General features: G+C 38.1%; 2 protein-coding genes across 3 annotated transcripts in view; one reads left to right on the top strand and one right to left on the bottom strand.

The window, feature by feature from the left end:
- Positions 1-28,295, top strand: part of SUMF1 (sulfatase modifying factor 1) — a 127,043-nt gene extending 98,748 nt beyond the window's left edge. For both annotated transcript variants that reach the window (XM_037800662.1, XM_037800656.1), the window contains 2 exons: positions 14,804-14,863; positions 27,176-28,295. In XM_037800662.1, the coding sequence (XP_037656590.1) occupies positions 14,804-14,863; positions 27,176-27,286 (171 nt within the window). In that variant the 3' untranslated portion in view covers positions 27,287-28,295. The remainder of the gene's footprint in view (positions 1-14,803; positions 14,864-27,175) is intronic.
- A 30,871-nt stretch (positions 28,296-59,166) lies between these two features.
- LOC119507428 (histone-lysine N-methyltransferase SETMAR) lies at positions 59,167-70,683 on the bottom strand. The gene is made up of 2 exons (XM_037800602.1): positions 70,518-70,683; positions 59,167-62,130 (listed from the first exon to the last, which is right to left on the bottom strand). The coding sequence occupies exons 1-2, from the start codon at positions 70,629-70,631 to the stop codon at positions 61,342-61,344; spliced, it is 903 nt and encodes a 300-aa protein (XP_037656530.1). The 5' UTR covers positions 70,632-70,683; the 3' UTR covers positions 59,167-61,341.
- Between the last annotated feature and the right edge of the window lie 1,406 nt (positions 70,684-72,089).

Here is a 72,089-nt window from a genome sequence, read left to right as displayed (position 1 = left end):
AGTAATCCACAAGGAAAGGATGAAACCTTAAAAAACAATTTTATGAAATGGGGCAATGATGGTATGAGGTTGAGAGAGACAAAAACCAACGAAACCTTAAGGGCATCTGCAGAGCTTAACTAAGTATGGATGTCTGTTGTAAGTGGTAGGTGTTACTACTTGTAAATGTGTATTTATTCCTAAGTGAAATAAAGCAGATGCCATATGCTGGGAGAAGTAGTACATTTGGTGAAGCATACCTAACAAAGCTAGTGAAAGCCTTTATTTATTGTTTTTTAAAATGAATTCTTGAGTCACATTTCTCTTTGGGCTTTAGCCAGTTTCTTGCTGTGAACTTGAGAAATATAGAAAGATTTGCATGCTGAAACAGTGGAATGAGTTATTTAGAAAACAGGATAACATACCAGTTGGCTTACAAGGGGCACGTTGCTGAGTGACTGACATGAGTCTGGACTCAGATGTCCTGGGCTTGAATCTTGGCTCTACTGCATAGTTTACCAACTGTGTGACTGTGGGCAAGCTATTTAGCCTTTCTGCTCCTTAGCTCTCCATTTGTAAAATGGGGCTAATGATTAGGTGTCCAAACACTCCTGGTTTATGCCCATGCCTGGTGCAATTGTTAACCATGGCTCCTCTCACTCCCCAAAGTCTCCTTATGTGGACTATAAATTATATGGTTGCCCTACTAATAATAGAACCAAATCAAAAGGTTATTGTGAAGATTAAAAACATTAAAACAATGCTTGATTATAATATGTGCTCAGCCAATATTAGCTGCTGTTATTAGCTGCTTCAACTAGAACTAGTGTTTTTAAATACCCAGTATTGTACATTCCCCCCGAAGCAAGAATTGTTACTGCAGACCTTGGACTGTGAAAGTGACATATTTTATAGAGAAATGGAGAGCCGCCACTGTGTGAGCCAGTTCAGTACAATTTTGAAAATTCTCTTCCTTTCTACCCTAGCGTGGGCGAAACAAGGAGCATGGAGGAAATGACTGTTTTCATTCATTTCACTAACTGGGTAATCACCAGGATGGAACCATGCAGGTTTTTCAGAGAAAATACTGCGGGGGTTGTTAATTTGTGTGTGTTTAAAGGGCTAATCTTTCGAATTTGGTCTCTAGTTTTCTTTCTTTAGCTTTCTTTGGGCGCCACCTTCCTTTTTCTCTCTTCATGCAATGTGTAAAGCTAATTGCATCCCTGTCTTCTTGGTCCTTGTCCTAGGGGATAAATAAAATAATAATATAATTCAAAAAGCTTTATTTCAAGTAATGGTTTCCTCCACCCACTTTTAAAAATTCTTTGTCATGTTTGACATTGAATTAAAAATAAAGTGAATCTTTGGGACTTGGATTTTGTTTTTCACAGGTGCACCTCTGCTAGTGGTTCTGCTAAGACTCGAGGACACCTGGGCAGCCGCCAAGGTGGGATGAGCCTGATGGTGTTGTGGTGTGATGGACAAGTACCTTGTCCCCTGGCTCTGTCACTTGCTAGCTGTGTGATCTCGGGCATGCCATTTATTTCATCTTTCTGAGTTTCAGTAGTCCTCCTTCTTAAAATGGGGGTAATGATGCTTCTTGCTTTCGGTTGTTACTGGAAGGATCAAGTGAGATGGCGGGGATTAGCATGCTTTAAGCAAATGTAAGGTAGGTAATAGAGTCCGCAATCATTTTAAGTTTGGGGATGCTTGAACTCAGAGAGTTCCTTGCTTCAAAAACAGTTGATGTGATTGAAAAGAGACTCTTTGTAGAAACGTGAGCAGAGGCTAAAAGAAAAAGAAAAACTATGCTGCTCCTATTTGTATGTTTCTGAACTGCCTATTGATAGTACCTGGTGATTTAACAGGGGTGCAAATTTCAGTGTGCATCAAGTGCTTCAAAGGGGCAGCAAAACGATTTTTCTTTTATCCTAACCTTTAGGCTGCAGGAACTGTGCCTGTGGGAGCTGGTGTGATCTGACAGTTTGAAGGCTTGAGTAGAAGTCAGGTGGCCAGCTTTTAGCCACCCAGGGCAACTACAGCTTAGCTCTCAAAGGAGCATGCACAGTTCTCAAGATTATAGAGTGGAGAATAAAGACTGTACTTTTATACAGTGTATCATCCTACATTTAAACTGTTTGGATCTTTTAAAGCACCCAATGTTCTCCCTACATAAAGAAGTCTTTTATACCTGGAATTTTGGGTTCTGGAAAGCATAGTTTTTCTTCATTGGCTGCTTTTAGTTTATCCTGGTTTATACTTTTCCATCCAATAACTTAAATTTTTTTTGATAATAAAAAATTTCAAACATGCAGAAGTAGAGAGAATAATATATTAACCCCCCATGTCCTTATCACCCAGCTCTAACAATTATCAACTCATGACTTACCTTGCTTCATCTACATTTCTACCTACTCTTCCCTGCTCCATGGATTATTTGAAGCCAATCCCAGACTTTGTGTTTTATTGTTAAGTGCCATCCTCTTTTTTCTTTCATTCTCAAAAACAGCTTTATTGCATTGTAATTGTTGTACAATAAGTCACACATATTTAAAGTGTACAATTTTTCGAAGTTTTGTTATATGTATATACCTGTGAACCCTCTACAATCTAGATAGCGAACATATGAATCATCCCAGATGTTTCCTTCTGTCCCTTTGGAATCCCTCCATTCTGTTCCTCTCTGCCTCCCATACCCAAGCAACTACTGATCTGCTTTCTGTCAAGATGCATTAGTTTGTATGTTTTAGAGTTTTAGATAAATGTAATCATACAGTATGTACTCTTTTTCTTTTTGTCTGGATTCTTTCACAATGCTTCTGTCTTTTATTTATTCTACAAATGTTATTGTGTTTCTATTAGATCTTATTTTGGAAGCTGGGTTTGTAGTTGACTAGGTAAGGAATGATGGTGGCTTGGGCCAGGTGGTTACCATGGAGACGATGAGACACCATCAATTAGAGATCTGCTTGGAGGTATTGCTGATCAGACCAGCTGGATGTGGGGGTGAAGCAGAGGAAGGAATCAAGAATTGCTCCTCAGATTTTTAGCTTGAGTGGCTATATGGAGTTGTAATGAAATGTAGGAAGACTCCGGGAGGAATAGGTATGATGTTTCATAATTTAATCTTACTGGGTGTTCATTGATTTTTCAAAGCTATTCTTATTATCATTGATTTGTCTTAACAGTATCTAATCTATAGGTGAAAACTGTATTCACAGGATTCCTGGGTCTTCTTAGAAATATTATTTAGTAAAGGCCAACTGCCATTGGCAAATTGAAAATAATGAAGTTCAACTTCCCCTTCAGGTGTTTGTTTTGTAATTTAGACTGAGTAAAGAAAGTAGTGGAAAGGCAGATAACATTTTCAGACTTTTATATGCTTCTCTCTTTTTTTTTTGATCTTTCTTTTTATTGTGAAATATAACATATACGCAGATAAGTGTTTATTTTCAAAGTATGATTTAACAAGTAGTTAAAGAGCAAATTTCAAAGAATGTTACGGGTTTCAGTTCCACAATTTCAGTTATTGCCTTATTGTGAAATAGAACATGTATATAGAGAAAGATGATAACTTTCAAAATACAACTTGATAAGTAGCTATAGAGCAAATTTCAAATACTGGTATGGGTTATAGCTCCACTGTGTTAGTTATTTCCTTCTAGCTATAAGTTATATAAAGAGTCAGTGTTCATAATCCTTTGTTAAATCCTATCTTGTCTGTTGCTACCCCTCCCTTTGTTTGATGACTGTCTCAGTCTTCAGGGCTATCTAGACAGTGACCACCCTAACTTATTCATATTGAAAAGGGGTGTTGACATTATGTTGAAGGGGGCTGCATCTGGTTGATGTTCTTGAGGAGGCTGTTGCCTCTGGGTTTTGGGATTTACCCGGCATAGGAACACTCTGGTGGATTTAAGTTCCTGAAAAATAAACTTAATGAGTGAAACCTTTCTAGAGTCTCACATAAGGACATATGTATTCTTTAGTATTTTGGGGACTACTGTTGGTTAGAGCTTGGCTTACTGTGGCCATTTGGAATATCTTGCTGGGGCTTGCATTAGAGTAAACTCCATGATAGCCTCTTGACTCTATTTGAAATCTCTTAGCTGCTGAAACCTTATTTTGTTACCTTTCTTTTCCTCCTTTTGGTCAAGGAGGCATTCTCAATCCCTCAGTGCTAGGGCCAGGCTCATTCCTGGGAGCTGTGTTCCATGTCACCAGGGAGACTCACTCCCCTGGGAGTCATGTCCCACATAGAGTAGTGAATTTATTTGCAGAGTTGGGCTTAGAGAGAGAAAGGCCACATCTGAGCAACAAAAGAGGTTATCTGGAGGTGACTCTTAGGCATAATTATAGGTAGGCTTAGCCTCCCTTTTATAGCCACAAGTTTCACAAGAGCAAGCCTCAAAATTGAGGACTTGACTTATTAAGTAGGGTGTTCCTAATTTCACATAGCATACATTCTGTCCAAGATCATCAGTGGCTCACATTATCTTCACTTGGTTGTACAATCATGTTCACTCTCGATTTTAAGCAATTATCATAACCCAAAGCTCTTATTAACCCCCACTTATTTATCCCTAGTATTACTGTGGTACTGGTAAGGTATACCTATTAAATATAGTCTATAATATGCAATAGGTAGTTTTTCCCATAAACCACTCTGTTGTTAATTATTTGTACCAATGTCATACCTTAGAAATTGAGAATGCAAACACTGATTTATATTTGTAGTGCTAACCTGTGGGCTACATGCCTTTAAACAACCCCTTTCAATCATGTTTGCCTTCAATGCGGCACTGATACTTATCATTCCATTAACAAACTATCATTGCCCTTGTCCATTTCCATACCTTTAAGTTCACCCTCATTAACATGTTTGTACATATTGGGTAATCATTCCCTCTTCTCTAGCTTCTCTCTATCTCTAGGTGACATTCTCTCGACTATTCTGTGACCCACAGAATTTTTTCGTACTGGTTTACCAATAAAAATGTTCTCGCTCAGCAACGTCTTATGCTGCAGTACCTCCTCTATTTCCTTTGACTCTAGCTATAATTAAAATATTGTATTAACATATAACTTATTAAGATTTAAAATATAAAAGAAATAAATTAGTTCCACAAGGATTATTATTGTGTCAGGTATTTTATTAGAACTTGGATTCCATTTGGGGGTTTGTATATATCACTTGGAGTATTAAGTTTACTGGCACTTTCAGGAAACTTGTGTTAGAAATGAATTAATAATGATGTATAATAATAACAGCAACAATTCAACATTTGTTATTATTTGCTAAATGCTTTACATACATATCTCATCTAATCCCCACATTGATCCAATGAAGTAGGTACTGTGGGCAAAGAGGGGTTACCTAACTAGCCCCAAGTCTCACAAATGTCAGAGGCAAGATTTGAACCCAGGCAGGCAGTCTGACTGCACAGGACATGCTCTTCGTTGCAGAGATAACATTTGAGGTGGATCTTGCAAGATGAGTAGGAGTTTGATGAACAGTGAAGGGTGGGCATATGAGGCCGGGATAATCAGATGTGTCAGTGGTGGAGTGGAGGAAGGAAATTCATTGTCCTGGGACTTGAAGATAGGAGGTGGTGATGGGAAATGCTGTTGGTAAAGTAGGATGGGCATAGAGTCTATAAAACGTCTGTTTTGGCTAGCCAGAGCAGGTTTTTCATAAATAAATGTATGAGGTCTTTTAAAAGTCTCTTTGAAATTTTAAAAAAAGTTCAAGAGACACTTTTCTGTTTTCTTAGATTCAAAGAGTTCAGAGGGGAAGTTTCTGGACTGAATGATATCAAAGGCATCTTCTGATTTCAAACAACCCAGCTTCAGTCATCGAGGAGTAAATCTGCTTCTATATATTTTTTCTGTTAAACTCTGATTCCTTTTAGGGTTAAAAGGAAGTGTCTTAATAATTTTAAACTGAATCCTCTTTCCAAACCTGCCCATACTCTGGTAATAGCAAAAAGGCTGAAAATCACTTAGCATTTGAATACCATTGGATTGTTACTTTACAGACTTGATTTTTAGAAGGTATAAAAAGGAAAGTTTCTAATGTGGTGGTTAATCTTTATCAGAGGCTAACTCTTGTTTCCTACTTTGAAAAACAATATTACACTATTTAGTAGTAAGAATTGATTATAAGGGGGGAGACTGAACATAAAATAAAAGATGCCTTTGAGCTTTAATAAACAGTATTATCTTTGAGTATCACTGAAGCAGAACCAATACATGCCAGACCAGACCATTTTGGTTGTTATTGCCCTGAATGTATCCCTTTTTTTTTTAATAAAATGAATAAGTAATTCATGAATGTGAATTTCAGAGTTACAGAACTTTTACCCCTATCTCCCATCTCCTTCTTTCTATTCTCCTTGGACCACCGTTGTTAATAGTACTTCAGTGATTCCTCTTATAAAGAGAGTCCATGCATACAATAGCACACATGGGTATATGCTTTTTATAACTTTTTGTTATGCAAATGTTAAGATATTTATAAAAGTAGAGAGAATTATAGTCATGTACCCATAACTCATCTTCAATAATCATTAACTGTATTAGTCAGGGTTCAGTTAGAAGTAGAACTACTGCATGTGTGTGTGTGTTTGTGTGTAATAAGGAATTTATTACTGGGACTTGACCTTACACAATGGCTATAAAGCTGATACTGGCGCTTGAGGTCTGCAAGGAAAGCAGTTGAAAAAGAAATACGATGTACAGTTGGGGGAGAACAAGGGTATACTGGAATCCACTAAGACAAATTGGAACCTGTGTCAATCTTTCACTGCCTTCAACTTTGATGATGTGGATGTCATACAAAAACTAGCACCCTTCATCACAGAGCTAAATATACCTTTTCCCAGGAGTCAAGGAAGCTACAGAGTTATCCAAGGGAAGGTAGAAGCAGCAGCTGCAGGCTTGCCTAATGCCCTTGTACTGACTGCCTGAATGAAAAAACACTATGGCTACTGCTTCTCTTCAACTGTCCAGATCTCTCACAAAATGACTTTTGTAGCTCCTCCTACTCAGAAACATAAAGGGAAGGGGATGATGGGAAATGAGGTTCATTCTAGCCAAGTTGTACATTATAAAGCTAGCCAATTAACAGTTAGCCATTCTCATTGAATGTAACACCCTTCAGATTATTTTTTAAATCCTAAATATTATATTTTTTTTTACTAAGAAAACTTCAGTATGTATCTCTAAAAGATAAACTTTTTTTTAAAACAGAAAAACAAACACATTGGCATTATCATATCTAAAAAAATTAACAATAATGCCTTAATATTGTCAAATACCCAATCAGTGTTCAGATTTCCTTAATTGTCTTGTAAATGTTTTCCTTCAATTGGTTTGTTGAGAATTAGGATTCTAATAGATTCAACAGTTGTTATTATCCTGATTATATTTTTTCTGTAATGGCAACGTGAAGAGGTCAAATGATGCCCCAAAACAAAAAAACAAGTACAAAACTGAAAAAAATTTGTAAAAACAAACAAAAACCAACCATTCAGACACTGGAAATCCACTAAAGGCAGAAAAAAAATTGAGAAGTGTTTATTCTTGAGAAATTTCTGCAGCTCCTGGCAAGAATGGGTGGGAGTATGTGGTGTTCTGGCCTTGGGCTGATCCTATATCCTTTTTCTGCTACCCAGCTCTTTCAGTAGAAAAAAAAATGTAGTTTTACCAGTTTAGGACTGATGGTGTAGCAGACTTCATTTTTGGGGCAGAGGGTGCAGCTTTGCCAGCTAAAAGAACAGACTCAGTTCAGAATCTTTGGGGAAATCCTGAAGCATTACCAATCCAAGGTTGCATTCCTGATTTGTAATGGGTTCAGACTTGTCAGAAATTTAACAGGGATATCTTGGAAGTGAGAGAGGCCAAGACAAATTTACCCTGGCTATCTGGTCAACTAAACTTTAGTGGGGGGGACCAAAGAGAGCCCAGCAAAAATTGAAAGCCAAGGGAGATTCGAGACTGACTGCCACCTTGAATGCCGTTCCTCAACCCACACATCTTGGTTGGCAAAGAGTAGCAGCCTTGTGGACTCAAGATATGTGGGCATAACCTCTGCTTAAAGCATTGGCTGACCAGTAAAATATGCATTAGAGGTATGAATGCAAGGGAACTAGGCTAAAAAATTAAAAATTAAACAAACAAACAAAAAACTGAGGAGAGAAATCAGACCCTAAAGAGATGGATTCTGCACTTTATATCCAGGCAGATTACTAAAACATAACAAAACAAAACAAAACAAAAAAACCCTCATAAAATTTAAAGAAAATTCAGTTGCTACATATATTACTGAAATGTCCAGATTTCAACTAAAAAAGTAATAGACCTGCAAAGTAACAGCAAAGTGTGATCCATACTGAGGAAAAAGATGAGTTAAATAGAAACTGACTCTGAGTTGATGCAGATGTTTAATTTAACAAAATTTTCAAAGCAGGTATTATAATTAAAGAACTAAAAGTATATTCAAGGAATTAGTAGAAAATATGTTAATTATGAATCGACAAGTAGAAAATCACAACAGACAAATGAAAATTACTAAAAATGAGCTAAGTAGAATTTCTGGGATTGAAAAGTACAATTGAAATGAAAAGTTCCCTACATGAACTAAGTAGATTAGCAATGGTAGAAGAATCAGTGAACTTGAAGATAGAACAAGAGAAATTATCCAAACCAAAGAAAAGAGAGAAAAAACACCAGACTTTCATGCAGTGATTTTTGCAGCCATTGGTAATCATTGCCTACATCCATCATTTCTTTAGAAGTTAGAAAATAAAATAGTACTATTTTAAGCTGTTATGGGTTGAATTGTGTCCCCTGAAAAGATGCTTATCTCCTAATCCCCAGTCCCATGAGTGTTACCTTTTTTGGAATTAGGGTCATTTCAGATGGAATTAGTTAAGTCAAAATGAGGTCATACTGAAGTAAGATGGGCCCTTAATCCGTTGTCACTAATGTGGACACAGACAGACACAGGGGAGAATGCCATGTGACAAATGAGGCACGGATTAAAGCCCAAGGATTGTTGTCAAACCACCAGAAGCTTGGAAGAGGCAAGGAAGGATTCTCCCCTATAGATTTTGGACTTCTAGCCTCCAGAACTGAGGCAAAACCATCTCCTCATTCTGAATTGTTTTTGTCTGTCTGTTTGTTTGTTTTTAATGTTTCATTAAAAAAAAATGCCTCATTCTTTTTTTTAAACATTTTTTATTGTGAAATATAACATATACAGAAAAGTGATAAATTTCAAAATACAGTTTAACAGGAGCAAATTTCAAAGTATATTTTGGGTTACATTTCCACAATTTCAGGTATTTCCTTCTGGCTGTTCTAATATACTAGGTACTAAAAAGAAATCTCTATATAATGATTCAGTAGTCATAATCATTTGTTGAGTCCTAACTTCTCTGTTACAACTCCTCCGTCTCATTTGATCATTTGGTCTTCAGGGATATTTGGGCAGTGAGCATTCTAACTTCTTCATGTTGAAAAGGGGTGTCGCCATTGTGGGGTAGGGGATGCAACTGGTTGATGTCTTGGGAGAGACTGGTGCCTCTAAACTTCAGGGCTCGTCTGGCATAGGGAAAATCGGGAGGTTTTAAATTTTGCCTCATTCTTTTTAATGACTGTTTAGTATTTAACACAATTGTTTTGAAAAGCATGGTTGAAAGTAGTACTTTTTGACTCTGATGATTGATGCAAATTTGTCCAGCTCTCCTTTCAGTTACTTTCACTGTAAGTGTGCTGGGTAGGGGTATGACAAGGAGAGAAGTGGATGTGTCCTCTTGACTACACAGATGTCATTGTTGATGCTACTGTGAAATGTGTCCTGGCTGCTACACTTTGGTCACTCCTCTTCCTGCAGGCTTACTCGTTGTTCAACAAGCCAGTTTTACTGGTTCCATGGTATCTACTGTTGATTGTTCAAGATTATTTTTATGCCATCCCAGGTACTTTAGATGGTAGGATCTGTCTTTCCAGTGACACTCAAAGCATTGCTTCTTTTTTTTTTTTTAAATGTAATTTTTTTTTATTAGAGAAGTTAGAGGTTTACAGAAATACATGCAGAAAATTCAGAGTTCCCATATACCCCCCCTTTTATTACCTCTTTGCATTACTGTGTTAACTTTGTTGTAATTGGTGAAAGAATATTATTATAATATTATTAGTAATGGTCCATAGTTTACATTAAGGTTTACTGTGTTATACAGGCCTATGTGGTTTTTTTTTTTTTTTAATTTTTATTCTAATAAAATATATGCAACCTAAAATTTCCCCTTTTAACTATATTCAAATGTATAATTCAGTTCAGAGCATTGCTTCTTCATCTCTTCTCCTGAGAACTTTAGCTGTACCTTTGGCCTTTTGAGATTATTGGAGCTGACATTTAGAAACTTGTGGGGTTTTTTCCCTTTCCATGCAATCATCCAAGCCTGGGAGGCCTGTGGGTATTTTTGTGTCTGTGGGAGTGGAGCATTTATAGGTAGCAGTACCTTTGGAGACAACATTCAAATGCGTTCTTGCCTTTTTGTGAGCAGAGTCCCTATGTTCAACGTGTTCTTTTACTTGACTCTTAGCTACAGTGGTAGGAGGGGGGAGTGGGACCACTGTAACTTGCCCAGATATAAAGGCAAAACGATAACGTATTTAAGTGCTTCTGATGGTAGCCAGCTAAGTTGTTTTAACCTGCAGTAATAAACTTGATCATGAGAGACAATATTAAGTTTTATATCTTTATTCTTTTGCAAATACCCTGCAGCAATTTTTCTTTCTTTCTCTGAGCAAGGTTGCAAGCATTTCAAACAGTTGTAGCAAATCCTATGCCATGTTGTCTTCCAGCAACAACAGTTTTGTTTTTAAAGATGATGAACTGAGCTGGTCACCTAGAGGAAGACTTTATTATTAACTGCTAGGCTTGTGTCATCACAGGAGTATGCTAATTAGGGCCCTTGTCACTTTGATGAGTGACATATGTTTTGACTGCAGACTTAATCCATTGAAGTTGATGATGAAAAGGGACTATTTTGTTCTGACTCCCTCCCATTGGCAAATCAGCTTCCTGTTCTTAGATCTAACTTGACAAAAGAATTTAATCTTGCATGGTGGGAGATACTGTGATTGACTTTAATCAGAATTTAAACTGTCATTTGATACACTGTAACACAGCAGGCAGAAGACCACTTGCAGCAGTGAAATGCAAGAATTCCCAAACAAGGCACTTAGCCTAGTACCATGTGGCCATTATAGGGCACAACTACACAGTCATAAATTCTTTTATTTCTGCTTTCATGTTTTCTTGGTGACTGTCTTACTTTTATAGAATTGTAAAGTCATCCAGCAGATTCCAATGCATTGTCTATCAGATTTCAGATATTCCTGGGAAAAAAAGCTGTTCTGCTGGTCATTATTTTCACATGCAGGTTTTCATATTTGTAGCTTGACCGTTTACAATCAGTGAAAGTTTCTTAGTATAACATTAAGCAATAAAAGCAATGGGAACACTGTGGCCCTGCAGTGGAATGAAGAATAGTCAATGACTTGGTCTATGACACTTTCTAAGTACCTGGAAATGCTTAGAAGAAAACCTGAACTTCTGCCCTCAAAGTTGACATTTGCAAGTCAATGTGTTAGCCAGACTTGGAGAAAAACATAATTCCTTTACATTCTGTTGCTTATGTTTGTATCAAGGGACAATAGGTGGTTGGCAAGAAAAGGGAAAACTAAGGAGGACGGCTGTCCAAGCTTCTCTTGTTTTCAGTAAACAAAGAGCAGACAGCTGTGTGATTAGTTCGTTTCACACAACAAAGGTAAAACAAAAACTCCTTGTTCCTCTGAAACTCTCCTGATGTAGTTTGGGCTTTGGGAACTTATTGAGACCTCTCAGCTGTTCTTTGCATGGCCTACTTATGTTGAGACTCTCATCCCCACACCTAAAGCTTTAGGATTTCCATTTCCATTGCTCTTTTATCCAAAGTCCTCCCTAGAAGAAACAGTCTTATTTCTTGGTTGGATGTAGGTAGATCTTAATTCTTATTACAGCGATAGCCTCTGCTCCCTCTTGTCTCCTTTTAGGCACTGCCCAATTTCCTACATATCCTACATACATTTCCCTACACTGGAAGCATGGTGGAGTGGTTAAGAACATAGATTCTAGGTCCAGACTCTGCTAACAGTCTAACCTACCTCAGAATTTATGAAGATTGCATGAGTTAATCTTTGCAAAGTGTTTGGAACCATGCCTGCTTCATGGTAAGCACTATACAAATGTTTTTTTAAGAAGATAAAATAGGGTCTATACCTTTATTGTGTTGACATGACTGCATACATTTGTCAAAACATTGGAACTGTGAATTCAGAAAAGTTTGATTCTACCGTGGGTAAATTATGTCTCAAACCTTGCTTTTGGGGATTGAATCATGCTCCCCAACAAAAGCATGTTCAGGTCTTAAGGCCTGTTCCTGAGGGTTTGAATCCTTTCATAAATAGGACCTTTGAAGATGTTTTAGTTAAGGTGTGCCCAAATAGAATGAGGGTGGCCCTTAATCCAATATGGCTGCTTATAATGCAAATTCCTTATACACAAAGGAATTTGGACACAGAAAGAGAAGCTACTGGGAGCAGTCAGAAGCTGGATGTCAATAGAACCCAGAAGATAAAGGAGAAGATGCCACCGTGTGCATAGCCATGTGACAGAAAAGCCAAGGAACCCCTGAGATTGCTGGGCAGCTATAAGATACTGACCCTGGCAGGAAGCAAGCCTTCTTGACTCTGAAATTGTGAGCCAATAAATCCCTGTTCTTAAGCTTTATGTTGTTCTGGTTTGCTAAAGCTGCTGAAATACAATATACCAGAAATGGGTTGGCTTTTACGGTTGGAATTCGTTAGCTTACAGATGTACAGTTCTAAGGCCTTGAAAATGTCCAAATTAAGGCATCAACAGGAAGATCCCTTCCGTGAAGAAAGGCTGGTGGCATCTAGGATACCATGGAAAGGCACATGGCTGGCATCTGCTCGTCCTTTGCTCTTGGGTTTGCTGCTTTCAGCTTCTGTTTCTGGTGGCTTTCTCTGTGAGGTTCTGTGGGTCCTCTCTCTCAGCCTCTCCAGGGCTTTTCTCTATGAGCTTCTCTTGCTTTCATCTCTCTGCTTCTATGTGTTTTATCCCCTTATAAAGGACTCCAGTAAAAGGATTAAGACCCACCTTGAATGAAGTGGGTCGCATCTCAGTTGAAATAACCTAACTAAAAGGTCTCACCCATAATAGGTCTGCACCCACAGGAATGGATTAAAACAACATGGCTGTTTCTGGGGTACATAACAGCTTCAAACTAACAGATATGGTATTTATCAGCTAGGAAACTAAAACAGTTTTCAGCACTAGAAAGTGGGGTGCTGCTGTTAGAAATACCTAAAAATGTGGAAACAGTTTTGGAATTGGGTAATGAGTAGAATCTGGATGGACAATAAAGTACTTGATAGAAAAAGTATAGATTGCTTTGAAGAGACTGTTGGTGAAAATATGGATACTAAAGGCACTTCTGATGAAGCCTTAGATGGATATGATGAATGTTATTGGAAACTGGAGGAAAGGTGATCCTTGTTATAAGGTGGCAGAGAATTTGGCCAGATTGTGTTCTAATGTTAGATTGAAAGCTATTGCAAGTGATGAATTTGGATATTTAGCTGAGGAGATTTCCCAGCTAAGTGTGGAAGGTACTCCTGGCTTCTCCTTGCAATTTATAGTAAAATGTGAGAGGAAAGGGATAAGCTGAGAATTAAACTCTTGAGCCCAAAAGAACCAGCAATTTATGATTTTGAAAATTCTGAGACTATCCAGGTAATGTGCTCTGAGTTGAGGACTGTAAGTGGCTCTATCACAGACCTCCCTAAGCTTTTGGGAAGTGACTTCCCAGAGAACACGGTTCTAAATGATGGCTTAACTGAGCAACCCTTTGCTAGAGGGAATGTGGCTGAACATGGATCCAGTAAGACATTTCAGTGAAAGTCAGAATTGAAAGTGCAGTTGTCCAGGAAGGATCATAGAACATTCTGTTGTCTGATGGTTTGGACCCATTTGAACTGCATTGCAAAGCCGACAAAGTTTTTGTAAAATTTGTATGATCAGAATTACTACCAGTCTGGACTTAAAGGGATAGAGAAGGACAGAGTGAAGGAAAGATGACTTCAGGGGCAGAACCATGGAAGCAAAGATCTGGACCAAAAAGATCTCCTTGGGCCAAGAGAGTGGGCCCACCCACATGTCTGGAACAGGCCAGTCCTCGCCTGCAACTTGGAGTTATTTGTTTCAGCAGATAGGGAACTAAAACAGTGACCTAAAATTAAAAGATAAAATAAACAGTTCCCTCATTCAGTCTACAAAGGGTTTGTTGGGTGTTGTACAGTGGGATTCTAAGAACATATAATCCAAAGAGGCTTGCCAGTCTAGTTGAGCAAACCAATAATCATGCAGGATCAATTTGCATATCAGCATATGAATGTGATGCAAGAGATGCTGTTAGGCAGCATATGATTCGCCTAGGCAAGACATGCTGGAGGGGTTTAGAGGCAGTGTTTCTTACTGCAGTCAGGAAGATGTCATGAAAGAGGGGAACCTGAGCTGGGTCTTGAAGGATGGATAGATTCGGGCAATTAGGGGTGTGTGTGGGTGCAGCCACAAAACCCAGAGGCAGAAATGTGTGTGGAGAGTTTAGCAGGTTGGACCAAAATGGACTCTCTTCCATCGTGTGAGGGGATGCTTGGGTTCTCTGGACTAACGAGTTCTTTTCGTCCACAGAAAGGTCCCCCTTCTGGGAAAGACCGGGTAAAGAAAGGAGGATCCTATATGTGTCACAAGGTAAGTCATGTCACTGAAAATTTTTTTGGGTCTTGTAGCCACTGTGAACAGTAGCCCCAGATATATCCTATCTACTTCTGCTAATACTTACCCTATCTAAGCCAGAAAAAAGAAGGAAAGTCTGCTCCGTTTTGGGCACAGTCAAGGGAAAAATGTTAGAGATTATGAGTAGGCTGTTATCAACCAAATTCCATCAGTTGAATCTTGTCTCTTTGGGTGATCTTTGTTGTCCCCATGAACTAGTGTGGACTGTATATTTTCCAGCATGTAAGTCTGGAAGCACATCCTTAATTTGAGACTCCCGTAAATTTCTGGGTTCCCTGTTAAGATTAGGGTGAGAGTTGTAAATGGAGTATGGCTTGTGGTATACTAGAATGGAAATACCAAAGTGTTCTAGGTACAAATTGTGCACCTTGTGAGATAAGCATCATTCTCAGAGGGTGTTTTAGATTTGGCTATTCTTGATTAGTCAGAGTGACTCGGTGTTTTGGCTCTTGTGTTTCATGAGTAACCTTTATAAGGAATTCAGAAATTGAATAGCACTCCCACCTTTTTTTCCTGTGAGTCATATATTTTAGTGTCCCCAGCACTTCAGCTTCTGTTTTTCCATATTCATAGATAGCATTTTGAAGATTATTGCAAGAAGCTTCCTGTTTTAATTCAGGAATTAATTAAATTCCAGGCATCAGAGCCTTAGACCAACTCATAATGACGCCAAATTAAGTTACTAATTTGATAATGGAGATTTCCTCTAACTTTGCCTTAAAGCAGTGGCCCTCAAACTTTATTGCATATTGGAATCATCTGAGATCTATAAAAAATTCTGATGCTTGACTTCTCATCTTGCCCCCATTCTAATTTAATTTTTTTTGCAGTGTGACCTGGGCGTCAGAATTTTTAAAGTAGTCCAGGTGATAATAACATACAGCAAAGTTTGGGAGCTATTGCCACGAAGAGAATCTTTTTAGATTCAAACACGTGTGAGTTTGCAGATATGTATCTCTTCTGCATTTCTCAAGTTAGAATTTTTTAATTCACTGATTGAAGTGGAAGTTCATAGAATTGAATGCAATATATACTTTAAATCTACATTTATAACAAAGGGTGAACATGCTTTATTCCAGTTTTGTTTTCAAGTTAGAGTGTTGCCCCAGGTCTTCCCCATACACTTGTATGTTTGTATACACATTGGTCTTTAGTCCCAGCTCTGTCCTCTGTTTCAAGCTACCTACTGCAAGTGAACCTGAATCCTTCTGATAGGGAGCCAGACTTCCATGAAAAACAGGGTGAACTTCTTTTGGCACAATAGACCATTGATGTCTCTGACAAATGGGCAGTTTTCTTAATTGAGAATCCAAGTGCTAAGTCTATAAGTAATTGGGGACCAGAAGGTTTCTCATCAAGAATAGAAAGGAGAAATAACACTTGTGAAAAAAAACCAGTTTAAACAACTAAAGAATACTAAAATATCCTGATTCCATGCGTATGAATCTGTTTACTTTAGCCTTTTGAATTCTTTTACTTATCTGGTTTTAATCTGCATAATTTTCCCAGTAGATCTTAAAAATATATTTTTACATAATTTATATTTTTAATAAATATATTACATGGTAAATTGACTTTATATATTTATCTTGTATTTGCAGCTTTGCTAAACTCATATATTCGTTCTTAAAACCTTTTTATGGATTCTGTTGGATTTGCTACATAGATGATCTTATCTATGAATAAAGACAGTTTTCCTTCTTCCTTTTTAATCTGGATGCACTTTATTGCTTTTTTCTTGCTGTATTGCATTGGTTAGACCCTTTAGTAAAGTTAAATTTTAGTGTTAAGACATTACTTATCTTTAGGGGGCAAGGAATCTTTCAAAATTAGGTGTGATGTAAGCTGTAGTTTTTTTTATAGATGCCCTTTTTCTGCTTGAGAAAGTTACCTTCTCCTCCTCACTTGTTAGATCCCAACCAGGATCATTAAACAGTTTTAACTATAATTATCTCTTTAGTTGCTTTCTCTCTCTCTTTTCTAAATTCTGGGAACATATGTATGACATAAACATAGCCCATAAGCCAACTTGAAAGGTGAAATCACTGCCCTCCCCCCTACGTGGGATCAGACACCCAGGGGAGTGAATCTCCCTGGCAACGTGGAATATGACTCCCAGGGAGGAATGTAGACCTGGCATCGTGGGACGGAGAACATCTTCTTGACCAAAAGGGGGAGGTGAAAGGAAATGAAATAAGCTTCAGTGGCAGAGAGAATCCAAAAGGAGCCGAGAGGTCACTCTGGTGGGCACTCTTACGCACACTTTAGACAACCCTTTTTAGGTTCTAAAGAATTGGGGTAGCTGGTGGTGGATACCTGAAACTATCAAACTACAACCGAGAACCCATGAATCTCGAAGACAGTTGTATAAAAATGTAGCTTATGAGGGGTGACAATGGGATTGGGAAAGCCATAAGGACCACACTCCACTTTGTCTAGTTTATGGATGGATGAGTAGAAAAATAGGGGAAGGAAACAAACAGACAAAGGTACCCAGTGTTCTTTTTTACTTCAATTGCTCTTTTTCACTCTAATTATTATTCTTGTTACTCTTGTGTGTGTGCTAATGAAGGTGTCAGGGATTGATTTGGGTGATGAATGTACAACTATGTAATGGTACTGTGAACAATCGAAAGTACGATTTGTTTTGTATGACTGCGTGGTATATGAATATATCTCAATGAAATGAAAATTAAAAAAAAAAAAAAAAAAAAAAAAAAGACATAATGCTGAGCAAAATAAGCCAGGCACAAAAAGAGAGATATTGTATGTTACCACTAATGTGAATTCTGTGAAAAATGTACAATGTTTTATACTGTAGAATGTAGGGGACCTAGAGATACCAATTAGTGGAGGGGGAATGATAATCTAATAAGAACAGATAAACTATGGAGGGTAATCTCAAGGTTATGGGAATGCTCAGGAATGATTATGGTTTGTAAACTTTCTTGGATATAGTAAGATCATGTTGGAAGCAATAGAGTTATTTTAGGTTTTTTTTTTCTCTTATTCCTTTGTTTTCTTAGGGGTTGTTAATTTTCTTGGGGTATGGTAGGAACATGTTGGAAGCAATGTAGTTATTTTAGATTATTTGTTTTTCTTACTCCCCTGTTTGGACATGGTTTATTAATTTTCTTGGGGTATGGTAGGAACATATTGGAAGCAAAGTAGTTATTTTAGGTTATTTGTTTTCCTTAATCCATTGCTTTGTTTGAAATGTTGTGGGGTTTTTTGGTTGTTGTTTGCCTGTTTGTTTTAATTTTTTGATAAACAAAGTTAAAAAATTGAAAAAAAATCAGTAGAAAAATGGGAGTAAAAACTAAATGACAAATAGGGTGGGATGGGGGGATGGTTTGGGTATTCTCTTTTCACTTTTATTTTTTATTCTTATTCTGATTCTTTCTGATGTAAGGAAAATGTTCAGAAATAGATTGTGGTGATGAACGCATAACTATATGATCATACTGTGAACAGTTGATTGTATACCATGGATGACTGTATGGTTTGTGAATATATTTCAATAAAACTGAATTTAAAAAAAAAAAAAAAAAAAAAAAAGAAAAATAGGGGAAGGAAACAAACAGACAAAGGTACCCAGTGTTCTTTTTTACTTCAGTTGCTCTTTTTCACTCTAATTATTATTCTTGTTATTTTTGTGTGTGTGCTAATGAAGGTGTCAGGGATTGATTTAGGTGATGAATGTACAACTATGTAATGGTACTATAAACAATCGAAAGTACGATTTGTTTTGTATGACTGCGTGGTATGTGAATATATCTCAATAAAATAAAAAAAAACAAAAACAAAAACAAAAACAAACAAACAAAAAAACATAGCCCAATCCAGAGCAATGAGGAAATTCTCACCTCTGGCTATTTTGTAGAAAGATGAGTAATGATGAGAGGAGTTGGTCTAGTGTCAATTGCAAGAGCAATGAATTTGAAACCCTGGGTTCCAGGGTGAGGTTTTCTATAATGGTCATAATGAACTATATCATGTTAAAATTTCCCTTTGTTCCTAAAAGTCTTTCTCATAAAAATTATATTATTGTTCCACTTGGCTTCAGAGTCCCAAAGTTGGTAAATCATTAACTTAAATGGATTATTCCTGACTCAAGGATCATATTCTTAGCACAGATATTGAAATCAATTTCACTCAGTAATTAGCCATTATGCTTGAATAAGTGCTAAAACAAGTCCTTCCCACTACTCCTGTTCTTAATTACTAAAATGACCCATTTTTCAGTCATCCAAGACCTCATATCCATAAAAATCATTTTTGATGCTAAAAGCAGGGTTGGAAAAAAAGAAAAAGAACAATGAGGACATTCATAATCAGGCCATTTACCTCTTTAATTATGTGCTCCCTTAGTTGCCCATTATTAGGATTTAAAATTAACCCCACTTATTAATAAATGTTTGCTGAATGAATGAACCTTTGGAATGGAATGATAGCTTGTATTGACTGTTTGCTTATGTGATGGGCCTAATGTCTCAGTACTAACTCGTGAACTTTTTAGGGTTTAGTTCTTCCTAGTCATTTAGTTTAATAGACAGTTTTAGGGACTACTGTGATCTAATAAAGGACTAACTCCTTTTATTGTCACTGATTTTAAGCTTTTTTGTTATACAAACAAAATATTTTCTTTGCATAGTATTTAGAAAATAAATAACAAACAAAAAAAGAGAATGGTCCAACCACCAATATGATGGTATAAGATTCTCCAGGGTGCCTTTCTCCCACAGAATCTTAGAACAACTAGCGAGAACAGAGAGAGCCATCTTCTGCAAACTCCAGAAAACAGTTAAAGGGTGCCAGTAATGGAGCAAGTGCTGAATCAAAAAAAAAAAAAAAAAAAAAAAATCCACAGCTTTAAAAACAGGAAGAAGCTCGTGGTGCTTTTACTGTCCTCTCTGTCAACCCCTCACCAGTATGGTGTGGAGCCAGCCTGCACTCTCATTGTGGGTTCCTGGCTTGTTCCACAGGGAGCTGAGTAACCCCTATGCATCTACTGGAGTGCTTCTGTGTCAGTGCCCATCTCTTGGTGCCAGACTGAAAGACTGAACGAGGAAATTCATCCCTGTCACACTCTCCCAGTACTTGTACTGCAGGCAAAAGAGCTGGCAGACAGCAATAACAGTGTAAGAAACAATTAAGTCAATATGGCATCAATTAAGTCAATTTACATCATTCAATACAGAACCCTGAAAGGAGGGAAAGTCTGTTTCATAGGGAGTAGACAGGACATTTGAATTCCTGTAAATGGAGGAATTCCTAAGGCCAGGAGCAGGCAGAAGCCCAAAACCAGACACAGGCTCAGAAAAGATGGAGATGACCCTACATTTTGCCTTTGCCTTAGGCTGATTTTCTTGACAGAGGGGCTCAGTTCTGAAAGAGAGCACCAGCCGATGTAGAGCTAATCGGCAAAAATTTTGAAATGTGTTTTTGTCTTGTTTTGTTTGTTTTCGTTAGCATCGGCGCTCAAGGAAATCTCTCTCAAATCACTACGTGGATATAAACTTAAGGAACATACAGCTCAGGGGCTATATCCCAGAGTTAACACTTTTGAATATTAAAATGTACAGTCTGCAACAAGATTTCAGGAGAAACAAAGAAATAAGAAATGATGTTTCATCCAAAGGAACAAAATAACAATCCAGAACTATCAACGAAGATGACTAGACTTTGGACATACCAGGCAAAGATTTTTTAAAAATTGTCTTCAGTATGCTCAAGGAAATAAAGGAATTTGTGGACAAATAACTAAAGGATATCAGGAAAGCAATTAATGAACCATATGAGACTCTCAATCAAGAGATAGAACATCTTAAAAGGAAACAAACAGAAATACTGGAGTTGAAGACTACAAAAACTGAAATGAAGAATTCCCTAGAAGGATTCAACAAGTGATTGGAATTGTCAGATTAAAGAATCAGTGAACTTGAATACAAGACAATTGAAATGATTCAGACTGAGGTGCAGAAAGAAAAAAGAATTTCAAAAAGCAAACAGCCTAAGTGAACTGTGGGACTCCACCAAGCATACCAATATATGCATTATGGGAGTCCCAGAAGGAGAGGAAAGAGAGAAGGAGGCAGAAGCAATGTTAAAAGACACAATGGTAGGAAACTCCCCAAATTTAATGAAAGATATGAATATATACATTCAAGAATCCCAGTGAACTCCAAACTCAAAGAGAACCATGCCCAGATACGTAGTAGTAAACCTTCAAATGCCAAGAACAAGGAGACTTCTAAAAACTGCAAGGGAGTAGCAATGTGTTGTGTACAACAGAGTCCCAATAAGATTAGATTCCAATTTGTCATCAGAAACCATGTCAGTCCTTGCACCAATACCCTGCTGTTAACTGCTGCTGTTTTGTATAAGTTTTTTTTTTCTTCAGTTCAGTTTTATTGAAATATATTCACATACCCTACAGTCATCCACAGTGTGCAATCAATTGTTCACAGTACCATCATATATGTAATAATTTTTAAAATCCTGAAGCATATGTCCTTCAACATCATTCTTTTTTCCAGGTGTTTTTGGCTATTCAGGGCCCCTTAACCTTCCATTTAAATTTGGATTTTCCATTCTGCAAAGAAAGCTGTTGGAATTTTTATTGGGTTTGCACTGAATCTGTAAATAGTTTTTGGTAGAATTGACATCTTAACAATATTTAGTCTTCCAATCCATGATCATGGAATATCCTTCCATTTATTTGGATTTTCTTTAATTTCTTTCAGCAATGTTTTGTAATTTTCTGTGTACAAATCTTTCACATCCTTGGTTAAATTTTTTGTTGTAGATATTTGATTCTTTTAGGTGCTATTGTAAGTGAAATTATTTTCATGGTATTGGCACAAGAACTGACATACACACCAATGGAACTGAATTGAGAGTTTAGAAATAAGTCTTCACATCTGTTGCCAGTTGATTTTTGACAAGTGTGCCAATTCCACTCAACAAATGGTACTGGGAAACTGGATATGTATATGCAGAAGGATGAAGGTGGACCCCTACCTCACCATATACAAAAATGAATTCAGAATGATTCTAAGACCTAAATATAAGAATCAAAACTATAAAACTCTTAAAAGGAAACGTAGGGAAGTATATTCAGGACATTGTATTTGGCATTGTTTCCTTATAGTTTACACCAAAAGCATAAGCAACAAAAGAAAAAAAAATAGATACATGGGACTTCATCAAAATTAAAAACTTTTGTGCATCAAAGGACTTCATCATGCTGTAAAAAGACAGCCTACAGAATGGGAGAAAACTTTTGGAGCCACTTACCTGATAAGTGTTTAATATCCAGAATGTATAAAGAACTCCTACAATTCAACAACAAAAAGACAAACAACCCAACTTAAAACTGGGCAAAAGACTTGAGTATATATTTCTCCAAAGAAGGAATATAAATGGCTGTAAAGCACATGAAAGAATGTTCAATGTCAGCAGCCATTAGGGAACTGCAAATGAAGACCACAATGAGATAACATTTCACACCCACTTGAATGACTACTACTTAAAAAATGGAAAATAAGTATTAGAGAGGATGTGGAGGAATAGGAAAACTCAATCATTATTGGTGAGAATGTAAAATGGTGCAGTTGCTATAGAAAACAGTTTGATGGTTCCCCAGAAAGTTAAGTATAGGATTGATGTATGAACTGGCAATCCTACTTCTAAGCATATATGCAAATGAACTGTAAGCAAGGACTCAAAAAGATAATTGCACGCTTTGATGTTCATAGTGACATTACTCACAATTGCCAAAAGATGGAAGCAACCCAAGTGTCCATCAACAGATGAATGGATAATCAAATTTGATAAACAAATACACACACACACAATGAAATATTCAACCGTAAAAGGAAAGAAGTTCTGATAAATGTGACAATATGGATGAATCTTGAAGACATCGGGTTGAGTGAAATGAGACACAAAAGGACAAGTACTGTATGATCTTACTGATATGAAATAATTAGAATAAGCAAATCATGTCAGAAACTAAAATACAAGTTACCGGGGACTGTGATCTGGGTAGGGAAATAGGGAATTAATGATTAATTAGTGCAAAATTTTCTTTGGGGTGATGGAAAGTTTTGGTAATGTATGGTGTTGCTGGTAGCCCAGGATTGTTAATGTAATCAACACCAGTGAATTATAAATTTGAATATGCTTAAAAGGGGAAATTTTATATTGTTTATAAAAAAATAAACAAAACCATAAGACTGTACAACACAATGAACCATAGTGTAAACTATGGCATATAGTTAACAGTATAATTGTGACAGTATTCTTTCAATTGTAACAAAGATACCATACTAATGTAAAGTAGTAATAATGGGTGGAGGTATGTGGGATCTCTGCATTTTCTGCATGATTTTCTGTAAATCTATAACTTTTCTAATAAAGAAACAACAAATACTAACACTCCATAGAACAGCCCCTCCAAATGAAAAGAAATGTCATTCAACCTGCTTTCTGATGAAAACTTTTGATATTATTCTACTAAACTTTTTTTTTTTGTCCTTTTAATTTTTCTTTCTGAAATAGAATTATTCTGTATATTTCCGTGTCTTAAACTCTGGTCTTGGCAAAAATCTCTTATACGTCATGAATCTCTTTTTTTGCTATTCTGTATCATAGCCTCAGAATCCTCTATACAGTGCTTTCAGGCAGGCACTAACAGTCAATCAGAGTTGTTACATCTCGGGGTTTGTGGCATATTAACATCTTATTTTAAAAATTGTTTATTACATTATTTGAGAGCTGTGTTGCATATAGAAATATGCCATCCAACAAAGACTTCAATTTTTTTCCATATCATTAGAGGTTTCCCTAAATTTTCCATTTATGTAACAAAGCATTCCCACTTATATAGCAAAAGTATATCCACATTTAGATGCTGGCAAAGGTATTATGATCTTCCTGTAGTCCAACACAAGATCTCTAAGACCTGCAACCTGGCTCATGCTTTTGTTTTAGTGAGGAATCTGGTTAACCCAGAGGTCAGATGAGACAGGCAAAGTTAGTTTCCTTGATTAAGAGTATTATGTTCATTAGAAAGTAATCGTTATAGTGTCTAACGTGTGTAGTGCTTTGTTTTTTAAGTAAAGATAAAAATGAAGCCAATTGACATTATTCTATTAATAGCCTCATTTTATCAATGAGGAACTAGATTCACAAGGATGTACATAAGGCTTGTGTACAATAATAATAAGTCTTGGATTTAGCCCTTTCTGGTAAGTTAGCAAAATGTTTGATATTCACAATTTCCATGTGTTTCAAGCCCAAAGTCCTCTTTCTACTGAGAAGACTGTTTTAATGTGACTCTATCCTGTGTATCCTCCTGCATTTCCTGTTTCTGATCATTTGTTTTCTTAGTACCAGTCATTGCTTTTGCCTGGAATTTTCAGTTTCCGAATCTTGGGGCAACTCAGCTTCCCTGTCGCTTCCTTAGAGAGGCTTTCCCAGGCCACCCATCTAAAGTCCCCACCTAGTCAGTATCAGTCACCTCTGCCCGTATTTCTTTCCTCTGAGATGACTATCAGAATTCATCAGCTTATTGTCTGCCCACTCCCTCTTGAATGTGAGCTTCCTGATAACAGGTACTTTTTCCTACTCTTCCTTGTATCCCTGGTGCCTAGTATAATATCTGGCATACTGTAAGCTCTCAAATATTTAGTAAATAAACCATGCTGTGACTTGATCAGGCTATGGTCTTGCTATTCTCTTCAACTGCTTGATGTTTTTCAATCGTGCTTCTATATAATTGTTTTCCCTACTTAAAAATGCCTTCTTTCCTCCTTTCTAAACCTTATAAATCAGCACTTCTCACGGTGTGTCCAGTAGCAGCAGCAGTGCCTAGAATCTTCTTAGAAATGTAAATTATAGGCTTGCTCAATTAGAATCTCTGGGTGTGTGGCCTAGGAATCTGAGATTTTAAGATGCTCACCAGGCGATTCATATGTATGCAGAAGTTCTAGAACCCCTGCTATCCTCATGCATATCCCACCCTGGTCAAGTCCTGCATTCCAAAAGTCTTTCTAAATGCTTCAGCTTTCTACATGGGACAATCCCTTTATCTGAATTGGTAATGACCTCAGAATTGTTTAACCCTAACATATTTTACAGCTGTTTGGTGTGTAATCATGGCTTCCTCAACCAGTCTATGATCTCCAACAGGACAGGATCATGCCTCCCCAGGTGGTCAGGAAGTGCTTGCTGGTTATTGGCCTTGTGTAGTATGTTTACAGAACAAGAATGTCAGTGTCTGGCCACCGGTCTGCCCCTGAACTTGTTCCCTGCTGTGGTGTGGAATTCTCTACAAGTGGTGAACTGTTCTGCGGCCCCGCATTTCCCACGGGAACTTGATTCTGGAAATATCGAAGCACTGTTGCTTCACCGATGAGTGGGCCCCATGTAGAAGAAGGTTCTGCTGCGTCCTTCTCTATAGTCACCTCTAGTCATTGTGGAACATCCATTGCATGTAGATGACAGAAAGAGATGCCATTGATTTTTTAATTATTTCAAGCATATTTTTAATTCATCTTCCCTCTGCCTGTCTGAGAATTAATAATGTGTCATATTCCTCACTGGTTACAGGGAAAATGAGAAAATTAGTTTCTATTGTTTCACTATCTATAGAAGACAAAGCACTGTATCTTTCTTTTATATTGGGAAAGCTCCAGAGAATTTGTGTGTCAACTTTAGAGATAATTTTTATGAAGATTTAAGTGTTCCACTTTTGTGAGAGAGAAGAGAATAAGGATTTAAAACAAAAAAAAAACAACAAAAAAAGCAAAAAAACTCTTGCATGCTGACCTATCCCCCCCCCCCCCAACAAATTATCTCTTCTTCCTGGGTTCCAAAGGTGTTTTGTCTGATTCTTCATGCTTTATGCTTTAAGTTTACTTACTCCACTGGCAGGGACTTTAAGTTTCACCAGTCCGACTCAAAGTTAATGCTTGAGGTACATAGAATAAATAGTTTTATTTCATTCTCTGTTATTTTGGATGAAAGAACAATCCTAAGGACACGAAGTTTCCATGCATGGTTATTTTTGGAATTTGAAAACTTTTGAAGAATCTGAATGAAGTAATGTGTTCTTATTCATTGAATACCTCCCAGGCAACCAAGGGTATGTGTTAGTTTTCTTGTGTGTGTGTGTGTGTGTGTGTGTGTGTGTGTATGACAAGTGTATGGGAGGCGGTGGGTGGTAAAGGAGATGTGGATGTGGTGCCCACCCCCTGGGAGTATAGAATCTAGCTCAGAGAGGCAAGTGCATCATACTTAGAATCCGAGGGCCTGAGTTGGAATCCTACTTCCTTTAACAGCTGTGTGATCTAATAATGTCTTTGGGCTGGGTGTGTACAAGGCATTCACTGTGTATGTTGTGCATGCACATACCTGTACCCTGCTGTTAAAAAACAGAACACAGATGCAACACAAATCACGCACAAAAATATATACAGTTTTATGCATTATTTAAACTCCAAAAGCAACCTATAAGTGTTTCTGTTTTCCCACTACCTTAATGTTGCTAGACTTGCTGTTTAATTTTTGCGAATCTGCTGCATGTGAAATACAATCTTAATGTTATTAATGTTATATTTTAATCTTAATGTTATATTTTCTCAATTGCCATTTATCTTTATTATTTGGTTTGAATGACATATTCTAAATGTAAAAATAACTTTTGAATTTATAACACTAATATATACTTACTGTAGGAACTATATCCCTGTTGCTGAAAGATAACTATGTTAACATTGTGGTGTGTACTGAATCTCCCAGTCTTTTCCTTCTTGGCATGCAAGATCATACTACGTACGATATACAGTTTTGTATCTTGCCTTTTTTATCCTGAAATTTCCTGTCATTAAATGTTATATGAAAATATGATTTTTAATGGCTGCTTAGTATTCTGTCACCTGAATGTGCCATAACTTCTATAACTATTGATTGTTACCTTTGTTTTTACTGATATAAGTAATGCTGACACCAACATCTTTGTGCATATATCTCTGTTGGATTTATAAGGTAAAAGACATTGAATAACATATACTTAACTGTGAATGTGCTGCCCCTTTTCAAAATATGCATGTTAAGTGAATATGTGGGGGTTTTAATGGGGGAGCACTGAGTACAGGCAGGTGTAACTTCTGTAGAGCTGGTACTTTTGTAGAACATGCATTTGACAGTTTAGAGCCTACAGCCCATGTAGAACTTACCTTTCTTTTCCTCTCTGTACAGTCCTACTGCTATAGGTATCGCTGTGCTGCTCGCAGCCAGAACACACCCGACAGCTCCTCTTCGAATCTGGGATTCCGCTGTGCAGCAGACCACTTGCCCACCACAAGCTAAAAGCCAAGAGGAGTCTTCCCAAATCCAAGAAGAAGCGGTGTCTAACGTGCGCTTGCTTCTTTCGCAACTTTGAATGACCTGTCTCTCTCGTGCAAAGGAATCCCCACCCAGAGGTGGGGTACATACCTGCCCATTGGCCAAAGGAAACGTCTTGCAAGACCAAATCTCTGACCTGCGTCAGTGCACGTGCTTTACTGTGTGGTGCATCTTTAGAGATCATCGCCATGTTTTATTTTTGAGAATCTTTTAAAGAGGTATGGTTGTAGAGGGAACCCTGAAGTAGGCTCCAAGAAGGAGCCTGTGTTTGACCTGGTTCTGCCACAGGGGTTAGATCTCAGGTCTAACACTTGACCTCCCGGGCCTCAGTGTCCTCATCTACCAAACGAGGTGTTAGACAACATGAGCTTCTCTCCAACTCAAAAATTCTATGAGGGATTACAGATTCTGTTGTGATTTCATAGTGAGAATTTATGACAGATTATTTTTTAGCTATTTTTTTCCATGTGTGAATTTGGGATGGTATTAATCATGTAAAATAAGAAGTTCTTTTATGTATTATTTTCAAAAAAGAGGAGTGATGATGAGTCTTTTATATTCATACTGCACTTTGTTTTTCCAAGGAAATCAGTGTCTTTTACCTTGTTGTGAGGAATCCCACGTGGAGCCAGTGATGGTATGCTAACGTTTAGCAATCTGAACACATAGGAATGTCTGTTTAGGGTTTAGGGTAACTCTATTGTGCTTTATCTTTTAACATTAAGTGCCTTTGGTTCAGAGGGGCAGTTATAAGCCCTCCCCTCTCCCCAATGCCTTTGGAGAATGTGAAATGTGTGCTAAATGGAGGGAACCTGTTTAATTCTAGATGTAGAAGAGGACAAGGACCTTGAATTAACTGTCTTCAGGGTATACAGTATTTTGTAATAGAGAAGTAGGAAGTCTTCTTGGATGTGGAATATCAGATGCTTTGAAACATGCACTATGTTGAATAAACTGGTATCTGCTCAATGAAGCTGTACTCTTATTGGTTCTTTTTCTGCTTCCCTCCATTGTGTTTTCTTTTAAAGAAACGGCTCCAAGATACATGTATGTTTTGTTTGCTAGAAAACTATCATGCCTGTTAGCTAGTTGGTAACTTGGATATATGAGCAGCTTATGAGAATTTTTATTCAAAAATGCTAGACTACTCTGTCAGGAACCCTATTATGACTTTGCTTCTGGCTACCACAGTAGATGAAGTAAAGTCAAGGAGGTTGCCCCACTTGTCTCTCCTGTAAAAACCCACAGCCGCTTTTCCTGTCAGCAAAGCCTCCCTGCGGGTGTCTTGTTTTCAATCTCAGGGCCCTCTTATCAGGATCTCATCTTGGTTCCCCATTCCTTAGGCCCCTTGAAACATTTCTAGCATGTCACTTGAAAGAAACGGTTGGTCTTTATGTTGGTTGTTCAAAAAGTAATATTCATTAAGTGTTTAACCAACGTTTAATTGCTACTTTTGTGCATAGCCCCCCTAATATTAAAACATTCATCTTGAAGAACAGTCATGTTGCTGGGGGGTTTAGTTGCATTGTTAATCTGTCATTTTGTGGATATGAAATGATTCTCTACAAACTTCCACCAATTGATGATTAATCTCGGGCTAGAAAATAACCGCATTTCTTTAATTAAAAAAGCTAATATAGGACATAAGGTATTTTATTTTTAGTCACCACTACTCTAGTACAGTTTTTGTTTTTACTTCTTACCTCCCACCTGCATTTATTTTTTTTTTCATAGATACATTTATAGTATTTATATTTTGAATTCCTCTCTTGTTAATTAATGCCATGGTACAAGCATTTTTGTGAGTGTTTTGGCATAGTTTTATAATTACATTTTTAGCTACAGCATAATATTGGAAAGCATTTAATTGAAATCCTAACAAGACCTTCCTTTAAGGACCATATTTCTAGATAACCAACTAAAGTGTAGACCTAAGTACAACTATAGGCACTGTGTTGCATATTCAGATATGAGCAGACTAACAAAATGGCAGTGTAATAATTTTGTCTATAATGACATACATGTATTCCTGAAAAAACTCCCTCTCTGCAAAATTTCATGCAGAAAATAGGGGGCAGATGGGAAGAAATAGCGGTAAGGGCAGACCACTCAGAACTTAAGGAACTTTTTAACCAAAGCAGTAACCAAAATAATAACTATCCTAATGAAACAAGCAGCTCAGTTAAATCTCCATTGCACCCAGCATCACAGTCAGTCCTTTGCAGCCTTAAACCCTGGGTCTCCTTCTAAGTTCTGGAAGGTGTTCGCTTCTAATGGAGACCAGTTTCACCAAAGAATCTGATCGAGGGTGTAGACTTTATCAGCCATTTTTTTTAAGGGAGATGTGTCTGCAGCATTTTTATCTGCACTCTCAGCTTTCTTAGCTTAACATAGTGAAAAGTGCAGCAGTTCTTGAAACTACTAAATCAGTACTTGCACCAAGGAAAGGCACTTTTGTAGGATTTTTTTTTTCCTGAAAGTTTTCATATATTACTCAGGTTTTCTCTTAAATTGTGGGAAAGTTAACCCCTGATTGTTTCAAAACATGACTGAGAAAAAATCATGTATGAACCAACATGACTTCCACATTCTACTCTCCTCCCTCTCCTGTTTGGTAAACATTGATGAGCTAATTCTGCATTAAAGAAATACTCACTGCATTTGATTGATGTACCAGTAATCAGCATTAAAAATCTGTTTTTTTTTTTTTTTCCGGAGCTTTGATATTGGGTTTGTGTCCTAAGTCTTACTTCTTGCCCCACTGAAGCACAGAGAGAATTTGAGGTTTGTTCTCAAATCTGTTTTGCTCCCAAATTCTGGGACAATCTCATGTTATTTTTAGGGATATTCATGATGGGATGAATGGTAAGCAAGTTGATTAGTCATATCTTCTTTCTTAAAGTCCTGTAAACATGATTAGGAGTTGGCAGGGGGTGGGAGTGATAATGGTGGTGAGAAAGAGGGACTTGGCAAGGATCAAATTACATAGATGCCTCAGGCTTTGCATGGTTTAGCCTAAAAGTTAAAATGGAATACGGACCTGCATTAATGTAGACTTTTTTCCCCATTCCCTCTTCCCCCACCTTTTTCCCTACCAATCATAACATGTCCCTCTAGGAAAAAAGAATTGGAAGGTGGCTTTTAGTTTATAAAGTGTTGATTTGGTGGGTGGTGGCTCTAAAACAGAGCATTGGTAAATCCTGTTTTCCAGAAACTGCCTTTCCTGAGAATTCTTTGTTGAATTAGGGAATGGGCCTTTTATTTACAAGAATCTCAGAATTCTAGTCTTGCTAATCACCTTTTCAAAATAGATGATGTTTTTATCCTCAAATTTCAAGCTGTAGTTAGAAAATTTTGCATGTGGTAAAATCCATAGCTGAGTCAGCCAAAGGCATATTTTGAAAAGAGCATGTAAACGTTGTGCTTTCTATTCTGAAACTTCACGAAGTTCATACAAGAGATAATTGCAAGATTTATTTTTTCTTTTTAAAATGATGTTTTGCATGTGTTTCTTCCTCCCTTCTTCCTTCCTATATATACTGACCTTATCTTTGATTATAATTCTGATAAGGGAGTTAGCCTGCAGGTTAGATATTAGGGGCAAAGGAGATACAGAGCCTGGATCACGGGTGAATGGGGGCCAGGAGAGAAGTGTGAGCTAGTGAAGCTGGCTGGTGTGAGTAATGCCCTTCCTAAAGGGGCTGCCTCTGCCCCACTGTTGCTGGGGGTTGCCATGCAAGAAATATGAGCCCAGACTTATTCATTCATCCAGTTTTCAAAAGAAGCAGGATATCTGCATTTTCATGTGAAGTCTTCAGAGTTTTTAATGTTGGCAACTGTTTTAGTTTGCTAATGCTGCAGAATGCAAAACACCAGAGATGGATTGGCTTTTATAAAAAGGGGGTTTATTTGGCTACACAGTTACAGTCTTAAGGCCGTAAAGTGTCCAAGGTAACACATCAGTAATTGGGTACCTTCACTGGAGGATGGCCAATGGCGTCCGGAAAACCTCTGTTAGCTGGGAAGGCACGTGGCTGGCGTCTGCTCCAAAGTTCTGGTTTCAAAATGGCTTTCTCCCAGGACGGTCCTCTCTAGCAAGCTTGCTCCTCTTCAAAACGTCACTCACAGCTGCACTCCATTCAGTCTCTTTGAGTCAGCTCATTTATATGGCTCCCCTGATCAAGGCCCACCCTGAATGGGCAGGGCCATGCCTCCATGGGAGTATCCCACCAAAGTCACCACCCACAGCTGGGTGGGGCACATTCCAAGCAAATCTAACCAGCACCAAAACGTCTGTCCCACAAGACCACAAAGATAATGGCATTTGGGGGACACAATACATTCAAACTGGCACAGCAACCCATTCAGATTAAAATACAAAACACTGCGACTACCTAATACTTTGCTTCTGTAGCCAAATTCTGCCTGTGGTGTGTCAGTTTGCAGCCTAGATGATGAGTTTGTTCATTTCCTGGGCACAAATTCTCATGCTCTGAAGAATGACTTAGCAAGTAAGTACATCTTGGACCCACCATAAAGCCACTTTATGGGAGAAAGGGCACTGGCCTGCCCGAGAACATGTTTCCTAGAAATGCGTTATGAGAAACCTCGCCTCCATTCCTACCCTTTCCCACCTGAAATCATTTAAGAGTCATAGGTAATCTCAGCAGACCCATTGGCAGTCCCATTTTCATTAATTTTAGCACTCAGTACTAATTTGTAGATTAGTAGCAGAGAATAGCAGAAATGTCAATTTCTTGAGGGTTGGTTTCATTTTATTTATTAAAACTTAATTCTCTGTATTATACACTACTCCAGAGTCGGACTTGCTTTTATAGGTTTGCCATAATCAGTTGTGCTATTAGTGAAAGCTGGACTTTGTTCTTTCAAATGCTAAAAACACCATGAAAATGGTTAACCTCATGAGCTGGAGATGGAGCCTTGGCTCCAGCCTTCCTCTGGTCATTGGGTTTAGACTATTAGACCAGGAATTTAATTAATTTTTTGGTTACGCAAAATCATTATAGACAATATTCAGGTAGGCTAGAAAATAAGAAATGTTCCTTTCTGATCCTTGCCCTATTTAGGATTGGAAAGTTTGGAGGATTAGCACCAAAGAGTGGAATTTTTCAGCTTCAGATCAGATTCTGATCTGCCCCCAAATGGTAGTTGACCCCAAAGTCATCATTAGGAGAAGGCTGGTTGGGCCTCTGGAATTAGTCACAGTTGTCAAGCAAGAAGGGGATTCTATTTCGGAATAATTGGAGATTGGATGGGATTGCTCTCCTGCCCCTGGGTCTGGGCTGTTTGACAAACTCCTTGTTTTCTTTGCTGAGGGAGGCAAGGGGAAATGGAAGACTGATCAGAGCAATTCATTTGCAACATGTCAGTTTGGCACCTTAACAGGATATTTTAGAAGCCCTGAATCAGTCGCTTAGGGGAAAAGTGAAACCAGAGAACCCACTATCAGGGGAAAGAGATAAGACTTTGTCAGGTGGCACTGATAAAAGCTTCACCTACATTTAAAGTGGAGCCTGTAAGGTAGGGGCCTTGTTTGTTGCTTTTTCAAAGTCCAAGCTTTTTCTCTGCTCCAGAGACCTGCCAAGTACGATTTAATTTATTTACTTTTAAATGACATGGAGAGGCTGTCCCTTTCATCTCTTCAGTAGCTGTCTTTAAAAGACAGTTTAGTACCAGATGAAAGAGGGAAAGAGGGTTGAAGTGAGATATATCCTTGCACGACCACATACATACTCAGCTATGTGACCTTTAGGCAGGTACTATCCTCTAAGCTTCATTTTCATCATCAGTAAAATGGGGCTAATAATTTTATTACCTACCACTTCAGGTTGTGGAGAGATAGGAGATAATGCAAAAATAAAGTGTTTAGCACAATGCTTGGTACTTGGGTAAGTGCTTCCTTGGTATTTGTTCGTGTTAGGAATGTGATTATCGGGAGAAGGAAGGTACTACCAGGTGCTCCTGGTCACCCACGGAGTTACAGCGGTAGAACAGAGAGCATAATTAACTGAGAATAAGAAAGAACAAAGGGCCTGCACATAAGAGCCCAAGTTTGACCCCGGTCTCAAACATTAAAAAAAAAAAAAAATGCACATGAGATCGCTGGCATGACTGATCCCCAAGCCTCTGTTATACTTGAAGTTAGAAATATTCTGATATTGTATGTTCTGTCTGTCCCATAAAGTTCTCATTAAAGGGGGGAATTAGATGTGATTATTACCAAAAATATTGTGTTGTGTAATTCAGAAGTTTTTATTCTTGAACCCACAGAATCTCTGGCAGGTTTAATACCAATGAAAACGTCTTCCATGGAAATAACAATAATTAAAAAGAAAGAAAAAGAAAAGGCAGGGCAGTCTGCAAAAATTTTATGTGCTAATTTGCATTTCTGTTTTAGAGAATGGTTGTTTCGGTATTTCTGCCTAGTCAGTTAAACTCTTCCTTCCCTAATCCCAGGATCTATACTCTAACTTCACAAATTACTGAGTTTTAAAAGTCAAGATGATGTTCAAAGAAGAGTTTAGGTTTTGGCAAACAGGACTCATAGGGACAGGAATAGTGGATTTTATCTGGTGCGACAGTCCTCAAAGTGTGGTCGGGAGACCCCTGGAGGACCCCCAGCATCCTTTCATGGGATCTGTGAGTCAAAATGATTTTTATAATAATATTAAGATGTCACTTGCTTTCTTTGTTCTCATTATCTCATGAATGTGCAGTGGAATTTTCCAAAGACTGTGTGATATGTGGCCTGATGGCTCATAGACTATGAGCTTGTATATTTTTATGCTTCAAAAATTTCCCAGTCTTAATAACCAATATGCAAAATATCTCTAGATATAACCCACATTACAAGGGCTCTTTGGGGTCCTCAGTAATTCCTAACAGGAAAAAGGGGTCCTGACACCAAAAAGTTTGAGAGCTGCTGATCTAGGAGAAAAAATGAGGTCTGAGAGTGACTTAATCTGTCTTGGAAGATAGGATCAGTCCTTTTCCATCCCCACTGAAGACAGTCAGGAGAAATTGGGCTTAAATGTCCACAAAAGAAAGTTAAATTAACCATTAAGAAGCACTTCCTTCCTGTTCATTTTGAGAGACCTACTAAATGCAGAGGCAAATTTCCTTCTCTGGCTCTGAAATGACCTACCAATAATTTCACTGAAGCCCTTTGCTCTGGACGGGTCAGGAGGGGAGCCCTGGAGAACAGTGCAAACAGATGGCCCTGCTGTGGGCTGTCAGATTTCTCACCGAGACAGTGATAATGGATGCACAACCTCTGAAAGATCTTTCTGTGCATGGACTGCCCTAAACAATCACTGATCTAGAAGGACTCCCTCAATGAGTACCAGGAACACGGTGGTGCAAGATCCCCCACTGTTGCAGGCTCTGCTCAAGGGGACATTGTGGGGCCCTACATCTCATCAGTGCCAACCCCCAAGATGTGGCTGCTTCATAAAACCAGTGAGAAAGGTCAGTATGTTAATTTAATGGGACAGTTCACTTTTCCTCCTGGACTTGGTCTTCATTGCGTTGTAAACTGCAATTGCCCTCTTCTCTTGCCTGGTTTGTCTTACAGCCAACAACTTTAGGCACCTTTTAGGTGCCAGCCACTGTGCTAGATGGTTTCTGTACAAGACCTCATTGAGCCCGCAGTGCAGTCTTGGGGGGAATGGGTATTTTGGGTTAGTATTCCCAGTGTGCAGTTGGGAAACTGGGCCTCAGCGTCTTTGCGAGGTGTCCCAGGTGACATGGCTGAATGAGGCAGAATCAGGACCCACGCCATTTTGGTAACTTCTAGCTCACTGTTGCCTCCCCTGTACTGTTAGATCTGCAGTTATATTGTGAGTTGGAGGTGGGGAAGAGGTTATTGGAGAGGGGAGATTACAGAGCAAGAGAAAACCTCTAGGAGGAAAAGGCAAAGAGCTAGAAGGTGGAATGATTGGTGGTTAAGGACATGGACTCTGGAGCCAGACTGTCTAAGTTTAAATGCCTGTTGTACTACATACTAGATTTGTGACTTTGGGCAAGTTACTAAGCCTTTTTGTTCTTCAGATTTTTGAAAATTCTAGAAAGGGTAGAATTGAGGCAGGTGTGTAAACCTTTCACCTGCTTTAAGTTTATTCCAAACTTTGAAGGTTATGCTTGGTCATGTTGCAGTAATTATTCTTCCTGTGGTAATGAGATATCCAAGGTTAAGACTGCACATTTTCAAAAAATGTGTCTTTATCACATCCTTTTCTTTCCCAGAATGTGCCGCTTCTTTTTACAAAATGACTATGTTCCCATAAAAAAAGAAAAAGTTTTTTTTAGGGGTGGCATGGGAGAAGGCCAGATATATGAGAAACATTCATCCGCTGGAAATAATGACGATCAAAAGGTGCAGTATCAGCTCATTTGTGCCAGTCTCGAATACATGAAAAGAATACAGTTGATAAAGAGGATGGAGATTGGTGTGTGCAGCATGAAAGGAAAAGTTTGCTGCATCATGCTCGTTAAATAGCAGTCTGAAAATGTATATGGGAGGACTTCCTTGATAAGATTAAATTCCCTGGTCTTTGTGAGAGTAGGCTCAAGTTCGCTGACTCGCTACTCCCAGCTCTCTTGCTGGGCTAAAAACTGGGCGTTGTTTCTTAAGACACAGATTTGCAGGGCAGCTTCCAACTTACCATTTGCTTCTGTTCCAGAACATCTGTAAATATTCTGTTCACTTGGGAGGGGGGTGGGGGAGACCACTAATACGGAATCACATTCACATTTGTAATTTTGTTTTTCTTAGCGGAACCTTTGCTTCAGGAATGTTAGGCAAGCCAGAGGTCTGAATCACGGTTGATTATTGCTTGTGAGCTTTAGCTTTGAACAGTCCCTTTTGGAGCTAGCACTTTTACCTCCATCTCTGGGAATGTGGAGTGAGAAATTTAAAGTGGTTTTATGTGTAATGTTCCCCCTCTAGTGGCCAGATCATTCACGGCTTTTGCTGTTTTGGTACAAAGGATCTCTAAAAGAGCTGAAGCGCCTTTTATTTAGGGGGAAAGTGGATTTGAGTGGATTGAGGAGGAGGGAACAGCAAGCATTTAAAAAAATTTCCAAATGATGGAACAGGGAGGGGGTCTCAGCCTACCATGGGTAGAACAATTGTTTTACAGTGTTTGCTCCATTCTGTAGCTTTTTAAAGGGGGGTGGGGTGGAAAATGAGACCTGCTGAGAGGAGAATGGGAAATGATCCTTGTCTTTTCACTATGATTTTTTTCAGAACATTCCCTTCTACCACTACCCTTTTTAATTATTATCTTATTAACAGCTTTCCATCAAGTTTCTTTAGGAAGATCTTTATTGTTATTTTACTTATAAAAGCAATAAAATACTTAGGGTAAAACGACAAACTTTAAGAAATATGCAATGTCTATTAAAAAGCCCCTCATTCTGCGTGATCTGGTCCCCTCTCAAAGCTTTGCCAGCAGGTATCTGCTATTAACAGTTTGTGTATCTTTCCAGACATTTTTCTATACATTCACAAACATATACAAGATATGTACACTGAATATTATATAGATACAGTTGAATTTATAAGTATATACATATTGCATACAGAAATCATAAAAAATATATACAATTAATGAATGGTTCTTATAAAACAAAACATAGCCATACTATAGATACTGTACTGCAACTTGCTTTGTTTGTTTAAATAGTAGCTTGTACATCTCATGAAGTCACTATATAGGACTACCTTTTTTTTAAAAGTGTTATATTACTTTATTTAATGAGTCATTTATTTGAGCATTCTCATTTTGGTGAGTAGTTGGGTTATTTCCAGTTTCCACTGTTGAAAAATGTTCCAATAAACCTATTTGTACCTATTTATGTCTTTGCCAATGTGTGCAGATATTTCCCCCAGAAGCGTAACTGCTGTACTAAAACATGATTATTTAAAATTGTGATGGATAATGACAATTAGTCCTCCAGAAGGCTACTGGGCCAATTTACAATCCCACTTACAGTGAATTTATAGCTTTTCAATTATTCTTACCCTAAAACCAATCTGACAACCAAGGTAGCTGAGCACAGGGGAATTTCTTCTGTAGGGCTCAGGAACAGTTGTCAGGGGACCTAATGAAATCAAACTGAGGTCTTCATTCCCTCCTCTCTGGCTGAAACACAACCCTGGGGTATAATCGGTCCAATCTAGCAAATGACTCCAGCCCGCAAATGTGATTCACTGTTAATGAAATCAGTCTTCTGGAGTAAATTGTTTCCACTCCCCACTCTGCCTACAATCCACAGTGACCTCTTAACTGCCCGTAATTGCCAGGTTAATTTTCTCCCCGAGGTTTGCTGATCTGGAGCCCCTTGCTGAGTTAATAATTCTGACCTTTCCTATATTTGGCTTGGTTGGGGATGCTTCTGACCTCACATGCCTCTGAAAGTTAAAAAATAATTAGCTAAAGGCCAGGAAACATGCATCTAGTCTCATCACCCTCTCACCCCTTTTCTCCCTATTCCATTGGATGGTCCTCAGAGCTGGTGTCTGGGTCAGCCTGGCTTGTTGTCTTGGAAGTACTTGGGAGAGAATGCTAAAAATTCACTTTCCTGAGCCCTCCCCATAGAAGAAGGATTTAATAGGTCTAAGGTGAGGCTCAGGATTATATACTTTTTAAAGTTTCCATTTTCACCTCCTGAACTGTGGGACTTCCTACTCCTTGAGAGCTTTACTTACATCATCTGTGAAATGAGGGACTTCAGTTATATGGAGATCTCCTATAGGAGAAATTAGGAGAGGAAGAGTGTCGGCAAAATCATGCCTGGAGAATTCAGGGTAAGATCGTGGCTCCTGGGAGTCACCGGCACATCCGTCTTCTTGGTGGCCCTGTGCCTCCAGCCATCAGCAGGCTGCTGCCTCTGCATTGGGCTCTATTTCTTGATTCACTTCTGGAACGACATGAAACCATGGGGAGGAAGGCAAGCCTTGAGAAATGTGTGACCCTCCCTTGGAACAGACCTGTTGGAGACCCCTCATTCCACAATCTCTGAGGATCCTTACACTCCAGGATTCTGTGCCTGGGGTCCACGGGTGAAGTAAACCCAAAGGTGAAGCCAGCCACATAAAACTAAGGCGTGACTTTTCTTTTATAGTACCTTTTTAAAAACCAGGAAGCTTTCCCGAGGTATTGAAACACCTAAACGACAGCTAGTATGTAGCAAGTATTTAATTATTGTCAGCTAAATGACTAGAGATGTTGACATTTGTTGGAATTGAGGAATAAAGTCCGCCTGCTAGCAACTTCTTGATGCTTTGTGGCCTTTTGGTTGCATTTTATATGTGCTTTCTTTATTGGAAACTATGAGTTTTACAACGTGAACTTGGAGATATGGACCTTTTATGTGCCACACTCTCTGCATGACTCTAATAATCGAGTTGGCTTGGTAATAAGGGATAAATGATTACTTATTGCCTTGTATATCCTCAGAGTGGTACTATTCATAAATGAATAAGCTGAAACTGGAATTGGAGTATTTCATCTAATTTCTTAATTTAAAAAATATGCAAATAGTGTTTGTTATCGTCATTATTTTGTGGTAGGGTCCAGAGAAGGGAGGGAGGGCTCTTAACTAGCCATAAAAATATAAATATATTGGCAAAGTAATAGAGTTTTTGAATGGAAATAAGAAATTAAAATAAAAAAAATGGAAACTAAATACATTTGATCTCTGTCCAGTAGTTAATGCCTAATGAATGCTTGATGCATCTGAAACCATTTCAGATGATAAGTGCCAAAAAGTCTCCCTTGTTTTTATCTTTATAAGGCTCCTAAGATTCTGACATTTTAAAAACCTATTTTTATTTGATATAATACTATTGTACTCTGAAAACAAAACACCCTTTTTCCATTTGGCAGATTAAAAAAAAAAGAAAAGCTATATATTTATCCATATCAAGACTAGAAAAGACCCCTACATCTTAAAAAGCTAAAGCCTAGGGTTCTAATTCCTTTTAAAACACCAAATGCTCTTAATCTCCCAGGGGTGTCATTATTCTAAGCACCTCTACTTCATGGTACATATGATTGAATTGAATCATGATGTCTGTACCGTTTGATCATATTCTCTTTTATGTCAGTCCTCTTATATTTCTCCCTTTTATGCTGTCATCAGAATGGCCAGAGCTTGTGTCTGAGGCAAGATGTTGATGTACTTTTTGGCAGCCTGTGTGGTATACTTTCTCACTTTTTTTTTTTTTTTTTAATTTCAGCCAGTTCAGAATATGGTGTTCTTGTATGAGACTTTAAATCCAATTTTTGAGGGTCAAACATTCAAAGAAGCATTCCGGAAGGCAAAATCCACAGCACATACATCTCCTTACAGTGGCATAGCTTGTGGAGAAGTCAGTGTTTCTGTAGGAAGAAAGAGGGAAAAATGAACAAAGTTAGAGTTTTTTTTTTTTTTTAAAAAAGCATTTGCAACTTGATACTTTTGAGAAACCAAGAAGTTGTGAGGGCCTTGTGTCTTACAAACTCTTTCTCTTCCAGTGTTTTCTTCTAAGAAAATTTGCCTCAATACATCCAGTTGCATAAGTCATTCTTGACTTCTCCCTTTCTCTCATCCCCTTCATCTGGTCTATCTCCAAGTCCTAGCACTACTGCTTCCTAAATACCCCTTGAATCTCTTTATTTTTCTCCATCTTCATTAGTCCAAGCTGCTAATTATTAACTCTTCCCACTTGGACTGCTGTAGACAATCTCCTAACTGGTCTACCTTGAAATATAAATAATGACATTTTCCTATTCTGCTCAAAATCCATCAGTGGCTTTCAGTTCACTTCCACAAAGGACAAAAACCATAACATGACCTGTAAAGCCTTGCATTCTTGAAAGGATGTGACTAAGAAAAAGATGATACATACAAAGAACAAAGCACAAGGGAGCAAGTGCAATTTGAATGGTCAGAGATTAAGTGGAATTACAATGTGTAGTGCCGTGATTCTCAAAGTGTGGTCCCAGGACTAACAGTTTCAGCATGACTTGGAAGCTTGTTAGAAATGTACATTCTTGGGCTCACTCTAGATCTACTAAATCAGAAGCTCTGGGGGTGGGGCCACGTAATCTCTTTTAACAAAGCCTCTGAGTGACTCTTATGGGAATTAGCATTTGAAAACTTGAGTATAGTGGATGTGCTACACTGCTCAGATCCCCCAGCAGGGTTGAAGAATGTATTCCTCTAGTTGTAGGGAGTGCTGTCAGCCCTGTCACTCAAGACCATGCCCCCTTTCCAGGGGCAGCATGCATCCAGTGACTGCTTGATGTGGGAATATAAAGGCCTCTTCCCTTGCTCCAATATGCGACAACCCTGCAGGACCACCTCAGCTTTAGAACTCCTTGTATGGTTGGCTGAGGTCTTAGTCAAGGTTTCTTGGCAATCTAACGTCTTCTTGGCTCAGTCTACTTCCTTACCACAGGCACTGATCCCAACAATGCCTCCAAATAATCTTCCTGCATGTCAGTCTTCATCTGCTTCCTGGGGACCTCAATCTGCAACACAGTGCTTCACAGAAGAAATGGAATTTGAGTTGAAACTATAAAGAAGGATGGGAACAGAGGTCAATACACAATTAAGGAAGGGGTGGGAGCACTGGAGATAGGAATAGTCCCAAGGGTGGAAAGCAAAATGACCCAAGCCTCACCCAGGGCCTGTTTAGGAAACAGTGAGCTATCCAGATGGGCTAGATCATAGAATGAAATGGGAGTAGTGGGATCTTGCTGAAAATGTTGATTATGCAAGACATTAAGTTTTCCCAGGGAAAGAAATTGGATTTGATCCTAAAGATAATGTCTGCTTCATTACACTTAACATTTATTCATTTACTCACTCAACAATACTTATTAATTGTTAGAGAGACAAGGGTGAGCAAAACCAGATCTGGTCCCAGTCCTCAAGGAGTTCACAGTCTAATGGGGTAGCTAGATATAAGTCAATTGTACACATACCAAATCTGTACACATATTTTAAATTACAGGGGTTTGAGGACCCAATGAAATGTATTGAAAGCACATGGACCCTAGGTTAAAAACTTCTTACCCAAATTGTTTTCTGGTTTTTCACTTATTCAATTATGAATGCTTTGAGAATGAAGGTTACTTTGGGTCCTGATTTCTTAAGAAACTAGCACAGATGCTTAATAAACATTTGTTGAATAAATCAGGAGCTCAAGGACTTACTTTGCAGCACCTAGGACATAATAGTTATTTGACAAATGCTTGTTAAATGAATGACTGAATAATAGAATAGTTCAGATGACAAGCTGGTTGCAATCAGAACTACTTCTCAAGTGCTGGTCCTTGCAAAGAAAAATAAGGACGAGTTGTGAAGATGTTTATAAAGCTATACTGACTTCATTTGAAGAACTGTTGAGAGATTTTCAGGGATTGTGTGCTCCCTTCCCAAAAATTTCAAAAAGAGATTCTAAGTCCTCCTTTTTTCTCCAAAGAAAGATTCTGCAAAGAAGGCAAGGGGAAGAACAATTTAAAGTAAAATGACACCCAAACAATATGTTCTAATACCCTCTGAAACCAAAGTTAAGCAACCCGTATCTTGAAGCTTCTTCTAGAAAGAAGCACCACTGTCAAGACTGGGGTGAGAGAAAGCTTGGCTTTTCAAAGTAGACCTCAGAGAACAAATAGGAAAAGAATGGGAGATGAGGTGGAGAGGGGACTTTTGGTCATATTAAGAAGTTTGGGCTTCACTGTATGAGCCATGAGATGTCATTGAAGAGTTTTAAGCTAGAGAATGAGTTGTGAGGAATGGAAGGGAGGATGGTGAGACTGGAGACAGAGACTGTTACAGGGAGGAATGATGGAAACATTTAATAAAGTGATAAAAGGGGTGAATAAAAATGGATGGATTTGAGAGATGGGAAGATTGAGTCCATATAGCTACATTCTACCATTTTATCCCAGGTCTTAGAGACCTTAGCTCAGACAGAGAAAGTAGAATGGACCGCTCTTTGGTCTTGAGTTGGTAATCTCTCCTCCACCCCATCTTCCTCTTCCAAATCATTAATGAGCACAATAAAAAAGAGTAAACTAAAAAAATTGATAGGACTAGCTGATTGGCTAGACATGGGGAAGAGGGAGAAGAGTCTTGGGTGACTCCCAGCTTTGGACAGTGTGATGGTTTGGAACTGTATGTACCCCAGAAAATCACATTCTTAAAGCTAATCCATTCCTGTGGGTGTAAACATACTGTAAGTAGGACCTTTTGATGCGGTTACTTCAGTTAAGACCAGAGTGGGTCTTAATCCTCTTAGTGGAGTCCCTTATAAATGGGGATGAATAGAGAGAGAGAAAAAGCCAAGGAAGTAAGCAGCTGAAAGCAATGAAACGCAGAAGAGAAGGGAGAGGCCAGCAGATGCTGCTTTGTGCCTTGCCAAGCGGTAGGGGAGTCAAGAATCGCTGGCAGCTGATCTTCAGGAAGAAAGTATTGCCTTGATGATGCCTTGATTCAGACATTCTCACAGACTCAAACTGTAAGCTAATAAATTCCCTTTGTTAAAAGCCAGTCCATTTCATGGTATCTGCTTTGAGCAACCTAGAAAACTGAAACAGGCAACTAGGCGAATAATGCTATTAACTGAATAAGAGTAGACACAAGAATAGCAAGGATTTTAATCATCCCAAAGGTGTCCCAAATAGAGTCATAAAGTAAAAGGGAAACCTAAGGATGCCCTTCATATTCTTCTTGTTTGGTTTTATTTTTTTTTTTTTTTTTTTTTTTTTTTTTTTTTTTTTTTTTTTTTTTTAAATCATCATTTTATTGAGATATATTCACATACCACGCAGTCATACAAAACAAATTGTACTTTCGATTGTTTACAGTACCATTACATAGTTGTACATTCATCACCTAAATCAATCCCTGACACCTTCATTAGCACACACACAAAAATAACAAGAATAATAATTAGAGTGAAAAAGAGCAATTGAAGTAAAAAAGAACACTAGGTACCTTTGTCTGTTTGTTTGCTTCCCCTACTTTTCTACACATCCATCCATAAACTAGACAAAGTGGAGTTTGGTCCTTATGGCATTCCCAATCCCACTGTCACCCCTCATAAGCTACATTTTTATACAACTGTCTTCGAGATTCATGGGTTCTGGGTTGTAGTTTGATAGTTTCAGGTATCCACCACCAGCTACCCCAATTCTTTAGAACCTAAAAAGGGTTGTCTAAAGTGTGCATAAGAGTGCCCACCAGAGTGACCTCTCGGCTCCTTTTGGAATCTCTCTGCCACTGAAGCTTATTTCATTTCCTTTCACATCCCCCTTTTGGTCAAGAAGATGTTCTCCGTCCCACGGTGCCAGGTCTACATTCCTCCCCGGGAGTCATATTCCACGTTGCCAGGGAGATTCACTTCCCTGGGTGTCTGATCCCACGTAGGGGGGAGGGCAGTGATTTCACCTTTCAAGTTGGCTTAGCCAGAGAGAGAGGGCCACATCTGAGCAACAAAGAGGCATTCAGGAGGAGACTCTTAGGCACAAATACAGGGAGGCCTAGCCTCTCCTTTGCAGCAACCGTCTTCCCAAGGGTAAAACTTATGGTAGAGGGCTCAACCCATCAAACCACCAGTCCCCTATGTCTGTGGTCATGTTAGCAACCATGGAGGTGGGGTAGGCGAATACCCCTGCATTCTCCACAGGCTCCTCAAGGGGGCACTTAATCTTTTTTTTTTTTTTCCTTGTTTGTATTTTTTCTTTTTTTTTTTTTTTTTTTTAACTTTCCCTTCTTTTTTCAAATCACCTGTATGAAAAAAAAAGTTAAAAAGAAAACAAACATACAATAACAAAGCATTTCAAAGAGACCATAGCAAGGGAGAAAGAAAAAGACAACTAACCTAAGATAACTGCTTAACTTCCAACATGTTCCTACTTTACCCCAAGAAAGTTACATAATATAGCAACATTTCAGTGAACTTGTTCCTACTACAACCATCAGAAATTAACAGACCATAGTCATTTCTGGGCATCCCCAGAACGTTAAATAGCTTATCTGTTCTTCCTGGATTATTGTTCCCCCTTCCTTAATTGCTCTCTACTGCTAGTTCCCCTACATTCTACATTATAAACCATTTGTTTTACATTTTTCAAAGTTCACATTAGTGGTAGCATATAATATTTCTCTTTTTGTGCCTGGCTTATTTCGCTCAGCATTATGTCTTCAAGGTTCATCCATGTTGTCATATGTTTCACCAGATCGTTCCTTCTTACTGCCGCGTAGTATTCCATCGTGTGTATATACCACATTTTATTTATCCACTCATCTGTTGAAGGACATTTGGGTTGTTTCCATCTCTTGGCAATTGTGAATAATGCTGCTATGAACATTGGCGTGCAGATATCTGTTCGTGTCACTGCTTTCCGATCTTCCGGGTATATACCGAGAAGTGCAATCGCTGGATCGAATGGTAGCTCTATATCTAGTTTTCTAAGGAACTGCCAGACTGACTTCCAGAGTGGCTGAACCATTATACAGTCCCACCAACAATGAATAAGAGTTCCAATTTCTCCACATCCCCTCCAGCATTTGTAGTTTCCTGTTTGTTTAATGGCAGCCATTCTAACCGGTGTTAGATGGTATCTCATTGTGGTCTTAATTTGCATCTCTCTAATAGCTAGTGAAGCTGAACATTTTTTCATGTGTTTCTTGGTCATTTGTATTTCCTCTTCAGAGAACTGTCTTTTCATATCTTTTGCCCATTTTATAATTGGGCTGTCTGTACTATTGTCATTGAGTTGTAGGATTTCTTTGTATATGCAAGATATCAGTCTTTTGTCAGATACATGGTTTCCAAAAATTTTTTCCCATTGAGTTGGCTGCCTCTTTACCTTTTTGAGAAATTCCTTTGAGGTGCAGAAACTTCTAAGCTTGAGGAGTTCCCATTTATCTATTTTCTCTTTTGTTGCTTGTGCTTTGGGTGTAAAGTCTAGGAAGTGGCCTCCTAATACAAGGTCTTGAAGATGTTTTCCTACATTATCTTCTAGGAGTTTTATGGTACTTTCTTTTATATTGAGATCTTTGGTCCATTTTGAGTTAATTTTTGTGTAGGGGGTGAGGTAGGGGTCCTCTTTCATTCTTTTGGATATGGATATCCAACTCTCCCAGCCCCATTTGTTGAAAAGACCATTATGGCTCAGTTCGGTGACTTTGGGGGCCTTATCAAAGATCAGTCGGCCATAGATCTGAGGGTCTATCTCTGAATTCTCAATTCGATTCCATTGATCTATATGTCTATCTTTGTGCCAGTACCATGCTGTCTTGGCAACTGTGGCTTTATAATAAGCTTCAAAGTCAGGGAGTGTAAGTCCTCCCACTTCGTTTTTCTTTTTTAGAGTGTCTTTAGCAATTCGAGGCATCTTCCCTTTCCAAATAAATTTGATAACTAGCTTTTCCAAGTCTGCAAAGTAGGTTGTTGGAATTTTGATTGGGATTGCATTGAATCTGTAGATGAGTTTGGGTAGAATTGACATCTTAATGACATTTAGCCTTCCTATCCATGAACACGGAATATTTTTCCATCTTTTAAGGTCCCCTTCTATTTCTTTTAGTAGAGTTATGTAGTTTTCTTTGTATAGGTCTTTTACATCTTTGGTTAAGTTGATTCCTAGGTACTTGATTTTTTTAGTTGCTATTGAAAATGGTATCTTTTTCTTGAGTGTCTCTTCAGTTTGTTCATTTCTAGCATATAGAAACATTACTGACTTATGTGCATTAATCTTGTATCCCGCTACTTTGCTAAATTTGTTTATTAGCTCTAGTAGGTGTATCGTTGATTTCTCAGGGTTTTCTAGATATAAGATCATATCATCTGCAAACAATGACAGTTTTACTTCTTCTTTTCCAATTTGGATGCCTTTTATTTCTTTGTCTTGCCGGATTGCCCTGGCTAGCACTTCCAGCACAATGTTGAATAACAGTGGTGACAGCGGGCATCCTTGTCTTGTTCCTGATCTTAGAGGGAAGGCTTTCAGTCTCTCACCATTGAGTACTATGCTGGCTGTGGGTTTTTCATATATGCTCTTTATCATGTTGAGGAAGTTTCCTTCAATTCCTACCTTTTGAAGTGTTTTTATCAAAAAGGGATGTTGGATTTTGTCAAATGCTTTTTCAGCATCTATTGAGATGATCAATTGATTTTTCCCTTTCGAGTTTTTAATGTGTTGTAATACATTGATTGTTTTTCTGATGTTGAACCAGCCTTGCATGCCTGGAATGAACCCCACTTGGTCATGGTGTATGATTTTTTTAATGTGTCTTTGGATTCGATTTGCAAGTATTTTGTTGAGGATTTTTGCATCTATATTCATTAGGGAGATTGGCCGGTAGTTTTCCTTTTTTGTAGCATCTTTGCCTGGTTTTGGTATTAGATTGATGTTAGCTTCATAAAATGAGTTAGGTAGTGTTCCATTTTTTTCAATGTTTTGAAAGAGTTTGAGTAAGACTGGTGTCAGTTCTTTCTGGAAGGTTTGGTAGAATTCCCCTGTGAAGCCATCTGGCCCTGGGCATTTATTTGTGGGAAGATTTTTGATGACTGATTGGATCTCTTTGCTTGTGATGGGTTGGTTGAGGTCTTCTATTTCTTCTCTGGTCAGTCTAGGTTGTTCATATGTTTCCAGGAAATTGTCCATTTCTTCTACATTATCCAGTTTGTTGCCATACAGTTGTTCATAATATCCTCTTATAGTTTTTTTAATTTCTTCAGGATCTGCAGTTATGTCACCTTTTTCATTCATTATTTTGTTTATATGGGTCTTCTCTCTTTTTGATTTTGTCAGTCTAGCTAGGGGTTTGTCAATCTTGTTGATCTTCTCAAAGAACCAACTTTTGGTGATATTTATCCTTTCTATTGTTTTTTTGTTCTCTATGTCATTTATTTCTGCTTTAATCCTTGTTATTTCTTTTCTTCTACTTGGTTTAGGATTGGTTTGCTGTTCATTTTCTAGCTTCTTCAGTTGATCCATTAGTTCTTTGATTTTGGCTCTTTCTTCCTTTTTAATATATGCGTTTAGTGCTATAAATTTCCCCCTTAGCACTGCTTTTGCTGCATCCCATAGGTTTTGGTATGTTGTGTTCTCATTTTCATTCGTCTCTATATATTTAGCAATTTCTCTTGCTATTTCTTCTTTAACCCACTGATTGTTTAGGAGTGTGTTGTTTAACCTCCAGGTATTTGTGAATTTTCTAAGTCTCTGATGGTTATTGACTTCTAATTGTATTCCATTGTGGTCAGAGAATGTGCTTTGAATAATTTCAATCTTTTTAAATTTATTGAGGCTTGTTTTATGTCCCAGCATATGATCTATTCTGGAGAAAGTTCCGTGAGCACTAGAAAAGTATGTGTATCCTGGTGATTTGGGATGTAATGTCCTGTAGATGTCTGTTAAATCTAATTCATTTATCAGATTGTTTAGGTTTTCAATTTCCTTATTGGTCTTCTGTCTGGTTGATCTATCTATAGGAGAGAGTGATGTGTTGAAGTCTCCCACAATTATTGTGGAAACATCAATTGCTTCCTTTAGTTTTGCCAATGTTTCTCTCATGTATTTTGTGGCACCTTGATTGGGTGCATAGACATTTACGATTGTTATTTCTTCTTGCTGAATTGCCCCTTTTATTAGTATGTAGTGGCCTTCTTTGTCTCTCAAAACATCCCTGCATTTGAAGTCTATTTTATCTGAGATTAATATTGCTACACCTGCTTTCTTTTGGCTGTAGCTTGCATGAAATATTTTTTTCCATCCTTTCACTTTCAATTTCTTTGTGTCCCTGTGTCTAAGATGAGTCTCTTGTATGCAACATATTGATGGTTCATTTTTTTTGATCCATTCTGCGAATCTATATCTTTTAATTGGGGAGTTTAATCCATTTACATTCAACGTTAAAACCGTGAAGGCATTTCTTGAATCGGCCATCTTATCCTTTGGATTATGTTTGCCATATTTTTCCCTCTCTCTATTAATATCCTTTATTGTACCCATACCGAATCTCTTTAGTACTGAACCTTTCTCCAAGTCTCTCTGTCCTGTCTTTGTTTCTCTGTCTGTAGGGCTCCCTTTAGTATCTCCAGTAGGGCAGGTCTCTTGTTAGCAAATTCTCTCAGCATTTCTTTGTCTGTGAAAAATTTAAGCTCTCCCTCAAATTTGAAGGAGAGCTTTGCTGGATAAAGTATTCTTGGCTGGAAATTCCTCTCTCTCAGAATTTTAAATATATCGTGCCATTGCCTTCTCGCCTCCATGGTGGCTGCTGAGTAGTCAGTACTTAGTCTTATGCTGTTTCCTTTGTATGTGGTGAATTGCTTTTCTCTTGCTGCTTTCAGAACTTGCTCCTTCTCTTCTATGTTTGACAGTGTGATCAGTATATGTCTCGGAGTGGGTTTTTTTGGATTTATTCTATTTGGAGTTCGCTGAGCATTTATGATTTGTGTATTTATGTTGTTTAGAAGATTTGGGAAGTTTTCCCCAACAATTTCTTTGAATACTCTTCCTAGACCTTTACCCTTTTCTTCCCCTTCTGGGACACCAATGAGTCTTATATTCGGACGCTTCATATTATCTATCATATCCCTGAGGTCCATTTCGAGTTTTTCAATTTTTTTCCCCATTCTTTCTTTTATGCTTTCATTTTCCATTCTGTCATCTTCCAGGTCACTGATTCGTTGTTCAACTTCCTCTAGTCTTGTACTATGAGTGTCCAGAATCTTTTTAATTTGGTCAACAGTTTCTTTAATTTCCATAAGATCATCCATTTTTTTATTTAGTCTTGCAATGTCTTCTTTATGCTCTTCTAGGGTCTTCTTGATTTCCTTCATATCCCGTACTAGGGTCTCATTGTTCATCTTTAGTTCTTTGAGTAGCTGCTCTAGGTGTGTCTCTTCTGGTCTTTTGATTTGGGTGCTTGGGCTTGGGTTATCCATATCGTCTGGTTTTTTCATATGCTTTATAATTTTCTGTTGTTTTTGGCCTCGTGGCATTTGCTGTCCTTGATAGGGTTCTTTTAGGGTTTGTAGACCAGTTGAAGTCCTTATCTCTAATTTATCAGATCTACAGCTTCGTGGAGTACACTTTCTCTAACTAACCAGCAGGTGGCGTCCACGAGCCACCTGTTCTCCACAAGCCAGATCTCCCCTGCTTAGCCTTTTTGGTGAGTGGGGGAGTGAGTCTTGTGGGGCCCAATTGGTGTCCCAAGCTTGCGTGTGTAGTTGGTGTTGCCTGCCCTGTATGTGGGGCGTGTTTCTGGGCAGTCGGGGAGGGGGGGTGGCCCTAACAATCAAATCTCCCTGATGATCCTAGAGTTTTAAAGCTACTGCAATAGTCTAATCCTTCAGTTCAGTCCTGCCACAGTTTGTCTCTGCCACTGACCCACAAGTCTTTGGTATTGGCGTATGGCTCCTGAGACTTGCAAGTGGGCCCCTCTTCCAGGCTGTGCACCCCGGGTCCTCTGTTGAGGGATGACTGTGCTATGTCACAGGTGAGTGCCGTCCCCCCAGGGCAGTTCTGGGCTGCTGGGCTGTGTTGGGAGGCTCCCAGTCTGCTCAAATGATGGCTGAATGGGGCTCTGTTAATTCACACTGCTCCCCCTTCCCAGCTCTGGGACATTCAGCTGAGGTTGCAGGGAAGGCTAATGTCCACGCCCAGTTTTGTGGTGTGTGCCTGTTATTTGAAGCACTTCCGTCACACTGGGTTGTCTGGGGCAGGTCTGGGCTATGGGGCTGGTGATGGGCAGGAGTGTTTCCTGTCCACCAGGATGGTGGCTGTGAGCGGACACCCCCCTTTTCTTGGGAAGTTGTGTTGTTTAGTGAATTTTCTCAGCCACTGGATTATTGCCTTTTGTCTCAGAGCTCTCTTATTTCTGCTCTTGACTTGACATGCCGAAATTTCAATTCTTTGAAGCTTTCTGTATTGAGCTTCTTAGAGTAATTGTTTTAGAAAAAGCAAAAAGGATTTTAAAAAAAAAAAAAAAAAAAACGGCCCTCCTCAGAGATCTAATGGGTTATTGAAATGCTAATAGACAAAGCAACCAGGGCCATTAAGGAAAGGTGCCCTGGGCAGAGAGATCAGCCTTGCTTCGGGATTTGCATATGCGCCTCAAGGCCTGATCTCCGCCCTTCCCCTTTCTGTGTTCACCAGAACTCCAAAAATCCTCTGCTTTTACTTTGGAGCTTCTCGTGTTGTTTTCCTTCTATGCCCGTCTCCTCTCTGCTGGGCTGGCTGCTCTCAGAGTCTCTGGTATCTGGCCTCAGTCTATCTATGGTTGGAGTTTGAATCAGTAGAATGAGTTTCCGATGAGAGCAGCCACTGCAATTCTCCCTTCTCCTTCCTGGAGCTGACAGCCCCTCCTCCCCCGGGACTGAGCCTGGCAGGGAGGGGCGCGGGTCCCCTGGCCGCAAAAACTTACAGATTTCGCTGATCTCAGCAGTTCCACGTTTTCATGAGTGTTGTATGAAGTATGCCCAAAGACAGATTGCTCTGTGGTGTCCAGTCCACGCAGTTCCTGGCTTTTTACCTACTTTCCTGGAGGAGTAACTAAAACATACAGCTCACCAGTCTGCCATCTTGCCCCGCCTCCCACCTGGTTTTATTTTAAGTGATTAAAGTTTGGTTATATATAAGTGATTAAAAATACAGATATATCATCTTATTTAAATAATTAACAGACCTCCTTGGGGAGCTTATTTGAATATTTCCACCGCCAATATTTTACCACCAAGAAAGACCTACCATTAAACTGAATCTAAACCTTTTGGTTAATCAAAGACCATATATAGGATAATATGCTGTATGTTCTGTAAAATGTAAACCTAAAAATATGCTGTAATGATAACTAAATTTATATAGTACTCTACAGCCTATATAAATAAATTAGTTCCACATCCATTATTTTATTAGAGTCCCATAACTGTCTTGTCAGGGAATCTAAGTCCTTACCTTCTTTGTAAGCATCAAGGCAAGGACAGCTTGTAGGAGAGCCACATGCCATATATGGAAATATTAAAAGTTACAAATCACATTATCTTCCTACTAGGACAAAAAATATCTTCCTAACACAAGAATAGAGAACTTGTATAAATCTATGGTTGTTACATGACTGAAAGTTGGCAAACTATCAAATATGACTAAATTTAATTATCCTTGCTCATACCTGTATATCTGGGTAATGAAATGAAAACTTAACTAATTCATAAATTATTATATATTTATTCTAAAACTTTATTTTTCTCACCTTCATTTCAGAAAAATCATAAATTGTGTTGTTATAAACAAGATTTCTACATAGTTGGTATTCATTCAACTGGAGCCATCTTACTTGAGTCACTGTAGGTTTTTTTTTTTTTTTTATTAAATTCAGTTTTATTGAAATACATTCACACACCATACAATCATCCATGATATACAATCCACTGTCCACAGTATGATAACATAGTTATGCGTTCATCACCACAATCTCTCTCTGAACATTTTCCTTACATCAGAAAGAACCAGAACAAGAATAAAAAATAAAAGTGAAAGAAGAACACCCAAATCATCCCCCCATCCCACCCCATTTGTCCTTTAGTTTTTATCCCCATTCCTCCACTCATCCACACACTAGATAAAGGGGGTGTGATCCACAAGGTCTTCACAATCACACTGTCACCCCTTGTAATCTACATTATTATGTAATTGTCTTCAGGAGTCCAGACTGCTGGGTTGGAGTTTGGTAGTTTCAGGTATTTACTTCTAGCTGTTCCAATACATTAAAGCCTAAGAGGTGTTATCTATATAGTGCATAAGAATGTCCACCAGAGTGACCTCTCGACTCCATTTGGAATCTCTCAGCCACTGAAACCATTTTGTCTCATTTTGCATCCCCCTTTTGGTCAAGAAGATACTCTCAGTCCCACGATGCCGGGTCCACATTCATCCCCAGGAGTCATATTCTGCATTGCCAGGGAGATTTACACCCCTGGGAGTCGGGTCCCACGTAGGGGGGAGGGCAGCGAGTTCACCTGTCGAGATGGCTCAGTTAGAGAGAGAGAGGGCCACATCTGAGCAACAAAGAGGTACTCAGGGGGAGACTCTTAGGCACCATTACATACAAGTTTAGACTCTCCTTTGTGGTAATGAGCTTCATAAGGGCAAGTCCCATGCTCGAGGGCTCAGCACATCAAACCGCCGGTCCCAATGTTTGTGACAACATCAACACCAGTCCAGGTGAGGATGTCCAACACATCCGCACCTTCCCCCAGATCTTCGGGGCTGGGGAGGGGGAGGCTGTAAATGTATTTTTTATTATCTGCCCAAATTACTCTAGGATGTGTCACTATTTCACTCCAGCCTATACTAACCTACCGTATCTCACTTCCTATTCAAAGTTCCATGCAATTGTGGTGTTTGAACAAATCGACTGTAGAGTTGTACCGTTTAGAAAATTTAGATCCTGTACCAAATAGATATCTATTCCCTTGGTCTCATATGGAAGTTGAAGTTTTAAAACACAATCAGTTTCAACCTTTACCCTTTGGCCTGGCTTGCCCTGGTCTTAACCAGACCTGCTTCATTCATATCACTAATTGAAGTCTGGGCTCTTTTCAGCTTTTTTTTTTTTTTTTTTTTTGACAGTGGCTGTATACACTAATACTGACATTCATATCTGCCGAGCTCTAGTTCTGAGTTTCAGGTGTCTCAGAGATATGCATTGTTCCAGAGACCAATCAGGTTATACGCTAGGGGATCAGCATCTCAAAGTTTAGAGACAGGCCTTACAATTCAGGGATAGAGTTAACTGCTGTAAGAGCTTACAATCTAGGGACTATTACAATTATTGTGTCCACATTAGGCTATGTTCTAAGATTCAATTCTGAGTTTACACATTGTAGTTAGTCCATATTGGTGAGGCATCATCCCTCTCACCATGTTTTCTCCAACACTTACTCCTATATATATATTTTCCTACAATTTTATAGAGTTATATTCACATACCATACATTTATCCACAGTGTACGATCAGTTGTTCATGGTATCATCATAAAGTTGTACATTTATCACCACAATCAGCACTTGAACATACCGATTACTACAAGAAAAATTGTTTTTTTTTTTTTAGCAATAAGAAAAAATGATAAAAAGAAAAATAACATGTCATACAATACAATATACTACTAAGGACAGCAAATAACACCACTACCAAGAATCCCATATTACTCCCCTATATCCCCCTCTCATATACATTTAGCATTGGCATATTGCCTTTGTTACATTTAATGGAGGTATATTACAATGTTACTGTTGACCATAGACTCCAGTTTGCTTTGATTATGTTTTGTCCTGAAAACCATCCCTTTTTCAAATTTCTTCATGGTTGACATTCATTTGCTTTCCCACATGCAAAAACATTTTTATATTTGTATATTTAGTAACTCACTGTAGGTTTTTGATAATTTTTTAAATTGCAATTTGAAAAAGCTTCACTCTGCCAAGATACAGTTGGAAATAAACCATGAAATTTGCATAGCATGTTCAAACATTGTTATGGGGTCACATCTGATAAATTATTGTCATTGCAGATAACAAATATATTTTAATGTAATCACTATACTATTACCACTTATGTTGTCATTTTTACCATCTCTTAAATCCAAACCATAATATAAAGAACGAGTACCAAACTTCTACACCAACATATATAAAAATTTAAAATATCTCAACAATAAAAAGAAACCTAATCAAAAAATGAGCAAAGGTCTTTAGCAGATATTTCTCCAAATAAGATATACAAATGGCCAATAAGCTCATGAAAAGATGCTCAACATCATTAGGCATTAGGGAAATGCAAATTAAAACCACAATGAGATATCAGTTCATACCCACTATGATGGCTAAAATTTTAAAAATAATAAGTTTGGGGGAGGATGTGGAGAAATTGGAACCCTCATGCATTGCTGGCAAGAATGTAAAACAGTGCAGCCACTTTGGAAAAGTTTGGTGTTTTCTTAAAAAAGGTAAACATAGAATTACCCAGCAATTCCACTTCTAGATATATATGCTCAAAGAACTGAAAATGAGGACTCAGATACCTGTACAGCAACGTTCATAGCAACATTATTTTTGCAATAGCCAAAAGGTGGAAGCAACTCAAGTGTCCATCAACTGATGAATGGATTAAAAAATGTCATATATATATATTGGAATATATTATTGAGCCATAAAAAGAAGTAAGTTCTGATACATGCTACATGAACCTTGAAAACATTCCACAGTCTATGTTCCTTCCTATGATCCCCAGACCTAGATGATTTAAAAAAAAAATTGTCTACATAAGAATTCATGCTTTGTGATGTAAACTTTATGGGTTTTGACAAATATATGTTGTGTATCCTCCATTACAGTATCATATAGAAGAGTTTCACTGTCTTAAAAATTCCCTGTGCTCCAACTATTTAACCTTGTCCTCCAACCTTTGACAAACACTAATCTTTTCACTGTCTCTATAGTTTTGTCTTTTTCAAGAACGCCGTATAGTTGGAATCACATGTATGTAGCTTTTCACACTGGCTTCTTCCACTAAACAGTATGCATTTAAGTTTCATGTCTTCTTCTGGCTTGATAAGCTCATCTCTTTATATTGCCAAATAATATCCATTGTACAGATATACTACAGTTTGTTTATCCATTCATCTATTGAAGGACATATTGGTTGCTTCCAGTTTTTGGTGATTATGAATAAAGCTGTTATGAACATTTACATGTAGGTTTTTCTGTGGACGTAAGTTTCTGAATCAGTTGGGCAAATACCTAGGAGCACAACTGCTGGATTGTAAGGTAAGCCTATGTTTAGCTTTTTCCGAAAACCACCAAATGGTCTTTCAAAGTGGCTGTACCATTTTGTATTCCCACCAGCAAACAGTGAAAGTTCTTGTTGGTCTAAATCCTTTTCAGCATTTGATATTGTTAATTTTCTGGAATTGAGCCATTCTAGTGGGTGTGAAATAGTAACTTGTTTTAAATTGCAATTCCCTATGATGAATGAAGTTGACCATTTTTTCATATGCTTATTTGCCATCTGTAAATCTTTGGTTTGCTGTCCCTTCAGATCTTTTATCATTTTTGAAATGGATTATCTGTTTTCTTATGGTGAGTTTTAAGAGTTCTTTGTATATTTTAGATACAAGTGCTTTATCAGGTATGTGGTTTTCAAATATTTTCTCCCAGTCTGTGGATTGTCTTTTCACTATCTTGAGGGTGTCCTTTGAAGTGCAAAAACTTTTAATTTTGATAAAGTCCAATTTACCTATGTTTTTACTTTGTTGCTTGTGATTTTGTAGTCATATTAAAAAAACTGTTACCTAATCCAAGGCCATGAACATTTACTCCTATGTTATTTTTCAAGAGTTTTACAGTTTTAGTTCTTACATTTAGGTTGATGATCCATTTTCAGTTAATTTTTGTTTCTGGCATGAGGTAGGGGTCCAACTTTATTATTTTGCTGTAGATAATCCAGTTGTCCCAGGACCATCTGTTGAAAAAAAGAATTCTTTCCCCATGGAATTATGCTGGCACCTTAGTTGAAAACCCACTGACCATAAATGTAAGGTTTTCTTTCTGGATTCTCAATTTTATTCCATTGATCTGTATATCTATCTTTATACCAGTACCACACAGATTACTTTTTCAAGATTGTTTTAGCTATTTGGTGCCCCTTAAATTTCCCTGTGAATATTAGGACCAGCTTGTCAATTTCTATAAAAAAGGCAGTTGGGGTTTGATAGGGATTGAACTGAATCTATAGATCAATTTTGGGGAACTGCCATCTTAACAAGGTTAAACTTTGCAATCCATGAGCATGGGATGTCTTCCCATTTATTTCATCGTAGTGACACTTCTTTTGTTATGTTTATTCCTAAATATTTTATTATTTTTGATGCTATTGTAAAAGAAATTTTCTTTATTCCATATTTGGGTTGTTCATTGCTACTGTATAGTAATACAGCTGAATTTTGTATATTGATCTTGTATTCTAAAACCTTGCTGAACTTGTTTATTTGTTGTAATAGATTTTTAAAAATGAACTCCCTAGCATTTTCTATATACTGTATCATTTCATCTTCAAATAGAGATAGTTTTGCTTCTTCCTTTCCAGTCTGGATACCTTTCATTTCTTGTTATCTAATTGTGCTGGCCAGAACCTCCAGTAAAATGTTGAAAAGGAGTGGTGAGAGTGGACATCCTTGCTTTTTTCCAGATTTTAGGGGGAAAGCTTCTAGTCTTTCACTATAAAGTATGATGTTAGGTGTGGGTTTTCCATAGATACCCTTTCATAGGTTGAGGAGGTTCCCTTCCATTCCTAGTTTGTTGTGTATTTTTGTAATGAAAGGGTGTTGGATTTTTGTCAGATGCTTTTTCTGTGTCTACGACATGATCATGTGATTTTTGTGCTTTATCCTACTAACATGGTGTATGACATTTATTGATTTCATATTTTAAACCAACCTTCCTTCCTGGGATAAATCACACTTAATCATAGGGTAAAATCTTGTGTGTGTATGTATGTATGTGTGTCTAATCCTAGGGACTCTAAAATACAAGGCTCAGGTCAGGAACCCCTCTTGCTCAGATCTAACCCTCAGATTGCCTCTTTGTGAGGCTCCTTTCCCCCTTAAGACTATCAGTAAAAGACACGATGTGCTCATTATACCTGAATAGAAATTAGGAGGGAAAACTTCAGGCCACATTCTCCCAATAGTTTTGGAGACTGATAACACAGTTATGATTTATTGAAAACTTACTATGTACTCAGGCATTGTTCTAAATCCTTTACATCTGTTAACTCATTTGATCTTTGCAACAATGCTATTTCTAGAAAAAGAAACTGAGACTCAGAGAGGTTTAGTAACTTATTCAATATTAACCACTGGAGAGTAGCAAAGCCATAATCCGGGATATGTTATGCAAAGAAAACTTTCTGAACACTCAGGGGAATGAAAACAATTTGGGGAGGTTTTTCTTTTCTTTTTTCTTTTCAAATGAGAACTTTCAGTATGTTATGTAAATATCCTCTCTTCTAAGTAAAATGGTCTCTTATTGATCTCCTGAACCATTCCTGCCTTATGCTTCAGAGCAACCTAGTACTGAGGCTTAATATTGAGAACAAGAGGTAGAGAGAAATAATTTCTGGATTATTCATTTCAAGTATAGCCAAATTTCCCATTTAGTTGAGAACCAAATCCATCAGTCACTAATATTATTTAAAATTCTAAAAATTCTTCATTTTTCTTTAGATTTGAAAAGCTTTGCTCTCTAAATGTGATCTTTATTACTTTTGGGCCAAATCTTTTCCCAAGGCACACATTTCCATATTCTTAATGAATAATGGAAATTTACTTCAAAGCCAACTTTTGTGAATGTTGCAATTCCATGAAGATACATGCCATCTTTTTGAAAAAAAAAAAATTTTTTTTAAGATATGTTGTAGGTTTACAGAAAAATAATGCAGAAAATACCAAGTTCACAGAGTTCCCCAAATATCACCCCTCTCCTCCACAGTTTTGTCTATTATTACCATTTTCCATTAGTGCGGTCCTTTGTTACAATTAATGAAATAATATTATAATTGTACTATAAAACTATAATCCATAGTTTATATTAGGGTTCACTGTGCTGTACAGTCCTATGGATTTTTTTAAAAAAATTTTATTCTAGTAACGTGTATACAACCTAAAACTTCCCCTTTTAACTACATTCAAATACATAATTCAGTGGCGTTAGTTACGTTCAAAATATTGAGCTACCATCACCACCATCCGTTACCAAAACATTTCCATCACCACAAACAGAAATTCTGTACCATACCAATTAAGCATTAAGTTCCCATTCCCTACATGTATTCTAGTTTCTGAATCTATGAACTTCCTTATTCTAATTATTTAATGTCAGTGAGATCATATATGTGTCCTTTTGTGTCTGAGTTCACTAAACATGATATCTTCAAGTTTCATTCATGTTGTTGCATGTATTTCAGAGTTTCATTCCTTTTGAAGGCTGAATAATAGTCCATTGTATGTATATACCACATCTTGTTTATGCATTCATCTGCTGATAGACAACTGTGAATAATGCAGCTACAAACATCAATGTGCAAATGTCCCTGCTTTCAATTCTTTGGGGTTTATACCTAGAAGTGGGATTGTCAGATCACTTGGTCATTCTGAGGAATGACCAAACTGTCTTCCACACTAGTTGCACTATTTTACAATTCAGCGAACAATGAATGAGTGTTCCAATTTTTCTACAGCCTCTCCAACACTTATTTTCCATTTTTAAAACAGTAGCCATTCTAGTTGGTGTGAAATGATATCTTATTGAAGCTTTTGATTTGTATTTCTTAATGGCTAATGACATTGAGCATCTATTCATGGGATTTTGGGCCATTTGTATATCTTCTTTGGAGAAATGTCTATTCAAGTCTTTTACCTATTTTCTAATTGGGTTATTTGTCTTTTTGTTGTTGAGTTATAGGAGTTATTTATGTATTTTAGATATTAAACCATTATCAGAGATGGGGTTTCCAAGTATCTTCTCCCATTCCATAGGCTGTTGTTTACTTTCTCAATAAAGTCCTTTAATGCACAAAGTTTTAAATTTTGATCAAGTCCCACTTATCTATTTTTTCTTTTGTTGCTCATGCTTTTGGTATAAAGTCTAAGAAACCACTGTCTTACAGAATGTCCTGAAGATGCTTCCATTACGTTTTAAGAGTTCTGGTTTTATAATTAGGACTTTGATCCATTTTGAATACATTTTTGTACATAGTGTAAGGTAGAGGTTCATTCTCATTCTTCTGCCTATGGATATCCAGTTTTCCTGGCACCATTTTTGAAGATATTCTTTCCCCATTGAGTGGACTTGGCACTCCAGTCAAAAATCAATTGGCCATAGACGTGAAGGTTTATTTCTGAACTCTCAATTTGATTCCATTGGTTGATCTATCTGTCCTTGGGCCCATACCATGCTGTTTTGATTACTGTAGCTTTGTAATAAGTTCAGACATTACACATTTGTAGTTTGGGGCATTTTGTGAGCACTCAAGTATCTTCTGTTCACATGAACCATTCCTGATAATATTATGTGAACATGTAAACCCTAACATACTTATTTTTTAAAACACCTTTATTGAGATATAATGTACATATTTACATTTTACTCATATAGAGTATATAACTAACATAGTTATGGTATCATACATGAATAGAGTGTTAGGTATAATATGGGTCTTTATGATGTAACTTTTATAGTGTAGGGCTGTAATTCTTTGAAATCCTGGTGATAGATTTTAGTGTACATGGTAGTTTGGAGCTATGTACAGCAGAAAACACATTCTTAAGCTTAATCCATTCCTGTGAGTATATAAATCCATTATAAGCAGGACCTTTTGATGAGGTTATTTCAGTTAAGGTGTGGCCCACATCAATCAAGATGAGTCTTAATCCTATTATTGGAATCCTCTGTAAGTAGAATGAAATTCAGACATACAGAAAGCCATAGCAAACAAGAAGTCAAAAGTCATCAGAACCCAGAAGAGTAAGAAGCCAAGAGAGGCCACCATTTGAATTACCAAAGACACTGCCATGCACATTGCCATGTGATACAAAAGCCAAGGACCAAGGCACCAGCAGCTGACCCCAGAACACCAGTTTCAGGAAGAAAGCATCACCTTACTGATGCCTCAGTTTTGGATTTCTTCTAGCCTCAAACCATGAGCCAATAAATTCCCATTGTTTAGGCCAATCCATTGCGTGGTATTTGCTTCAGCAACAAGGAAACTAAAACAGTATACTAGAGAAATTTTATTAGACAACACTATAGCTGCCAAAATAATTAACTTTAAACATGCCCAAAAACCTTTACAGTAACTTTGTTTTTGTAATATTCTTGCCTTAAGGAAGCAAACTGAAGATGTTTATGTCTCAAGAAGTTGAAATGTGAATTATAAAACTCTTATCTTCTGGAGTCTTGGCAGGGTTTTTTCACACTATTAATACATGAACATGTGAGGCTGTTTGAAGTTTTGGAGCATAACTGCACTAGCTTTGTAGTGTAGCCAAGGATATAGTGAAAGTTTTACAATGTGTTTCCTTTATGACTTTTGGTTATATACATGGAAATAATTTCATAGTTATATTTTTCACTATTGGTGATAATTAATCACGCCTTTTTTCATTTGCTCCAAGTTTGGAAACAAAGGAGATATAAGGTACAGGACAGATAGAAGTAAAAATATAAACTTTATTACTAATAAACGTGATTAGAAGAGAAGGCTTAGTTATATATACAAGGGTTTGCCTTGGATCATTATGATTTGATTCAGTGTGAGTGGTTTAAACAAGGGAGAGATTATTTCATACCTCAAAGCCCAGGGGTGACAGTTCCTGACTGGTAAGATTATTCCGCAGTACTGGGCACCCAGTCTCCTTTCTGTCGTGATTTACTATGCATGGCTTCGTTTCCCAGGATCATCTTGGGGTCTAGGATGTCTGCTCCAGCTCTAGCCATCATGTATACATTCCAGTCAAAAGGAAGAAAGAGGGGGAGAAGGGCAGGATGTCTCTATTTAGGCACACACCATTTTTGCTTAATGCCATTAGCTAGAGCACAGTCACCTAGCCATATCTAAGTAGGAAAGTGAGTATCCTGGGCAGTCATTTATTCATTTAAAAACCAAGAATTCTATTATAAAAGTAAAGAAAGGATATTGATGGACAACTTGTAATATCTGCCATATTGGTGAGTGAAGTTTATGCAGCAGCTGGCAGAGGCAGAACTAGACAAACACTGGCCTCCCCTATATGGAGAGGCAAGCTGTTTACACAGAGCAGAGACTACAGGATAAGTTACTGGTAAGAAGGAGAACCCAGAAGGGGCTGAGCCACACACATTCGGTTCTTTCTCATTCTTACCTACTGAGAAAGGGCAGACATGTTTCTCCTAACTAATGTTTAGCTTGTCTAAGGGACGGTACAGTGAACTGTCATAAGGCAGAAAAGCAGTACATGATTTGGCACCGCAGTAGCAAGGTTTTCTTAGTTTCTCTTTATCTAGTCTTTCTCTGTCTTCACTGTCCGTTAGATTAAGAAATCTTCCTGAATAGTCATAAGAGAGTTCTTCTTTTGGCAAAATGTCTCTGGCTGCAAAAAGTGCCAACTTAGGTACCATGGAGTCAATTCGGACGGGAATCATCAACAGGTTTGGTTCACAAGAATGGTTAAGGAATCTTCCAATATTTCCTCTATAAGTAGGATCAACAAATGTTTCCATTACCTGTCCATTATATACATGTTCCCTGATGGCTATAATATAATTTGAATCATGTATTGTTTGTAATTGAATTCTTCTCTGCACTTCAGAGAATCCTAAAACCTCACCAGCATATTCACAGACAAACTTTCCTCTTGGTATAAATTCCAAGGTACGAAGTCCCCAGCCTTTTTTATCCGTCTTGAATACCTGGAGTTGGAGCTGCAGACCCCTCTGGACCACTCTATTTTTGCACTGGTCACTGCACTGGCACATGATGTTGCATTCAAAAACTGGCTGGGTATATTTGACTTCCAATCCTATATCTCTGAGACATGAATTATCATCATAGTTCTTTTCATGCCGGAGACAGGTGCAAGTACCAGGCAGGCAGGGAGTTTTGAGACAAATGCATCCAGGAAAGGTTATTTGAGTGGGATCCATGTCTGCTCCAGGTCCGATGACATGATCAGGAGTATACTACAAAGAAGAGAAACACTGGACATCAGCATGGTATCGCTTGTATTTCAGATCTATTTCAAGCAGCTTTTGGCTGCGATAATTCCCTAATTCCAACATGTATAAAAACAAAACAAAACTGTAAAAGCAAAATATTTTAAAATAATGTCTGAAACAATATCTCCCCAATTTAAAAACTAAGATTAATTTTTAGATGTAAAATTCTGTGGTCTTATTTTGGGTATAGGTACAACAATAGGAAAATACGTTTTTGTTTCTTTTTTTTTTTTTTTTTTTTGCTTATCAGAAATTGAAAGCTTTATAACCCATTATGTTTTCCTCTTAGCTTTGGATATCAGAAAAAACATGGTTAAATATGGTGTTTGATTGCAATTAAGTGTTTTATCCTTAGATTTTGATCTTTTACCTTTACCTGATAACACATATGAATATTGCATATTTTAATAGGTTACCACAGATCCTTTTGGGGATAAGAAAGGCATACATATTAAGTAAACCATTGAAAGATGGGAGAGTTTTCCATTGTTTTTTTAAGGAATCTTTTTTTTTTTATCTGAACATGAGCTAAACTGATAAACATTCCCCGATGTTTTAAAAAGACACTATTTTTTAATAGTTCCACTGGAGTCTTCACAATGTTAAAAGCATTTGGCCAAAACATTGCAGATAAATTCCAAGAATTGTATTTGTTAATGGATATTTAGATTTATTGTTGTTTCTTATGCAAAAAATATGTCCTTATTAAAGGGATAATATGCAAAGATTTCTCAGCCTTTTAAATGTATCCATATTTTCCAATATAACATTTACAAAATGTTACGGGAAAAGAAGAATGAACTAAGTCTAAAATGGTTAATCTCTATGTGATGCCTCATCTCTCATTATTTCTTCACTGGCATAATGAAGTGTATTTTCAAACCCTTAAGATTAACATCTTTCTCAGAGCCCACCATATTTTTTCATCATGGAATAATACTTGCTCATGTGGAACCTAATTCATTTATTTATACCTGCCTTGTTCCAAAAAGGATTTAATGTAGCTTACGAAGAGGCAAGATAAATGAACAATAGGTAAGAAAAGTGAGGCAAAGGAAAAGAGAGCAAGGCAGTGAGCTCAGACACTACCAAGTGCGTAGTGGAAGTAGACTGGGTGTTTGGTTCAGCCTGAGAACAGCATTTCCAAGGGAGAAATATGATTAGATGTCTGTTTTGCACTATCCTTAAAGAACAACCTCACTGTTCAGGAGAAGCATTGACTCTTTCCAGTATGGAGACTGGAGAGAAATTTTACCAGTATGTCCTTCTGAACCATTCTTTTCCAGCATGCAGTTCCATGGGCTGTTTTTTATTCTACCATCAGTAAAGGCTGTCGGCATGCTGCTATGGCACAATTTGGTAAGGGCAGGCCTGCAAGAGACTGGTTGCATGGCCTTTAATTCAGGCATAGATTTTAGAGTATCTAGAGGAATGTACGAATAGCGTATCTTTCGGTCGATCCTCCATTAATATCATTTCTCCTGGCCAAGCTTTAGAAACGTTTTGAGCGGCATGAATAGTCACTGCGGAGGCCTCTGGGGAGCTACGCAGTTAAGTGCAAAGCCCTGTACTTCAAAAAATGCTGAGCTGGGGGGAAGGATTGACAAATGAGAAGCCTGATGAGTGGGAGTACCTGTGGGGGAAGCCAACATTCTGCTTGAAAAGTGATTTGGGGGTGGAGAGTGGAAATAGCTTCCATTGTGTTTTTTCTTACAGCTTTAGCTTAGCAGAGATGTCCTAAACGGATAAAGGATGGCTTAAAAAGAGATACCCTATCAGTCAAATTCATAGACTGCTGTCATATACAGAATCTACTTCCAACTTTTAAATGATTCAAAGTTGAAAAGTAAACGGTTACAGAAACATTTTAAGAGAGTCTTGTAGAATGAAGATTTTACTATCCATTTGTTAAACTTTTCATGAAGACTTCTTTTAAACTGATTTGTTCTTAAAAGCTCACATATTTTTAAAGTACTATATAAATCACTAAACCCTTCAGTGGGTTGTTTTTTTTTTTACAGTGATTTTTTTTTCACATAGATAACTCCTTTGAAAACCAAGTCTGACTTATTGTAGTGTTCTAACCAGGAGAGCATATTATTCCATGTTGAACTGATTTGTATATAGATAGGTATGGAAAAACACTTCTATCTGCTTATTTTTACTTATAGATTTAAAATAAGATTTTAGAGATGCTAGTGACATATTTTTTAATGCTGCAACTTTAACTTGATACCATCTAAGCTCTTTTAGGGACTTAGATTTCAAATGTTAGTTGCAGACACCTTCCAAAGGATACTAGAGACTTCTGGATAAATTTCCTATTTAAAGAAAATATTATTTTCCCTTCTGGTGCAATCACTGACCCTGATACCAATAATCACTGCAATCAATTTAACTCTGTGTGTGTCCATTTTCTCTTCCATAAAAGGTCAGTAAAATACTATTCCAGAAAGATGTTGTACCTGGCTAAGAAAAATGACTTTATTAACAAATAACCTTTTGGAAACCTTAGTCTAATTTAACATATTATTATGTAATTATCCATCTTTTCAATAACCTATTATAAAGTTATTTTTTCTCTTCAGAAACAATTTGATGCCATTGACTGGACGTTCTACTCAAGTATTTATATGTCATGCAAACTGTTAAACTTTGAGTATCTCAAAGATTATGGAAAGTGTGTCACGAATTGGGAGTCAGTTGACCTGAAGTTAAATGCTCCCAATTTGTAACACTCTTTCCATAGTCTGTACCCTTCTTCCTGTTACAAAGCCTGAGACCAGGCTGATCCAAACAGGTGTTATCCTGAGGGTTGTTTGTGCCTGCCCAAAGCCAAGGAAAGATGAAGCTTGGGAGATCCTGACCATGTGGACATATGTTTGCACCTACTCAGCATCCATTCCTCTTTCTTCTGATAACAGCACCCTGATTCTTTCCAGGAGAACCCTCCTCACTCTCAATCTCAGTGATTTAGATGGGGGTCCAGGTTGGTAGGGACCCCGACCTGGCTAATCAGAACAGCACACACTCCTGTCAACAGTACTTGGTTCCTGGAAGGCACATGGACCTAAGCCAGACCAGAAGTCAAGTTCTGGGCCTTCTGCTGAAAACAACTGTGGAAGAGGAATTTTCTTGTCACTGGGGTTATTAAACTGGTAGTGTGTAAATGTGGCATTCCCAGGTGTACCACATAGATAAGACCTATTGAGTGTGTAGCTAACCACCAGAAAGGGGAGGCAGGAATGTGAAGGGGTTGGGATGGGTGGTGGAAATAAATACTGACACTGTTTGAGTCCTCTAAAGATGCCTATAGTTACCATTCCTGAACTCTTCCATTATTCAGTACAATTTCTTCCCTTTTTGCTTGAGCCAGTTTGTGTTGTTTATCCTTCCTGAAACCCAAGTTCTGAGTTCTGACTGATATATGCAGGGTGGAAGCTGAGAAAGAATGGATCCAGTAAAAGATGTATGGCCAACGAGCAGTAAAATCTTCAACTGGGAGGTGAGACTAGGGGAAAGTGTGAAGGAGGCAAGACAGGAAAGGTATGCTACTGTGCCCTGGAACACTGGAACAGCAGTGGGCTGCTTCTTATGCAGAACAAGGAATGTCTTAAATGAGAAACGTACAGTGCTAAGCTTTGAGTTAGCAAGTGTAAAATAGGGATAATACCTATTTTGGGTGCTTATCATGAGATTTAAATAAAATAAAACCATATTCAGTGCCAGGTACTTTGCATTTTTTAAAATATTAGCTTCCTTCAATTCTTCTAGATATTATTTTTAGATGTTATATTTTTAAAAAATCATATTTATGACAAATCACTTAATCTCCTAAACATTTCCTTGTCTGTCTATCTCATTGGTTGCTGTGAAGGAAAAAATAATGAGGGAATGCATGTAAAAAGCTTACTCCAGCAACTAGCATATAAGTGTTTAATACAAGTATGCAGGAAGTATAGTAGGGTGATGAAGAAGACAGGTTCTAGAGTTAGGCTTCCCTGTTTGAAATATCAAACCAAAATTGTGTCTGGGAAAACAACTGCTATCCTCCTTTACTTATTCAACTTGAGGTAGGAAACGCCAATAGGTGACCTTCTTCATTCATCAACAAATATTGCCTTACCTCCCCTTATTATATTCAGGTGATGGGATTTAAAAACAACCTGCCAAGGAGGACATGAAGAAAGGGATTTTTAATCATTTCTTGTATTATCATTAACATTAGTTTTACTTTTTTCTAGCATATATCAAAGCACAGAGTTGATCATGCAAGAGTTGGGAATAAATGCAAAATGATCAATACAAAATGTACTAGAAACCAAGTTCTTGAAGCAATGGGTGGTTTGACAAAAAACTTGAGAAAATTTTTTTATAAACCATGGTTCCCCAAGAAACCAAAATGGAAACAGGAGATAGCATCTTGTTATGGATGGAACCACGCTCCCCACAGAGACATTTCAAGTCCTAACCCCTGGTTCCTTGGGTATGAACTAGTTTGTAAACAGGATCTTCAAAATTCCTAATAAGATGAAGCCAAAACGAATCAGGGTGTGCCTTCATCCAATATGACTGGAGTCCTTATAAGCAAAGGAAATTAGGAGACAGGAGAGAGATGGCCATGTGAAGGAGGCAGAGACTGAATTATGGATTGCTGTCAAGCCACCATCAGAATACTACAAACTTCAGAGAAAACACGATCTTACCTTGATTTCGGAGTTCCAGTCTCTAAAACTGTGAGACAAAAAATTCTTGTTGTTTAAGCCAACCTGTCTGTGGTACTTTGTTAGAGCAGCTCTTGCAAACTAAGTCACATATTAAAGAGGAAATATACTTGCTTGACTACTCTCATCCACAACAATTTCTCCCTTCTCTGAACTAGACCTGCACTTATTGTTAATAGCATGACCTATAGACCTAAATGGCGTAGCCTGTAAGGCTCTCTAGATGTGATAAATGTGTTAGTCTTGTCTTTCAAACAAATATATAAATCTCAAAGAAAAGTAAGGTCATGTGGTTTGGGGTATGGTGGTGTGGTGGGTTCCTAACCATAGTATTAGACATAGAGCAGGTGCTACGAAGTATTTTTTTGATTGTTTAATTGCAGTTCTTGATAAACTTTGATTACAAGTTTGACTTTTCTGAGTTGCATTCTGTACCAAACCCCAGAAACTGAAGTATAACACTGGAGATATTCTTGACTTAAAACCTGAGCCTTGATTCTGAAGTGCTGTGAAAATCTTCATTCCTTTTTTGGTTGTTTTGAAACACAGCTACAAGAATCTTTGTACTTGGCCTCTAGCCCCATGAGTTTGTTTTTGCTCCAAGCAGCTATTAGGAGACTGTGTGCCAGATAATTCTCCTCAAGGCCCAGTTGAGATCTTAAAAAATGATGTTTGAAGCTGGTTTCAGACACCTGAAAGGTGGTTACAGCCAATTCTTTGCTCAAGAGAATCAGTTAATTTATTTTCTACTTGGCTTTCAATACTGATGGCATTACAATATGTTTATTTCCAATCTGGACAACTGAATGTTCTTTTTGCCTTTTATAAAGTACCCTAAAGTAAATAGGCACAAAGTTATTTTTGCCTTAATTCTTATCTGAGCATATGCCTGCTGTCTTAGTTTACCAAGTTTGCTATAAGAAATACCATAGACTGGTTGGTTTAAACAACAGGAATTTGTTGTCTCACAGAGTTGGAGAGTGTAAGTCCAAAATCAAGGTGTCAATAGGCCATGCTTTCTCCAGATTCTGTAGTGTTCTGGTGGTGACTTGCCATCAATCCCTAACTCAATCTCTGCCTCATCACCTGGCCATCTGTCTCCTTCTGTGTCCAAATTTCCTTTGTTTATCAGGACTCCAGTCATTGGATTAAGGCCAACCCTGATTTTCAGTTTGTTCTCACTTTAATGAATGACATCTTCAAAAACCCTAATTTAAAAATGGGTTCACATCCACAGGACTGGGACAGGACTTAAACATGTCTTTCTGGGAGACATGATCCAATCCATAACACATGTGAAGCAGGATTTGGGGCAAGCAAGCTGTTTTGACCTTTTATAAGACTGGTTTTGTTTCATGAATACATGGATGACAACTAGGTGAAGGCACTTTCAGGCTTGTCATTCAAATATTTCAAGCTTGTTTAATTTTCTTGGTAAAACTATAAGTTCCTTGAGGAAGGGATGTTGTTTCCTTTTTGTAGCTTAAACTTTACACAGGGCTGTGCATATAGATTGTGCTTAAACACTGCAGGATTAAGTTTTAGTTTTCTGATATGTACTTATCCCATCAATGGAAGGCATGAGGACCAATCACAAAATGCCTCTGCTCCCCTTTCCACAGAAATTCAGTGCTTTTTATTTCCTCCTGCAAGCTCAAGGGCAGGGATTGTGTATCTTCGTTATTTTATCTTCTGGGCCTAGCCTAACATGGTGCTCAGCACAAGATAGGCACTCAACCATTTGCTGGATAAATATATATTAGTGTTTTTGATCTGGCATTCAGCACTGATTTGTTTTAATTAACCTTTCAGGGACCAGTGTTTAATATGGTGCCAGTCAACCATATTTTTAACCATAAACTACTAAAGGCAGTTGGAGAAATAATAACCACTTCTGACATTAATATCCTGCTCTACCCTTTGAAAACTGCTATGGACTCCTTTATCTCATTTGATCCTTACAACAACTCTAGGAATAAGGGAGGACAGATAGTGTTGAATACTGATTATGGATGGGAAAAGGAATATGAATTTTTAAATTCTCATTTCCACTTTGCAGAGAAAGAAACTCAGACTCAGAGAGAAGTAGCTAAGATGGTGTTCTAGTTTGCTAATGCTGCTGGAATGCAAAACACCAGGAATGGATTGGCTTTTATAAAAGGGGGTTTATTTGGTTACACAGTTAAAGTCTCAAGGCCATAAAGTGTCCAAATCGGGTACCTTCACTGGAGGATGGCCAATGGTGTCTGGAAAACCTCAGCTGGGAAGGCACGTGGCTGGTGTCTGCTCCAAAGTTCTGGTTTCAAAATGGCTTTCTCCCAGGACATTCCTCTCCAGGCTGCAGTTCCTCAAAAATGTCACTCTTAGTTGGACTTGGGGTATTTGTCCTCTCAGCTTCTCTGGAGCAAGTCTGCTTTCAACGGCCGTCTTCAAACTGTCTCTCATCTGCAGCTCCTGTGCTTTGTTCAAAGTGTCCCTCTTGGTTGTAGCTCCTCTTCAAAATGTCACTCACAGCTGCACTCAGTTCCCCCTGTCCATCAGCTCATCTATATGGCTCCAGTGACTCAATTTAGGCCCACCCTGAATGGGCGGAGCAACACCTCCATGGAAATTATCCAGAGTCATCACCCACAGGTGGGTAGGGCGCATCTCCACAGAAGCACTCAAAGAATTACAATCTAATCAACACTGATAATGTGTGCCCACACAAGATTACATCAAAGATAATGGCGTTTGGCGGACACAATACATTCAAACTGGCACAGACGGCTAAACTCTAAACCTAGCTCTCCAATCTCCAAGTCCAGCATTCTTTCTTTTTAGGCCAAGAGGTGAGAAGCTACAGCAAAAAGGGCTTTGAAATAATAATGGGAGTGAACATTTATTGAGCTTACGGAGTGAACATTTATTGAGCTTACAGTGAAACAGGCACTGTATTTTAATTTAGAACAATCCATGAAAGAGGTAATGTTATTTTAACTGCACACAGGTGGAATCCAACGCTTAGGGAAGCTAATTCATCAGCTAAGTGGCAGAGAGGGAGATCTCAGCTAAATCTGACACTAGTGGCTAAGTTGTTAGGTATGCACTACACTGAGATCTGTTTACAGTTCCCACGCCTTAGGTTACAAACGAGAAGCCTAAAACCAGAGAGGCACGTGATTTGCCCTGGGTCCCTCAGTGAGCTCAGGAGACAAACCAGTTCAAGAACCAGGACAAGTCAGGTTTCCAGGGGTCTTTCCAAGAGACCTCACCAAACCTCCATGTTCCATGGGCAAAAAGGGTAATTCCTTTGTTCAGATCACACGGCGAATTCGTGGGAAAACACCGAAGCCTGTGCGTTTAAACAGCTATTCCGGCGCGCAAAAAGCAGTACGAAGGGCTAAGAAAGGACAGACTTGAAACCTGCCGGCAGTCGGATCACGCACAAGCGCACGACCTTGTGGTTGGCTGCGCGCGCAGCTCTCCTGGCTGCCTAGCCCCGCCCCTACCTGAAGGGTGCCGGCTCGACCCGGGGGGTCGCGCTCAGCTGCCATAGCTGCCTATAGCCCCGCCCCTACCTGAGAGGTGCCTGGTCGCCCCGGGGGTCGCGCTCAGCTCTCCTGGCTGCCTAGCCCGATCCCCTACCTGAAAGGGCGCCGGCTCCGACTTCGGGGGCCACGCGCTCACAGGCAAGTTTTCCAGGCCGTGCGCGACATCCGCTGGCTCAGTCGGCCCCCCGGGCTCCTCAGCCGTTTCCATTCCAAAAGCCGCTTTTACTACACAGCTTCCGCTAACATTTAGCCCCCTCAGGGTGTGCCTACCACTTTCACAGTCTCGGGCTTTCCAGAAAGTCCCGCGGCCCCATCGCCTCATGGGAGTTGTAGTTTTTTTGTACTGCGCACAAGGGGCTGGTGACTGTTTTGGTCTGGCTTCCCAGTTTGTTTTTGGCCAGGTGCACGCACAGATAATTGCTAAACCACATAAGGTACGGACATAGTTTTGGAAATACTTGGAAGTTTAGATACATTTTTTGGGGAAGAGTTTCAGAAGAATTTGTGTTCATTCATCTTTGAATGTTCTGTAAAATTTGCCAGTGAAGACTTCTAGTACTTGACCCATTGGTTGCTTAAGACTTTATTAAGTTCCACAGATTTGTGAATTTTCCGTTTTCCCCCCGTTACTGATTTCTATCTTCATTCCACTGGGATGGGAGAAGAGGCATTGTGTCATCAATATTTTAAAATTTAATGACACGTTTTTTGTGACCTAACATATGGCCTAGCCTGGAGAATGATTGGTGTGCAAGTAGAGAAGAATGTATATCGAGGTGTTGATGTGTGAAATGTTCTATATAGTTTTTTAGGTCTTGTTGGTTTATATATTATTCAAGTCTTCTAGTTCCTTATTGATCTACTATCTAGATGCTCTCTCTATTATTGAAAGTGGTGTATTGAAGTCTACTATTAATGTAGATCCGTCTGTTTTTTCCTTCAAATTTGTCAATATTGCTTCATGTATTTTGTGGTTCTGCTGTTAGGTACATATAAATTTTTAATTTTTATATATTCTTTTTCAGTTGACATTTTTATCAGTATATAGTTCCTCCTTTGTACTTTGGAACAGATTTTGACTTAAAGTCTATTTTGTCTAATATTAGTATAGCCATCCCATCTCTCTTTTGGTTACTAATTTGCATAGAATATTTTTTTCCCATTCTTTCGCTCTTAACCTACTTGTGTCTCAGAATTTCAGGCGAGTCTCTTATAAATAGCACATAGTTGGGCTATGCTTTTTAAAAAAATCCATTCTGCCAATTTCTGCCTTATGAGTAGACAGTTTAATCCCTTTGTATTTTTTTCCTTATTTTTAAATTAAAAAAATTATTAGAGAAATTGTAGGTTTACAGAAAAATCACGCATAAAATACAGAGTTCCCATATACCACCCTATTATTACACCTTCCATTAGTGTGGTTATTTTGTTATAAGTCATGAAAGAACATTTTTTCTAATTGTGTTATTAATTATAGTCCATCTTTTACAATAGGATTTGCTGTTAAAGTAACTACTGCTAATGCAGGAATTTTTTTTTTTATTGAGATTGTTCACATTCCATACAATTATCCAAAGATCCAAAGTATACAATCAGTTGCCCACAGTACCATCATACAGCTGTGCATCCACCACCACAATTAATTTTTTTGAATTTTTAGAACATT

This window comes from Choloepus didactylus, chromosome 1 (assembly GCF_015220235.1).
Source record: "Choloepus didactylus isolate mChoDid1 chromosome 1, mChoDid1.pri, whole genome shotgun sequence".
In the NCBI taxonomy this organism is placed as follows: Eukaryota; Metazoa; Chordata; class Mammalia; order Pilosa; family Megalonychidae; genus Choloepus; species Choloepus didactylus.
This window is presented reverse-complemented; position numbering and strand designations above follow the sequence as displayed.

What these genes read in the sequence shown, in the direction of transcription:
- LOC119507428 (XM_037800602.1), bottom strand. Translation starts at nt 70,631, where the DNA reads ATGGAAACGGCTGAGGAGCCCGGGGGGCCGACTGAGCCAGCGGATGTC. An exon ending in CGGAGCCGGCGCCCTTTCAG is followed by an intron (nt 62,131 to 70,517) that starts GTAGGGGATCGG and finishes TCTTCTTTGTAG; the next exon opens with TATACTCCTGATCATGTCAT.